The sequence below is a fragment of the Apium graveolens genome, chromosome 4 (genome assembly GCF_009905375.1).
Source record: "Apium graveolens cultivar Ventura chromosome 4, ASM990537v1, whole genome shotgun sequence".
Taxonomy (NCBI): domain Eukaryota; kingdom Viridiplantae; phylum Streptophyta; class Magnoliopsida; order Apiales; family Apiaceae; genus Apium; species Apium graveolens.
The window spans coordinates 6469632-6538032 of NC_133650.1; the positions used below are offsets into that span (position 1 = coordinate 6469632).

Consider the following 68401-nt stretch of genomic DNA (forward strand, 5'->3'; position numbering starts at 1 on the left):
GAGTTGATTCTTCAGTTTTCTTCTCTTTGTCTTCATCCGCAATTTCTTTCTTGATAATCAATTCTTCTTCACTGAAGTTGACTTCACATGCCTTGAATATAGGTGCATTAACCTCTTTCAAAAAGGTTGGAGCATTTCCAGTTTTTTTTGCTTTCCCTTTATCACCTACAGTCTTCTTTTTGTCATTCATAGCATCATAGTCAAGGCCAATAGCAATGTTTGCACATGACTTATTTTTCTCATGGTACTGTCCGACCAGTTCAGATGTATTTATGAAAGATTTATTTTTACTTCATTCTTTTCCAGCTTATCCCTTAACACTGCTTCAATTTCATTTGCACACTTGAGCTTGTTCTTTAGATATGCATTTTCTTGTTTTAAAGCTTCAAGCTCCACCAACAATAATTCAGTTTCTTGCTTCTTACTTTCAAACTTCTCATTTATCTTTGTTAATCTGCTAACTTCTTCATTAGCAGCAACCATGCCTGTGTGGATGTGAAACATTTCTGTGCTCATCTTTTCAACATTTTCCTTATATTGATTCACATTTAAATCAATGGTGGTAAGAGTTGGTACCTGTGATTTCGATGAGGAAGATTCTCCTTGCTCCAAGGCCATGAGTGCATAATTTCCAAATTCTTCATCTTCATCATTTTCAGAGTCATCCCAACTTTTACCCTCTGCAATATAAACTTTTCTTTGCTGTTTCTTCAGAAGAGCTTCATATTTTGCTTCAAGTTCAAGATAAACTTTATCCTTCTTTACTTTCCTGGGTTTCCTACATTATGTAGCAAAGTGGCCCAGTTCATCACAATTGAAGCACCTTATATTGGATCTGTCAAAAGATCCAGTTTTGTAACCATTCTTACTATCAGAATTGTACTTCCATTTTTCTTTTCAGCTGTTGTCTTTGTTGAAAGACTGTCCTTTAATCTTGAAGTATCTTGGCTTCTTTACTCTAATATTAGAGAATTTTCTAGCCAAATAGGCCATTGACTGATCTAGCTCATCCAGTTCTTCAAGAGTGTAAAACTCATCTTTTTCCAATTCCAGAATGACTTGTTCCTGTGAATCATTTGTTCTTTGCTCACTTGTTGAGGCAACTGAAGTTTGAGATGTTGGTTCATCATTAGATGTTTGGTTTTCAGTTATAATTAAAGCAATTGAGCCATCCACAACATGTCCTTGACTAGATCTCAACGATTTCCTTTGAATCATCTTTAGTTCATATATTTTGAGAATTCCATATAGAACTTCCAGTGTTATTCTGCTCAAGTCTCTCCCTTCCCTGATTGCTGAGATTTTTTTTTCCAAATGTTCAGGGAGAGTAAGCAAGAACTTTAGGTTCACTTCTTCAGCTTCATAGTATTTGTCATGAAGTTGCAAGTCATTTATCAGCTTATTGAATCTTTCAAACACATCAGTATTGCTTTCCTTTGGCTTTGCCATAAAACCCTCATACTGTGAAATCAGTATTCTTCTTTGGTTTGACCTAACTTCTTCAGTTCCCTCACACAATATCTCTATCTTTTCCCAGATCCATTTTACAGTGTCACAGTTAACAATGTTGTTGTACATCACATTGTCAAGTGACTCAATCAATATTAATTGCAAGCTACTATCCAGGGAAACTTTCTCTTTTTCAGGCTCAGTATACTCAGAAGGATCTTTTGGAGCATAATGAGCTGGGATAACCATGTCTCCATCTGTAGATTCCTCAACTCTAACCATAGGAGTGAAGGGCCCATTCTTGAGGATCTGAATGTAGAGGGGATTGGCCATCCTGATAAACAACATCATTTTCTTCTTCCAAATAGTGTAGTTAGCTTTTCAAAGGTAGGAATTTTGATGCTACTGATTTTCAGTGTATTCATTCTTCCAAGATCTTGAATCTATTTACTTTCAGATTTTGCTCTGATACCACTGGTTAGGAAATGAATAACACACAGGGGGGGTGAATGTGTTTTACTATTTTTGGGCTTTTCTTGAATATTTATGGTTGAACAGAGTATATTAAATCTTGTAGTAAAATGTGTTCATGCAGAAATTAAGCTTGCAGAAAATAAAGAACACAAATCTTAAAAACTCACTTAATATTATATTAAAGATAAGACTATTTTGCTACATAATTTTCAGGCTCTTTGTTGATAAAGAGCTTAGCTTCTTCTTGAGAGTGTTACAAGAAATTTGATCTAAATTGTTACAACTAACTGAAGGACCAGTGTTAACTTTATAATTCAGTTAACTGCTGGTTTACACAGTGTATAATAAGACATGCTATTAGCTTTTCTAAACTGTTACTTGTCATTTCTATTAATAGAAAAGTAGATCTTCCATTTCTGGCTTAGCATATCTTTAGCATCCTGTGATAATTTTAATCTTCCTCTATCAGTTAATCTTTACCATTGATCTTGCACATTCTTCAAGCTGTTTTTTGTAGACTTGTCAATCCAGCTGTTTGGATTGTTTGTCGATTGTTAATCTTGAATATTGAACTGGTTTGTGATTTTGTACTTTGAGAATTTTACTCGAGATCTTCAATTAGGCATATAGAGATCTTGATATCTCGATAAGTATAATGACTTATCGAGATCTCTAATGCTCTAGTGAATTTGACTTATAGAGGTCTCCGAGTTCTCGAATGAAATTTTAGCTTGTCGAGATCACTCAGCATCATGTCTTCACTTTGACTTGTCGACAACTTAGAGCCTCTAGTGAATTTTGACTTATCGATATCTCTGAGTTCTCTAGTGGACTTTGACTTATCGATAACTCAGAGTTCTCTAGTGAAGAAATGACTTGTCGATATCTCCAACCTTCATGTCTTCTTGACTTGTCGATATCTCTCTGAGTTCTCTAGTAGCTTTCCTGACTTCTCGATAAGTCATTTAAAGTTCTCGAATGACTTATCTATAACACTAAATATGTGACTTGTAGAGATCTTGACTTAGAGTATTTTTATCCAAACAGATTTATTCAACTCCAAACTTCTTCAAAATTCTTCTGAGGCATGATCATCTTGATCTTCTTCCAGATGGAATCCCTGGGCTTGATACTGTTTCAGGAAAAGACTCTAGTCTGCTCTTTTACATTTTTGCAGACTTTAAGTATTACAAGTACAAATACAAACTAAGATAACAATACAACTTACTTAGGGTTGACAAATTATCTTAGTCTTGTTAAGGTACATGCATGTCTTATACAACAAAGAAACACATTCACCCCCCTCTGTGTTACATTTCCTTGCATTCAATATCTAACATAATATATTGCTGGTAGTATTCGAATCTTATACTTCTTGTATATTAATTTTTAAGATTATATCTAACGGTTCTCATCAGTTTGATATGAAGGTTCTCGATTGAGTGATTGAGGACCAACAACCAAACTTTTAATGTTTCTTCTTTAATATAATAGTATAGTATAGATAAAGGATATAATTATATAATAAGGATATAATATTATATATTTGATTTTTATGAGTTTTTGAAAAATACCCAAGGATTTCTTTTTACAAAAGTACTTCCATTTTTTAAAATTTTTGGAAAAATACATTTCTATTTGCAAAAAATACTTTTTTTTTAAAATTGTTTTGCAAAAGTGCAATTTTCTCCAACTAAATTCAACTAGATGCATGCGAGTTTTTACGACTCCATGCAACCTCGTATAATCTCAAATGCAACAAAAAAATCAATTTAACTGGTTATATATCTGTTTGATTTTGGTTGATTACATATTTTCCCAAAAAATTCATAAGATAGTAAAAATCGTAAAAAAACTTAGAAAAATTAGTATTATTGGTAAAAAAAATTATTCAAAATGTATATTAGATACTTAAATAATAAAACTCTTATTTAAAAAAGCAATTAAAAAATTACTTTTACATTTCTTTTAAAATTATTTTTTTGCCAAAATCAAAGCAAAATTTATTAATTTGAAAGAAATTCAATCGGCATACCCCCAACTGATCATACAACCATGTTGAAAAACAAATAAAGCTAAATAATTAGCCATTTTATTTTCGGATTGCTTAACAAACTGAAATACAAAAATTTTGAAAATAAAAAATGAAGATAATGATTTCCTGATCCAATATGCATTTTCCTTGAAAGCAGTAGCTTCACAATTGACCCTCACATTAATTCTATTGATATTGCAATGTTCAGAGGAGTCGGTTATTACAATTGAGCTTATAGGCGTCATATTATGGACAAAAAATTTTTGTTAGAGGTGAGCAATTGCGATTTTCACCACCGTTCCAAGCGCACCCCAGCTATCTACCCGCCGGACACCAGCTATACACATGTCGAAAGTGTTATTAATGCGAGATATCCAGATCTCCCGATACACCGTCAAATTCATTTTCAACACAACCACCACATCGCACAAAATGAGGCACGTCACATAAAGCGAGACAATCAAACACACAAATAACAATTTAAACATAAAAAAAACGAAAAAAAACCCTAAAATTCAAAGATCTCAGAATAACACCAAATTTTAATATGTTATTAGATCAAAGATTTTGAATCCAAAAACTGAATTTTATTATAAAATCCGAACTCTTACCTTAGTAGATCTGAAAAATAAAATAAAGAATTCTAATGGGTTTTTCAATTTTTGTGAAACAAATCTCAATTTTATTGAAAAAAAAGTAAACAAAAGGAGGATACGGAGATGGATAGAAAGGGTGGAAAATCAGGTGGGGCGGATAGGGTTCAGAGGGGGAACAGCCGACTCTCATGCGAGGGAGAGAAAAAATTACAAAAAACCGTTTTTTTTAACTTTTGTTATGTTTTTTTTTTGAAACTCCGAAATCTTCATTAACAAATCAAAGCATCAGAAACGAAACAATAGACTCCAACACAGAACGTGGAGGAGATAAAAACATATTGTGGCAATTTAGAGAACAAGGTATACACGCCATTAAATGGGCCACCTTATTTGCTTGCCTTCTAACAAATCGCACAGAGACATTATCTAGCTCGACTAGCAAAGACCGACACGCCTCAATGACATGACCTACTTCCACTTGATACTCCATGTCAGCGAGAATTGCATTCACTACAGTAAGGGAATCAGACTCAACATGAACCTTCATATCTGGAAGAGTACGCAGCCAAGATAAAACTTCAAGAACACCTAATGCCTCAGCCTCAAGAACTGAAATATCACCTGCAATTTTTGCATTTCTCCCTTGCACAAACTGACCAGCATGATTCCTGATAACCATCCCCACCGTGAAGAATGATAGTCCCTCTGTAATAGAAGCGTCTACATTCAACTTAAACTCACCCTCCTGAGGAGCAATCCAGGTTCTTACTGCAGCTTGATTCACCGTTGAGACAATTACCTGTACCCCACGACTTCTTTTTCTCGCCTCACGCTACTCATTCACCTGCTTCTTACTCCACTCCATGGCTAAGGCAGGAGTTAAAACCTTATTATCCCACATTCTCATATTACGAGAATTCCATATGCCCAACAACCCTGTGGCTATAGTAATTATTTCCTCACTACCACCCGAACTTAACTTCTGAAGCAACCAAGTCGGAGCGTGCTCAACAACACTCATGTCCAATTGATACCCAAGGTACTACCATCAATAAGTAGCAAATTCACAGTCGAAAAAAATGTGAAGGAGGTGTTCAACATCTGAGACGCAAACCGGACATAAAATAGGGACATTTACTCCCTTAGATCGCAGGATATTTCTCACTGGGACGTAGTTACGACAGAACCTCCATAAGAAAACTCTGATTTTATGGGGAATCTCCACTCCCCAGATTTTACTCCACCCAGTAGATGCCACCATCCTGGTACACTGAGAATAATGTTCCTGCCAAAAAGCGTATCCTGATTTGACACTATACTTGCCATTACTTGAACCAGACCAAGCAATTCGGTCTTCGACTTGGTTTTGAGGAATAATAGTATCAAGAATTAATTGTGCATCATATTGTTGAAAAGAATTCATAACCATCTATTCATTCCAACGTTTCAAACCGGGCATAAAAAAGTCACTTACTGTCTCACTCCTATGATTATTTGATGATGCATTCTCAACACAAAACCCTTCCTTCGACCTTAACCAAGGATCCCTGAAAGCGTTGATCTGAGTTCCATCCCCTAAAACCCACCTAAACCCCTTTTTCAACATCTCTTTAGCTTGAAATATCCCTGACCAAATGAAACTGTCACCCCCCTTCTGATGGCTTGGAAAACATTAGTCTCAGGAAAATATTTTGCTTTAAACACCCTTGCCACGAGTGATTGAGGATTATTCACAAAATTCCACACATGTTTCCCTAACAAGGCCAAATTGAATCCATGGAGATCGCGAAAGCCCAATCCCCCTACTTTTAGACATACTCATGTTGCTCCGAGATGTCCACCGAATACCCTTGTTCGTACTAGAGCTTGACTGCCACCAATAGCCATTCATCAATGTCTCTATCTCTCTACATAACTTCCTGGGAATTAAGAAGCATATCATGCAATAAGAAGGTATTGCTTGAGCGACATTACGGAGAAGAACAGCCTTACCCCCTTTCGACAGTAATTTAGCACTCCACCCCTGAATCCTCTGCCAAACTCTTTCCTTCAAAAAATTAAAATCCGAATTTTTTGACCTACCAATAAGAGATGGCAGTCCCAAGTAATTGCTCTGCCTTAAATCATTCGTGACCCCCAGTAACTCAGAGAGGTCCTGTTGCTTATCAGTCCTAACGTTTGCACTAAACATAATTCCAGATTTTTGAAAGTTAATCGATTGACCAGAGAAGCGTTCATACGAATTCAGAATAGTCTTGACAGCCTCCACCTCACTCCTGTTTGCTTTAAAAAATAAAAAATTATCATATACAAATAATAGATGTGTCACAGCTGGGGCACTTTGACTAACTTTACACCCGTGAATACGACCTTCTACTGCAGCATTTGTGAGGGATTTTGATAAACCTTCAACACAAAAAAGAAACAAATACGGCGATAACGGGTCACCCTGACGCAAACCACGTTTTGGATTGATTGGCCCAACAGACATACCATTAAAACAAACTGAATAGGAGACTGTAGTAATGCACATCATAATCCACCTCACCCATTTGGCATCAAAACCCATTATCTCCATTCGAATCTTCAAAAATCCTCAATCAACCCTGTCATAGGCTTTGCTAACGTCTAGTTTAAAAGCTACTTTCCCCTCAGGACCACTTTTCTTACTCTTCATATGGTGGATAATTTCAAACGCTACAAGAACGTTATCAGATATGTACCGCCCAGGCACGAAAGCCGACTGCTGTTCAGAGATGATACCAGGTAAAATATGCTTTAAGCAATTTGCAAGTACCTTAGCAATGATTTTGTACAACACGTTACACAAGGCTATTGGATGCAAGTCTTTCATAGTGTATGCATTATCTTTCTTTGGGATGAGAACCACATTTGTATCATTAATATCAGCTGAAAAGGAACATTCAGATAACCAAAATTTGCAGCAGTTATACACTTCTTTCCCTAGAGTGGCCTAAAAATGCTGAAAAAATGCAGGGTTAAGCCCATCGGGCCCAGATGCCTTACCTGGATGCATCCGTTTCACTGCCTTTGTAAACTCCTCAAAAGTAACCTCAGCTGTTAGCATACTATTTTGGTTGTTTGTAATCACCCTATCCTCCACATTTTGACCCCAGTTCGTGACAGTACTTGAGCCAGCAAAAATATTAGTAAAATAATCCTTCACAATCTCACACATACCTTGCTCATCAGTAACTACATCACCAGCCTCCGTTTTGAGATAATCAACATGATTTACTTTCTTCCTTGCTGAAGCAGACGCATGAAAAAATCTGGAGTTCGAGTCTCCTTCCTCCAACCAAAACATCTTCGCTCTCTGTCTCCAATATTCTTCCTCATGCACCATCAGATCATTTAATTTGTTCCTCTCCTCAAAATACATGTGAATACTTTCTTCATCCTCATAGTGTACCAGACTATCCACAACACTCTTTTGTTTCTTTATTTTTTCACGAAACTTATGAAAGAAATTATGTCCCCACTTCAACATAAAAGAAGAAACTGATAACAGTTTTGGAAGAAGATGGATAGCTGGAAGATTCTCCCAATAAGTAACAACCTCTTTTTTAAAATTCACTTCCTTTAACCAAGTATTCTCAAATCTAAACCGGAATTGCTTCCTTGTAAAAGATACATTCAATAGCTCCATAGAAATGGGATCATGATCAGAATACACAGTATGCTTAACAGATAATTTACATAAGGGAAACTTACTCCACCAACTCCATGTAGCAAATGCTCTATCAAGTCTTTCTCGAACCCAATCTGCTTTGCCCCTACTTTTCTCCCACGTAAAACTCCCACCAGATAAATCAACTTCCAATAAATTACTATCTTCAATAGCAGCTCGAAACCCTTCAAGTAACATCTGCGGATGAGGGTGAACTCCTTTTTTATCTGTACTGTAAAGCATGTCATTAAAATCACCAAAAATGACCCAAGGAAGATGAGATTTTGAAGCTAGATTTCGGATGAAGTTCCAAGAATCTCTCCTTCTATTTCTTTCCGGAAACCCATAGAAACAGGACAATCTCCAAGAAGGCACCATGTTCTCTAAAACAATGACATCAATGTGATTACGAGACGACTCAACAACTGAACAAACCACACTACGTTTCCAAAGAATGGCTAAACCCCCTGCTTGACCTATACTATCAACCGAAAAACATTGCTTGAATTTGAACTTCGAACATAACTCTACAATCCTACTACCATTCACTTTAGTCTCTGACAAGAATAAAAAATCTGGGTTTGAAGATTTAATTAAATCTCCAAGAGCTCGAACTGACCGGGAATTCCCCAACCCCCGGCAGTTCCAACTTAAGAAATTCATAATGACTGGCTAGCTTGCTCCGCAAGCTTAGCCAAAATAGATTTTTGAGTTGCTGACAAATCTGTTCCAGAAATACCAGCATCTGAGTTCGAGAGCTTATCTGTCATGCCCCCAGCTAACACACTTTCATCTAGTGCCATGCTGTCATTTACTACAAAATCACTCATCCTCCTTTTTCATTCCTCTAAATTAATTCCTGTTAATTCCTCATTTTCAGCCTCGACAAAATAGGAAGTTTGTTTACTCTGTACCAAAACAATATCTTGATGGCCTTTATTCTCGGAAGACTCAGCTTTGAAAATATTCTGTTTTTCCCCACTCCTAAAATTTCTCCCCTGACTTATCTCCATCCCCGAAATCACTACTCCATCTTCCTGCGTTGGTGGAAAGTTGTTGCACCTCCCAATTCTCGACTCCCAATCTGAATCATTCTCTTCACGCAGCCATTTAATCTTCTGTTGTCCGGCCACCTTACGCGGTGCCGCCCTCAACCAATTCCCCCATTCCTTCACCGTATCATCACTCCTCTTGTCAATGAACCTCCTACAAAATCTCTCTGTGTGAGATAGTAGACCACAGGTAAAACAAAACTCACCCAGACGTTCGTATTTACATGTGACAACAAACCCAGAACCATCCATCCTAGTAATTTTCTTCTTGCGCTTGAGTGGTTTCCTTACATCGAGACGAATCTTAATCCTCATACACTCCCTCCAAATACTGGAATTATTCTTCGTATCATAAAGCAAGAATTCACCAAAAAAATTGCCAAGCTGCTTGCCCACAGCCTCCGACATAAATCCAGTAGGTAGATCATGGATTTGAATCCAGATATTCAAATGCCACAATGGAACATTCAGCGGCTCCACACCAGCAGGAATATCAGCCAGAATCAGCATGGCATTGTCAAAAGACCATGCCCCCCAATTGAGAACCCATTGGCGATCTTCCTTGTGATAAAACTGAAAGAGATAAATACCAGACTCAAGCTCCTTAATATTTATTCCCATAGCAGGTTTCCATACATCTGCCATTTTGGTCTCCATTGCCCTTCCATTGATGTTCTTTTCGGTGAGAAAACGCCCCACAAGACACAGCTCATATTTGTTCGTTAACTCCTCCACATCACCTTCAAAGACAAAATCCTCATTCTCCTCTTTTTCAATATCTAAATCTGCTAATTGCATCTCTATATCTTGGTACCTCGCCATTGATTTAAGCACTCTCACAACCTTCTCTTACGTAAAGAAGAAAAGTAGAGAGAAAAAGAAAAGACTCTCACATAACTTTTGTTATGTTTGATATTCATTTCCTTTAAAACTAATAATTATAGGTATCTTGTCATTTTCTTTCCCTAAAAAACAATTTAAATATAATTGTTTGAAAGTTTGAACCATAAACAAAACTATTGATAAATGCAACTAGATTTTTTTTTAAAAAAAAGGTTAACAACTACATTTCCAAAATTACCCAAACTTAAAACCATTCCCATGCACCCTCATAACACCAAATAAAACCTCCCCCTCCCCACCTCAATTACAAAACCCTAAACCCTAATTTACACAAAAACCCTAAAAACACTAAACGGCGATACAAATGTCTTTATACTTACTCTACGAGTGTGCTTCAGGCTACGCGTTGTTCAATTGTCACGGACTCGATGAAATCGGTCAGAACACTGAAGCGGTTCGTAACTCGGTCACTGACCTGAGTCGGTTCGGCAAAGTTGTCAAACTCGTTGGGTTTAACCCGTTTGACTCGGCTCTCGATGCTCTTAATCAAATTAACGCCGTCTCTGAAGGTAGTTGATCTTTTGTTATGTCATATATGTGTTGTATTAATTTTGTTATGTTCAATTAGTTACTTTGCTCTGGTTTAATAATTTGTCGAAGCTCGGGTTTTTCGAGAGTTTTAGCGGTACCGTTAATTGTAGTATAGTGTGTTTACTATTAATTTGTAGTGTGATGTAATGCGTAATGTTGTTCTCTTTTGAACGGCTTGTTTGCGTAAAAGTTAAAATGCGGTAAGTTAAGCTCCCTATTTGTTTTTTGTTTGTTATTTACGTTGTATTTATAGTGTTATTTGGTATGCAGTTAGTGTGAATTGTAATTTTATGTTTGTTTGGCGATTTTTGGGTAGTTACAGTGTCTTTACTATTAATTCGACATGTTATGATACAGTGTGTAATGTAGTTCGAAATGCAGGTACTTGATCTATTTCAGTCTGTCATGGCAATCTGTATGGAATTTTAATTTTAGTTTTAGTCTTTGCTGCGGTGTTCTGTTGATAGTTACGTTACATTGTGTGGTTGGTACTGCTACTGTGAATTGTAATGTTTGTGTTTGTTTGGTGATTTTTGGGTAGTTATAATGTCTATACTGTTTATTCTATATATTACGATATAATGTGTAATGTCAGTTTTAAAATGCAGGTAGTTAAGATTTCTGTTTCAGTCTGTGGTGGCAGTTTGTATGGAATTTTAGTTTCAATCTTTGCTCTGGTGTTTTGTTTGTTAGTTACGTTATATTGTGTGGTTGTTACTGATTGCTAGAGAATTATATAGAGGTTTTGGCAGTTTTCTGATGATCTAAATAAATTTTTTCGCTTCACATACTAGTGAACTTATTGAAGTATTCGTAGAAGCGATAGCTTTTTGCTGTTTAATTGTTGAGACAGGATTTTATATGATGATATGTTTCGTGACTGGACCTACTTATGCGCTTGTTTTTTAGCTTGCTTATATAATTCTAGTACAGTTATTACTATTCAGCCTTTTGTTTTTGGAACATTTGCTTGTGTATGTAAACTCTAACGATGAGTTTAAGTTTGTAGGTCAAATGACTGATGAGCTGCAGAGTTTTTTGTCGCTTAATCTTCCTAGTGTAGGAAAGAAGTCTAAATTCAGTTTAGGGGTATCAGAACCTAAACTTGGTTCGCATATCTTTGAAGTAACAAAGATTCCCTGCCAGAGCAATGAGTTTGTTCTCGAGCTTCTTCGCGGTGTACGCTTGCATATTGATAGGTTCATTGAGAATCTGAAGGTTGCTTGCTTTGTATTCGTCTTCTCTTTCTCTTTCTTTTTTTACTTTCTAATTGTGTCGCTAGTTCACTGATTTTTCTTTTGTCCAAAAAATTCATATAGCCCGGTGACTTGGAGAAGGCCCAGCTTGGTCTTGGCCACAGCTACAGCAGAGCAAAGGTCAAGTTTAACGTAAATCGGGTTGACAATATGGTTATTCAAGCAATATTTCTTCTTGATACTCTTGATAAAGATGTGAACTCCTTTTCCATGAGAGTCAGGTAATTCATGTCCATTTTCAATTTAGCAATACTATAGTAATCTTTAGTTCATATGTTTGGTACAAGTACTCATACCTATCTTCTCCTAATTAGTTATCATGCGGCTGAGTTTTAGTTTGGATACTGAAGTTGTGCTTTTTTGCAGAGAATGGTATTCTTGGCATTTTCCCGAACTAGTGAAAATTGTCAATGACAATTATCTTTATGCCAAAGTTGCCAAATATGTGAACAATAAATCCGAGCTGTCAGAAGAGAAATTGCCAGGTTTAATTGAGTTGGTTGAAGATGAAGATAAAGCAAAAGAAATTGTGGAAGCTGCCAAAGCCTCAATGGGTATGTTGAGATGGAGTTGGTTCTTTACTACATTGCATTACATGTTCTATATCTGTTCTGACTAATTAACCTATTTTTCAGGGCAAGATTTGTCTTCTGATGACTTGATGAATGTTAAGTTATTTGCTCAGAGGGTAATGGACCTTGCAGAGTACAGGAAGAAACTTTATGACTATCTGGTTGCAAAAATGAGCGATATAGCACCTAATTTGGCTGCACTAATTGGTGAAGTTGTTGGAGCTCGTTTGATATCACATGCCGGCAGTCTTACAAATTTGGCCAAGTGCCCTTCTTCTACCCTTCAGATCCTTGGTGCAGAGAAGGCACTTTTCAGGTATTTTATTCTCAGCTTGTTTTCTAATTATTGGTGTTTCTTGTAGAATTCGCAGCCACAAAGTTTAACCACCATAAGTAGATGTATGTGTACTTTAGGTGACATCATGAGCATAATGATTGTAAGGAGCTATATTTGGTATCTGAAATCCCTTTGTTGCAGTGTCACTAAATTCTTTTTGCTTCAGGGCATTAAAAACACGCGGTAATACGCCTAAGTACGGTCTGATATTCCATTCTTCTTTTATTGGGCGGGCATCTGCCCGTAACAAAGGTCGAATGGCTCGCTATCTTGCCAACAAGTGCTCAATTGCCTCTCGCATTGACTGTTTCTTAGGTAAGTTCGACTTTTCTGAAAAGAAAGTTATCACATTTAAACCATTTCTTTATGTGGATGACACCTTAGTTTTCAACTGAATTGGGTTTCTCTTGTGAACAAAGACAAAAATACGACTGCTTTTGGGGACAAGCTGCGAGAGCAAGTTGAGGAGCGATTGGACTTTTATGACAAGGGAGTTGCACCTCGCAAAAATATTGATGTGATGAAAGTTGCTATTGGAAATGTGGATAATGAAGGTATTTAAATTTTTCTTGTGCTTGTGTCCTCCAGTACTGTTCTTAGTATTCGAGAATCCGTAGATTTACATTCCAAGTCTTGTAGTTGTGGTGATTGTAATGTCCTCTTCCTGGCCAATCTTAAGTTGCAGGTGCGGAGGAGGATGTAAATGGAGCAACTGTGAAATCCTCAACAAAAAAGAGCAAGAAGAAGAAATCTACAGATATGGAGGTGGATGAAGCTGATGAGGACGTGAACGGAACACCTAAGCCGTCTGCTAAGAAAAGCAAGAAAAAGAAATCCTCAAAATCGGATGTTGAAGAAACACCCGCGCAGCCTTCAACAAAGAAAAGCAAGAAAAAGAAATCCACAGAATTGGATGTAGATGATGCGCCTACTGAACCTTCCTTGAAGAAAAGCAAAAAGACAAAATCCAAAGATGATCTTGTTGCCAACGGCGATAGCATAGCTACAAATGGAGAAGGTACTGCAAAGAAGAAAAAGAGTAGAAAATCGGACTAAGACTTTGAATTGTTATTAGTAACATTTTAAGCCAGTGAGGACTGAGATTCTATGTTCCCTCGAAAGGTTGTGTTTTTGGTTGTAGGTCTTATCAAGTTTGTCCTTTCCTTTTGGTTAACTAAACTATCCTAGCAATGTTGATTTTCTACAGCTTCATTTAAACGATCTGTTTGTACCAATTCATTTCAATTGCTTTCTTGGTCCATTTATTAATTCTTGCTTATTTTTGCATTGGGACATCATTATCATATATTAATTCTTGCTTATATCAATTGCTCTCTTGGTCTTATCACACTACTGTTTGGGTAAAAGAAAGAGTGGAGAAATCGTATATTCTTTACATGTAGTTTGGATGAATTTTATTCTGATTAATATATAATTACATATCACAAAATAATTAGGTGGTTATTTATAATTATTGTCCATGGGTATTGTTTTAGAAATTGGATGATTTATCGATACCGTTTTTTCAAAAATTGCCCAACAAATAAGATTTATGACGAAGTTTTAATTTCCGAAAATTATAACCATGTCCATGGATATACTTTTAAAGTTTATGATGCAGTTTTTGAAGGATCGGCCAAAGCGAGCCAACCCTAAAGGGTTCCACAAATTATGTCGGCCATATGTCTTGATAGCCATACAGCACTCACCATTCTAGTGGTAAGCGTGGCATATTTAGCCAACCGACCCTTTTAATTTTTTTAATGTATTTGAGTCTCTTTTTATACTACTTACTCTCTACATTTTTTATTTTTCTCGATGTGGGATAGAATAATGTTCTCTCGCTTACATTATCCCTGCAGTAGTCTCATTTCATGCTTCCACCTTCGGGTTTTAGATTGACTGGTTTCTTGACAAATTCTTCCCACCAGCTCAAGGTTAGCGAAATCACACCTTCAGGTTTTAGATAGACTGGTTATTTGACAAGTTTTTTCCCACCGTATTCCAGCTCAAGGTTAGCGAAATCACATTCCCGTCTATCAGGTAAGCTTAATTTTTTATTGCTAATTTTCTTGTTTCGCGTCATTTTTAAATCGTTATTGTTAATGTATGCTTGTCAATACTAATGTGCGGACTGCCGGACTTTGCTTCTATGGTGTTATAGATTATTCGAGTATAGTCTGTAAGTCTGTTTCGTTTACTTGTGAAATATCATATCATCTTATCAGTTATTCAGTCTCTATAATGATATCAATTCTTATTAATTATATACAAACATAAGTTAGAGTATTCTATACCACAAAGTACTGTCGTCTAGATGCTCACATAGTTATGATTATTAGTATTTGTTGTTGAGTAATCAGCTCATCTAAAACCTTAAGGTGTTAGAGGAAAGCCCCAATATGATCATATATTTAACATTTGTCAAAGAAAGAAGAAGTTATGATTATTAGTATATGTTGTTGAGTAACCAGCTCATCTAAAACCTTAAGGTGTTAGAGGAAGATCTCGATAGGATCATATATTTAACATTTGTCAAAGAAAGAAGAAGTTATGATTATTAGTATTTTGTATTTTGTTCAAACAAGACCAGTGATCTGGTTGTCTTCCGAGAAACTATAACAAATCTTCTCGAGTTTCCCATGACTTCTGAAAACTTCCCAGAGAGAAAACATCTTAATTAGAAGAAGAGTTCTTTCTTGATCCTGGAGAGGGCAAAACCCCAACACTAGGCGTGTTTTGGATACCTCCTACAGCAGAAATCAATGGCGCACCCCAAAATCATCAAACGTGGGTCATGTCATTGTTGATGTAATGTTTTAGTTTGTAACATAACATTAACTATGTTTAGCTTGCAAGTCCTTGGCAGCAGTTCCTGCGGAAGGGCCTTAATATTTCATATTCATCTTCCAAACAGAACTGTTACCTTGCTCGTAGACTCACATCACAAGTTGTCTAATCGTATCTTCTATAGCCTTCTAAACACCTTCAAGTCCTATCCTTATCGTAAATACCTGCTTAAGAAAGGATCTCCTTCAACTTGTCCTATAAGAAAACTCCTTAATCAATACAAATTTTCCTCAATTCCTTAAAAAAATGATCTCTGTAATGACTACAAACTTTCTCGGAAATACATTTTTACATCAGTTTGTAATACATAGAAAAACCAAAAATTAGTCATGCCTGTACATAGGTAAAGATGTCGGTACTAATAGGTTCAGTAAAATAAAATCTTGCTTAAATGAAAAAGGACAGTTTGTATGATATCTGTGCTGGTGATATAATGTCTTTTTACGTACTTAATTGATTGAAAAAGAATTCCAAAGGAAACAGGGTCATTAGCAGTTTCTTTCATCACATCAGTTTCAAATGAAACGCTTCCACGCACCTCTAACATTCTCTGACATCTGTTTTAAACAGAATATCACCCGCACCTCTTACAGTTCAAATAATTACCGCAAATGGACTGCACTCCCGCCTCTCAATTTCCAGTTCTTCAAATGACAAAAAAAAATCGGTGTTGTTAAAAATGTCTTACATACTATAGAGCTGTCACGACGAGTATAGAGAACTTCATGAAATCTTTTAGTCTTTCATAAAATTTGGATGGAGATGTGATTCAATAGTTAAACTTCTTTTCTTCTCTTAGTTTGATTATATGAATGTTGTACATGAATAAATAAGAAAGGTAATCCAGAATCTTGCTTAAATGAAAAAGGACAGTTTGTATGATATCTGTGCTGGTGATATAATGTCTTTTTACGTACTTAATTGATTGAAAAAGAATTCCCAAGGAAATAGGGTCATTAGCAGTTTCTTTCATCACATTAGTTTCAAATGAAACGCTTCCTCGCACCTCTAACATTCTCTGGCATCTGTTTTAAACAGAATATCACTTGCACCTCTTACAGTTCAAATAATTACTGCAAATGGACTGCACTCCCGCCTCTCAATTTCCAGTTCTTCAAATTACAAAAGAATCGTCTTTGTTTCAAAAATATCTTACATACAATTGAGCTGTTCCAAAGAGTATAGAGATGTGATTCAATAGTTAAACTCCTTTTCTTCTCTTAGTTCGATCATATGACTGTTGTACATGAATAAAGAAGAAAGGTAATCCAGAATTTTCCAAGTTGTAATACTGCAATGAGTACTAAATATTTTTCCATCTTGTTTCTGTCTTCTTATGCCATTTTTGAGCAATCCATTTTTAGCCAGAGATATAGCTCAAAATGTAGTGGTTTATTAATTTAAGCTAAATGATAGCATAATTGTAATCAAGACTCTAGCAAATTAGTATAAATTCTTAATTAATTAATTGAAAGTTTCTGATTCTCAAAAAGATCAAAAAATTGAACAAAAATTTTGTAACAGACATAGAGATATACCAGAATAATTCAATTTTTTGTTTTTCACTTTCAACCGGTATGATTCTAGCACAAAAAATTAAGAGGATACAAGTGATGAATAATGACAAATTAATTTATAAATAAATTAACATCTGAATAATCCAGGTAATTAAGTTTTCTATACATATTATCTGGTATTTTGTTTCATATTTTTAATTTTTGTTTAAAAACAGGTCTTCATTAGCTATGCCCCTTGGTACAGACTACATAGCTAAGTAATTGTAAGTTGTTGGATTTATGGCGGTTTCAAATCAAATTTTAGTATTGCTTTAATGCTCAATTGTCGGTTATAATCTACAGGCAGAAGCTAGCATCACCTATAGTTGTCGTGACCCTCCGATCCTGCATGGCCTTTGCTAGGTGTTAGCATTTCCGTTAGCCAGCTGCATATGTTTCTCATCTGTAATGGATACGTGTCACGATGCATGTAAGCTCATCTACTTCTAACTCCTGTCAAATATCTATGAGTCGCAATATACTCTATGTGAATCATTAAATGCTGTTTTACATATAAATTTTGCAGGTTCATTGTTCTTAGATAAAATATTACTTTCACAATTCCTAGCTCAAATTAGAGGCTTCCATATTAAGGAGGTGAGCGACAGGCCTCTGGCCATTACTGTGATACATCAACGGATATGGTTCCTAATTCAGGTCGAGGAAGAGCTTCTAGAAATGGTAAGTAATCTATACAATTAGATAAGCTTTAATATGAAGTTAATAGCATATCTGACAGCTTTGAACTTTATCAGTCTGAAACTTTGTATATTGTGATCAATCAATTACTAGACATGAATCTCTAAATTTGCTTTAATTTTTTGTATCCGCAACTTAAGAATGTTTACCAGTTCGCTTCATTTGTATTATGGTTATAATTAACATGAAGATTTCAAGTAAATTGAGCCTCAATCTTTGCTGGGACGTATTATTTTGTGTTTTCTTATTGGGTACTATTCTCAGATGCATTTTTTTATCTGGTAGCAATGAGCTGTCAACATAATGGTTGAGCGATTTGTTGTTTATCTCTTGCAGATTCGGGAAATCTCAATCAGCCCCGCAATGTTGTTGCAGGGGGACGGATTGTACCTGTAGCTGCAGGTGGACGATGGATAGTTGTCCGGAGGGGGAGAGATGAACGGAAAATTGGACTTGATGGTTCTTTTGAGGCTATAAGGGAAGTGATTAGATGTGCTTTTGGCTTACAAACGAGGCAAGAGTTTTGCTTGGTGGATGAATTCGGAATCATGAGGCCCCTGGATAGAACAATGTCACCAGGGATTTACGAACTAACTGTAAATCCTGGTAAGTCAGCAGCTAGTCACTGAGTTAATTGTCTTGATAACTGTTGTAATCAGTACACCCATCTAATATACTATTTTAACCCAACATTTCATTTCAGGGGTCATCATGAGTTTCTGCTATGCTAAGGATCCAAACCACACCGAGTGTGAGGTTTACACTAAGACATTGGCCACCCAAGCGGATTTGTCTGAATTTCTCGAGAAGAACCGTTGGATCGGGTTGAGAAATCCTGAAGAAGATGAAAACGACGAAAAGGAGATACTCGACATTATGGATGATCTCCAACATGATGTAGTGTACCATGGGTTGAACAAAATGCAATACCCGTAGTTTGAGTTTGTTACCAAGTGGTGGTATTTGCTGGAGGATGATAATGACCTATTTGATCTGTTTTAAACCCCTGTTGCTGCTTTATGATTTGTTTTGCTGTTTTGGTTGCTTGAAAAGCTTGATCTTGTACTCTTAAGCCCTTCTACTAGAATGGCAATTATGATGTAATAAATAAATATTGTACTTGTTAATGCTTTAGTATCTGGAATGTCAATCAAGTTGGGGCAGTCTCAGACTTCACTTGTCATTGAACATTCTTCAACCTTGATCTTTGTTGTCATTTCATCAAAAGTTCTGACGCTCCTTGCAGGAAAACCAACGAGATTATTACTACACTACTCACTAATCACTAATTAGCAGTTAGAAAATTACTACCTACTATTTCAAATTTTAAGATTTAAAATATTATTATTATTATTAATTATTAAATGTTAATTATTATTTTCAAAAAAAATATTTTTTCTTAATAAATATTTTTTTATTAGTTTCAAACTTTGACCGATTCCACTAATTTTTGACCCGAATCGACCGATTTTTCCGAACTGCCCGATTTTTGAGCGTTTTTAAAAAACCGTACTTTGACCCGATTAACGATTAATCAAGACGGGAACCGTCGGAACTCCGATTAATCGGCCTATTTTTAAAACAGTGGACATATAAATGCTAAAACTAAATTGGATAGAATTGAATGTTTTAACTAAACAGTGTGAGTTGTGAAAATGGAAGCTTCTATCTGTATATTGACACTTCTCCTGTGTGGAAGAATGGCATATTGTACAATTTTGGTGTTATGCTGAACTGTTGTCTCTTCGCTTGATGTCAAGAGTTCGAATGGGTGTGCCCGTAATTAATTAGGAAAAAAAGAAGAAGAAAGAACTGCATATCCAACCGTAAGACAAGCAGTCAAGCACAAATGCACAATGTATCCTTTACAAAATGTTACGCCTTTATGTCTTATTCATTTTTATATAATTTTTTTTTGCTATATTTTATTTAATTTTATATATTTTAAAATTTATTAAAAATAGTAAAAAAATGATAAAAAAAATCAATTGCATTAGTATTTTCTCCGCTACACTCACTTTATTTATTAAATATTTGATTAGTCTCATCACTTTACTCAATTTTATATTTTTCTCACTAAATTACATTTTCTTCTCTTTCATCCCACTAACTTATTAGAAATAATATTATTTTAATACTCCCCTTGTCCCTTTCAATTATTTACATTTTTCAGAGAGTGTTCGACACGCATTTTAAGGTACATATAAAGTATAGTTCTGTCATTTTTTTTACATTTTTGTTTTTCCGAATAAAAATTAAAATATTGAACTTTTATTCAAAAAAAAAAAATTATAAAAATAAGTTACATAACTATACTTTCTATGCAACTCAAAATGTGTATCAGACAATTTATCATAAATATAAACAATTGAAAGAACATAGGAGTATATTTTTTTGTGTCGGTTATCCAAACCATTTGTATAGAAATGGTTTGGTATACAACTGGTTTGGGACGGAGATAATATTAGTTTTTAAAATTTAAATAAGTTATCTGAATACACGTGGGACATCTGAACATGTCTGTGTTCAGTACTTCAGTCTTTACAAGTCACGGGTCATCGATCATCACTGATGGAGTGGGATAAAGTTCTGCATAAATAGGGATGGCAATTTGTACCGAACCGATGGATACCCGATCCATACCGATCCGATCGGGTTTTACCGAACCCGAATATTTCGGGTTTGGATTCGGGTTCGGGTTTGATTTTTAAACCCGAACCATTTTCGGGTCGGGTTTGGTATTAAGGCATACCGTTTCGAACCCGACCCGAAAACCCGAAACCCGTTCCGTTCCGACCCGAACCCGAACCCGAACTCGAACCCGATCCGAAACCGGTGTTAATATATAAATAATATTTTATATTTTATAAGTAATAATATAATATATAATATAATATATTACTAATATTAGTACTAAAAAACTATACTTTTTACAAACTATTGCATTAAAGTTGTTTAAATATGTTTTTAACAGCATTTTCACTACAAGTATACTAAAGGTCAAGATTGTTGCATTATTTCACCAACAATTTTATTCATAGAGGTATATTATCCATTGACTTCTCTGAACCCTCTAATTCAATCCCAAAAATTTCAATATCGTCGTATTTATGAGCACTTTGCTGAAACCAGATCATAGTAATTTTTCACTAGAATTTGTGCAAATTAAGGTGCAATTTGATAGTGATTTACAAACCCGAATCCGAACCGAACCCGAACCGAACCCGATGGGTTCGGGTTCGGGTTTAGTGGTTCGGGTTTTTCCGGGTTCGGGTTCGGGTTCGGGTTTGGCAAAAATAATCGGGTTCGGGTTTGGTTTTTGCTAAACCCGTTTCGACCGATCCGATTGCCATCCCTATGCATAACCATGCTTTGCTTTCCTTGCATTTAAATTTGAAGAAAATTGCTTTAAACAATATAATTGTAATTTTTTAAATAAATTCTGTAATTATAATAATAACCCGTACATTCTTATTAAAAACACTCTTGTACTTATATAAATTACGTGATTTAGGAGTATCAAGTTTAATGTATCATAAATGGCCCCGGCAATCCAAATTTGACTTATGTCACTTAAAAATTCCTGATTTTGAATTATTGTCTAGGTTATTAACTATGTGTAGTAGCACTAAAATAATGTTGATTGCCCAAAATCTTCAATTTTGCAAGCCTGTATCACGTGGGATAATAAAAATATTAAAATTAACGTTAACAATAACAATTTATTTTAACGTTCGAAACAATGACTAAGGTTAGGGATACGAATATATTCGTTTTGTCGACACATCTAAGAATTCAATCAATTTGGTTCTAATTTTTTATTTCTTATTTTGTAAATCAAACATGTCTATTTGGAATTGATTTAGGTTTTATTAATTGCTGAATGATTACGTAAAATAACATAGTATAAAATAATATTTAGCCAACGAATATTCATACAAGGACTCATAAATTATACCAAATGGAGTTAATCATAGTAAGTATTTCCTCCGTCCCTTAATACGTTTCTCATTTTGACTTTTTACACTGTTCACGCTAAGCGATTTACTACTAATTTACATCTAATTTATAAAAGCTAATATAGTCATGAGTGATTTTGTTGGATTCGTATTTATTAATATTTTAATACAGTAAAATTTTTATATTTAATACTACTACGAAATTAAATATATTAACAATCAAAAGTATGTATGGGCAAACGTGTCCAACACAAATGAAAAACGTTTTTAGGGATATAGAGAGTAATATTTAACTAATATTTTAGTAAGATGATGTGATGTTACTTTGTTCAAAAAAAAAATTACTAGTTTATTGATTTTTTTTCGCGGTAATTGATATTCCTTCTAACAAAAATCGTATTTCGCGGTAAGTTTTTAAAAATATTTATGTTGTGTTTATTTGAGTTGAATGAAATGTGAGAATTAAAAAAAATCATGATAACTAGACAGAATATATGAAGAAAAATAAAATTAATGCAAAATTGCAAAAATATAAATTGTGAAGAAGATAAATATACTAAGGCGGGGAGGTGAGCTGTACATCTCTATATAACTCAGTTTTTTGATCTAGTTAAATTGACTAAAATTTGATCAACGTTTATAAATATTTTATAATTGAATAAAATAACAAAAGTACATCATTGGAAAATGCATTTAATATATTTATTTTTTAATTTTTTAAATAAATTAAGTGTAATATTAATCTTTGGAAAAAAATTGGTTAATTTGACTTATATAAAAGAAAATCTGAAAACTAAAAAGGGATATAGTTTAGCACACAGTTTAGGTGACTAGGAATGAAACTGGATGAAAAAAATAACTAAAAAAATAGAAACAAAAATATTTCGAAATAGTAAAATTATTTAAAATATAATATATGTATCATATATACTCCAAAATTAGAATTAACAATGCAGTTAAATTTCGATAAATTAATAAAATTTCTCTCACGACTCGTTCCCTTTAATATAAATTAATAATTCGCCAAGTTTATAAAATATTATTTTTTATTAAAACATATAAGCTCCATATAATATATAAATTAATAATTCCATCTTTCATCAATTTTATTTATTTATTTTAGGATGTAAAGTACGTAATTTACTTACTTTTGAAATTAATTTGTTATGTACTATTTAGTATCTTTCTAATTTAATTACCGAACTCTGGTGTAATATGAAAAATTACGGAATGTCATTGTTTTCAGGATTTTTTTTCCGTGAGATTGACTCTGGCCGTTTTATCTTCTTCCTCATATCATCTTCTTTCTCATTTTCTATAGTAATGCTAATTATTTGTTCAATCATTTAACAAATATGTCGGTACTTTATTTTTGCCAAGATAATAACTAACATTTTAGGCAATCTATATATTTATAAACATTTATTAAAAAATTAAAAATTAAAAATGGTATATATGTATCGATAAATTATTAATATATCGATAAAAATAATAAATTATTAATTTATCGATTAATTAATATTTCAATTAATTAATTAGTTTTTACGATCGCAAAGGTATTAATTTATCGAGGTTTATATATGCATCTTCTTACCTCAACGAGTCAATTAGAACTTACATACAGCTGGAAAATATGTTACCCAAAAATGAAAATTCAGATCAATTAATTTTTCCCGACTAAAATACATTAAACGCTTACAATACTTAGGAGAGTGTATTTATTTGAAAGAATGCCCGAAATACACCAATTTTGACCTTCATCCGCCCAAAATACCCAGATGCGTGAGAACCGCCCAAAATACCCACGAAATACGCATTTAAGGAACGCATATTCAAGTTTCTAAAATTTAATAAAGAATACACATGTTCAACATACGTATTCACTTTTGTTTTTAAGAAGAATGCGCATGTTCAACATGCATATTCACAAAAACAAAAAACAAAATGTTAATACGCATGTTGAACATGCATATTTTTTGTTATTTTTTTAAAAGCCGAATACGCATCCCCAGATGCGTGTTTCGTGGGTACCGCTAATTGGTATTTTGGGCGATTTTCCCCAAATGGCGGGTATTTTGTTTTTTCACCCTGTTAATTTCAAATTTTAAATCATTGTTAATAATCTATGGATTTTAAACGATTTTCATTGATTTTAATTGTTCACAAATTTTGATGGAGTTGAACAAAAATCTTATAGAGTCTTGAAGATTTTGTGAAATTTTTCAGAAATTCATCAAAATCTCATGCATTTTGGAGAGATTTCAAAATATTAAAAATGTATTAGCAAATTTCTCAAAATTCACCACATTTTTAAATAAAAGAAAATCCATGTCATTTTGAATACCATCAGATTTTGATGGATTTTTTAAAATCCAAATTGAATATTACCAAAATTTGATTGACTTTTTAAATCTTAATTTAATACACTCAGATTTTAAAAGACTCTTTCAATCCTTTTTGAATACCATTCTATTTAAAATCCAAATTGAATACCCCATGATTTTCAAAATTCATAAAAATCCCAATTAAATACACCCATTTTAATCGTTTAGTTGACTTTTTGCTCAAAAATAGAGATGCATACAAACATTGTCGAGCCGATTTCTGTTCGAGCTGAGCTGAGTTTATTTTTTTTTAAACGAGTCGATTTTTGTTCGTTTACTCATCCGATCTCATTCTCATGTTCAAATTCAACTGATTTAACAAACGAGTCAAGTCAAATTTACTTAAATAAATTGATCCTGAATTTTATTCACAAACAATTTTGTCCATGGTAACCCTCCTCGCAAATGTTAAATCTAGGCATTTTACAATTTAGCCAAAAAAGAAAGTACAAGATTTAGCATAGTAAGTGGGCACGCACGTTTTATCAAGCAAAAACAAGTGATGCATAGTGCTCCAACTCCTAGCCATCCCTTCTTCTGTCTGGACTAAAACAGTGTCGTGCCTTTTTGGCTTTACCCTTTTCCATGTTTGTATCGTAAATTCAATTAACTTTAAGGAATATCTTTCCATAAATATTTTTCCATATACTTTATAGAGAATGTATTTTTCAAAATTGTCTCGGAGATTCTTTTTAGGTAACTAATGAATTATCTTGATAAATATAATTTATAATTTTACAAAAATAATATGTTCTAATAAATTTTTGAGATAAATGAGGATCAAATTCAGGACATGAGACAATAAACGATAAACTCCGAATCAATTCAGTTATCTAATATAACTTCGTAATCTTAGAAACTCTAACCTCTTATTCATATTCAATTAAACTTTTAATACTTATTCAAAATACTTTTCTCTTTTGTATCATAAATTTAATTAACTTTTCCTTTTAAGTCTCCGAAAACCTTTTGACACAATTTATTCTCACCTGAAATTTGAGTGAGGAGCGCTTTCGTGCCAAATTAAATATCAAAATTTGGTATCAAATGATGTATCATTAGTGACTTGACAATTTAAAATATTATGATTTGTGACTTGATAATTTGATACATTTTTATTGGTGAAATTTATGCGAACACAAATGAGTCTACCATTATTAATTAATTTGTAGTCAATTAGATCATAAAATATGTGATATTTGGATTCATTTTGGTTATCGCGACCTTCATTTTCGATGATCAATGCTACACATCGAAAAAAAATTCCAAAAACGTTATCAAAATTACATGGGTTGTCTTTTAATTCACGGGATTCATATTAATACACGAGAAGTTCTTTTTATTTACGAGTGAACATTCAATAACGACAACTCATCATTCAGAAACAATGTTGGAAACCATTTTTATTTTTGAAATTCTAACGTTTCTCATTATCTCTTTTCAAATACTCATTCGCAATACTTTTCGCATAATTAAAATACCAATAATGGTAAAATCATATTCCAAAAAGTCAAAAGTAAATTTGGAATTAACCAAATCTGACAGATTCTTGTGCGTAACTGGCAAATACAGGACAAACAAAACCGGTACATAATCAATTATCAAATTATCATTAGTTCACTTTTCATGACTTTATCCATCTTTTAACATCTCCAACACAAATTCTCTCAAACATCAAAAAGTCATTTGCAGGCCTCAGGACCACGAATATCATTGACATCAATGGCAATGACAAATCATCACTTTCACTCTCAATCTCCTGGAGCCATCGACCCCAACAGCGGCTACAATTCGGCTACCAGAACCTTCCACAGCCTCCGTCCCCCGGTCCCACTCCCTCCACCATCACAGCCTCTGTCCATTACACAATATGCATTTGTACTCCTCAACTCTTCCACGTCCTTCTCTCATGACGCCACTTCTTTCCTGATCGATGCAGCTTCCGGTACTCGTGTTTCTTATTCTCAGTTTATCAGGAAATCTCAGTCGCTCTCTGATTCTCTCGTTTCCAAGTTCCCTCAGCTTTCCAGCCAGGACGAGAACCAGAATGTGGCGCTTATTATTTCTCCACCGTCTCTGCACGTGCCAGTGCTCTACTTTTCTCTCATTTCGATGAATGTCATTGTTTCGCCTGCTAATCCGTTATCAACACAGTCTGAGATAGCGCATCTCGTTGAGTTATGTAAGCCTGTGATCGCGTTTGTTACCAGCTCAGTTGCGAAACAGATACCTGTTTTACCTCTCGGAACAATCCTGATCGACTCTCCTGAGTTTTTATCGATGTTGAATTCATCGAAAGCATGTGAAATTCCGAAGCAGGTTTTGATATCTCAGTCTGATACGGCTGCGATTCTTTACTCGTCTGGTACGACAGGACGAGTGAAAGGAGTGGAGTTAACTCACCGCAATTTGATCACTGTTATTGCAAATTTGTATCATAATAAGCGAGAATCGATTGATGAGGAGGAATTGAGTGTGGCCTTGTTTACGCTGCCTTTGTTTCATGTGTTTGGATTTTTTATGCTGATTAGAGGCTTTGCATTGGGTGAAACCTTGGTACTGATGGAGAGATTTGATTTTGTGAAGATGTTAGAGGCGGTGGAGAAGTATAAGGTCACGTATATGCCTGTTTCTCCTCCGATTGTGGTGGCGTTGGCTAAGTCTGATATTGTGGCCAAGTATGATCTTAGCTCACTGAAATTACTTGGTTCAGGTGGAGCTGCACTTGGTAAGGAAACTTCGGAGAGGTTCATGGCTAGGTTCCCAACTGTTGAGATATCTCAGGTACGGTGGTCACACACACCTAAGTGTCGATAAACATCAAATTTAATTTTTACATTTCACATTTCATTATCATGTTCTTGTTCAGTCATTTTAAAATTTACCGATAAAAACAACTGTGCAAGTCAAGAAGATTAAATTTCAAAAGACGGATCAGTTTAGATCATATTACGATGAATCAAATCGTGATTGGTCCAGTTCTATCTATGTAAATCATGGAGATTTTAATGTCTGCGTCGTTTGGAGTTTTATCTTGGTCGATTGTGTTAGCATAAAGGTATGTTGAATCGTATTTTGGACAGTGTAAATAAGTTGCCAGCCGAATGATCTATCTTATAGCAAATTTGGGGTTTTAGTTTATTGTGACTAGTAATATGATAGTATGATACTATCAGACAGTTGACAGGAGCTCTGTAATTGTTTATATGAAATTATTGCCAAGGAGTTTTGTTATTATTATCTCTTGGAAATGTTTGTCATCAAAATATTAAATTTCTTGGACTCTGACCTTTCGAGATTGTCCCTGACCATTTCGCTTTGTCTGATATGATCTGTAATTTGTATTTTAGCTGCCTTTGTTGTTAAACTGTGTTATATTATATTCTAAGATGCTGAAATTTACCTAATTGAAGGTCAGATGCAATTGTTTATAGCTGTTGCAATAATAAAACAAGATCTAACCATAAACTATGTTTTCATTTCCTCAAGTGTTTTCCATGAAATTATTTTTTTGTGGGATCAACTTTTCAATTAAAGTAAAGTTTGCAGTGTGCTTACTTACTCTAAGCAAGATATGCATACCCCAGGCCCCAGGGTAATGGAAAAGTTAATAATTTAACACTTTATATGAATCATTTTAATGGTTTTAGCCTTTTATAAAAGTTATTTTTCATTCATGAGTTCAACTTGGTGTTACAAAGAAGAATGGATGTCCTACATTGTGTTTACATTTTACAATTTTTAGAACTTTGAAAAGTCAGGAGACTTGACTTAAAGAAGAAAGGTTAACTGTATAATCTTGTGAATACAGTAGTGCTGTAGTTTTTTACTATTTGTTTTGTAAAATTATATGCAATGTGAAGGCCTACATACATAATTACTATTAGTAATCAACTTTTATGTATCATGTTTGTTGTTTTCTTAAGGATTATTATATTTTATTGTGATCATACATTGATTTGGCGATTTATGTTTTTTGCAATTTTGTATTTAGGGGTATGGTATGACTGAGACTGGGGGAGCGGCAACTACAATGTCTGACCAAGAGGAGAGTAAACGGTATGGATCTGCTGGTCGCTTAGCAGCAAACATGCAAGGTAAAATAGTTGATCCTGGAACTGGCGAGGCCCTACCACTTGGACAGCAAGGGGAGCTATGGCTGCAAGGACCTAATGTCATGAAAGGTGATGCATTCACTCTTATACTTTAATTCTTACTGTTGTGTGACAAATGGCATCGTTTGCATTTAAGAGAAGCACCGATGTCACACACCTGCACCAATCATGTGGCTTTTACAGATCAGAACTCCTAGTTTCTAAGAGATGATTGCAGTGTATAGCGTCTGTCCTAGTCCAAATATTTCCTCTGTACTACTCAGTTCTGTGTAGATATATCATATATTCATATGTGTTGCCTCTTAAGAGTTTTAAGAACATATACTTGTCTAGTTCTCTTGGAACATACTTAAGTTCAGAAACTTGTAAATAAATTGGTAATCCTTGTTCAGTTACTAATTTCCCAGAAATTGCCGAACTATTATCTATCCTAATTTGCGAAACAGACAGAGTCAATTTACAACATATCGGCTTTATTTATGATATTTCATGAAACATCATTTTCTGTATCAGTTTTACTTCTTGCAAAATGTACAATGTAATACTTTTATTGTCTAAAAAACAACATGAATTACATTTTTTTGAAGTTTTAAATGTTTTCTTTTAATTTTCTGAAGACCAAATGAGACTTTTTTCTGGTTATGGTTGTGTATTGGCATAGGAGTTAACCTTTTCCAAATTGATTAAGTCACCATCTCAGGTTTGTAATTATGTATTGTCTATCTCACTTTCTGAAAAATGCTGTTTGATTACAGGTTATGTTGGAGATAATGCTGCAACTGCTGAAACTTTGACTTCTGATGGCTGGTTAAAGACTGGCGACCTCTGTTACTTTGACTCGGATGGATTCTTGTATATTGTTGATAGGTTGAAGGAGTTGATCAAATATAAGGCTTACCAGGTTGTTTCATAGTTTATTCATGCATAAATGTAAATAAGGCTTACCAGTTCAGTTGATAGTTTGTGCACACATAATTGTAAATCTCAATCAGTTGCAGCTGCAGCTTCATGTTTACATTCATTGTATTGAGTTTATCTAATGGAGGTAGAAAATATTGCAGGTTCCCCCTGCCGAGCTGGAGCATATAATTCACTCAATTCCCGGTGTTGCTGATGTAGCAGTAATCCCGTAAGTATCTGTATTTATAACACACATCTCCAGTAAACAACGCTCAGTTATGCATGTATGACCCCCCTTAAAAGCCGATTCTACTGTTCTTGAAACAATATGTAATATAATTTTATATCTTTGGTGCCCATTTTATTTCGTGTTCCTTTTACTTTAATTACTAATGCTCTAACATGTCGTCTTCAAATCAGATATCCTGATGAAGATGCGGGACAGATTCCCATGGCCTACGTAGTGAGGAGTCCTGGTAGCAATATCTCAGAGAGTCAAATCCAAAATTTTGTTGCCGCTCAGGTATGTCTTTTATTATGCTCACTGTAACTTTTTAACTGTATATGATAGATCAAACAAGTGCAGTTGATGAATGCTTGCTTATCCATGACAAAGCATGACATGTCAGGTTGCATTAAGTTCTGATCTGAAATACATGATATTCACATGAATACTCGAATTCCTCTAGTGACTTGGAGATTTGATATAGATATGCTGCAAGATCCACGTATTTTCTACTAGTCCTTGTAATCTGTGCATGTAACTACCAGGCCTTGTAATCTGTGCATGGTTTTATATTTTTAAGGTGTAATTGCCAGGCACTTGATGTTAACCACTAAATTGTTCTTCTACCCTTCCATCTTTGAAGATTTTTACGCATTTATACACTCTTCTATTGTTGTTTGCTTCCATCTTGTAGAATGAACTGCTGATTCTTGTTTTATCTCAGTTGGTATTGATAAATTTCATCTTGCAGGTATCACCATACAAGAAGGTTCGGCGTGTTGCATTTATCAACTCTATTCCAAAATCTCCTGCAGGAAAGATATTAAGAAGGGAGCTGGTGAATCATGCCCTTTCTGGAGCCTCATCAAGGTTATGATTAAAGGTAACACCAGTACTTCTGCACTTGAGTAACTAATCTCCTTTCATCAACCTAATTCTTAACTATATATTGGCTCTGGTCCAAACCATAAAGTCCTTTGACTCTACAACTTTTAAGTTGTTCAAGGTGCTTAAGAAATGCTTATGCTTTTTTTATACCTCTATTCAAATAAAATCATAGACTATAAGTTTTTGTTCAGAAAAGAATTCTTTCCTAAAGGCTTAAACTTTTTGCAAAGGTCAAACAACATATATCGATATAAATGAGTCCATGGTGTATTACATCTTTCGCGACACTGTCTGCATTGTAATCAACTGATCATTCTCCAACATTTTCATCAGGAGGCCCTATGGAGCTGCGGAGCTGGAACGCACTGTGGTATTATGCTGAAACCCACCCAAAACTGCTCGGAAACTAGTTAGCTAGACCAAAGGTCGCTATTCTTTAACTAACTAGATATAAGAACTTTGGTGATATCAGTATATCTAGCAAAGCTTGTCCATGATCTCTAGACTCAGAAGTGTTAGATCTAGTCATCCTATGGATTTAGTATTCTCAAGTGCGCTGGCACGATTTTTTCAAGCAAAAACAAGTGGGGCAAAGTGCCAGGCCATCTTTGCCTTGTATACATGGCTGCTGTTAAAGTTAAATTGATTAAAGTTTTTTAAACTGACATTTCTAACTAACTTTATTTTGTTGATTGATCCACACGGGCGATAAAGTTGAGCCAAAAGATCCCGATTCCTATAGGAAAAAAGGGGCAATTAATCTATCGTACACAGTATATCAGCCTTAATCGCTATGCTAGGACCTCGTCAATTGTCTAATTAACTTTATGGCTATACTTATCGAATACTTTTCAATAATTTGAATATTCGTAATGGTACCAATCAATTGCATCATTCAAAAATGTCAAAGCAAAACTTATCAGATATTTCTGGTGCAACTAGACAATAAATGAAAACCAAACCAGTCCACATCCCAACTGCTTTTTGCTTTATTTTAGCATCTGCTATACACAATCTCTCAAATATCAGTACCAGGACAGGGATATCCAGAAGATTCAATGCCAAGTCTCAGCCAATCTCCGGGGACTATTGATCCCAACAGCGGCTTCAACTCCGCCACGAGAACATTCCACAGCCTCCGTCCACCTGTTCCACTCCCTCCACCATCACAACCATTCTCCATTACTCAATATGCCTCCTCTCTTCTCAACTCCTCCACCTCTTTCTCCCCCGAAACCACTTCTTTCCTCATCGACGCAGCCTCTGCCACTCGTGTTTCTTACTCTCAGTTTCTCGAAAAATCTCAGTCTCTCTCGGCCTCTCTCCTGTCTAAATTCCCCGAGCTTTCGGGCCAGAAAGTAGCTCTTATTATTTCTCCACCTTCACTGGACCTCCCAGTGCTGTACTTTTCTCTCATTTCGTTAAACGTCATTGTTTCTCCAGCTAATCCGCTATCTACTCCGTCTGAATTGGCACATCTTGTTGAGTTATGTAAGCCTGTGATCGCGTTTGCAACGAGTTCAGTTGCGAAAAATCTTCCAGCTCTGCCACTCGGAACAATCCTGATGGACTCACCTGAGTTTCTGTCGATGTTTAATTCATCGAAAACTAACGATGTACCTAAACAAATTTATATATCTCAGTCCGATACAGCTGCAATTCTGTACTCTTCAGGCACTACTGGACGAGTGAAAGGAGTGGAGTTAACTCACCGGAACCTGATCACTGTTATTGCTGATTTGTATTATAACAAGCGAACATCCTCGGGTGAGGAAGAATCAGGTGTGGCGTTGTTCACGCTGCCTTTGTTTCATGTGTTTGGTTTTTTTATGCTGATCAGAGGATTTGCATTGGGTGAGACCTTGGTCCTGATGGAGAGATTTGATTTTGTTAAAATGTTAGAGGCTGTTGAGAAGTATAGAGTTAATTATATGCCTGTTTCTCCCCCGATCGTGGTGGCGTTGGCTAAGTCTGATCTGGTGGCCAAGTATGATCTTAGCTCACTGAAATTACTTGGTTCAGGTGGAGCTGCGCTTGGTAGGGAGACTTCGGAGAGGTTCACTGCTAGGTTCCCAAATGTGGAGGTAGCTCAGGTACGAAAATCTGACCTTCGAGTAGAGAGTATTATTTATATAATGTCTTGTTTTGTGTTTGTTTATCTTCCAGTCCATTCCAGAATTTACTAAATTCTGATAATAACGGCATTCGAATCAAACGACTACTAGTAGTTTTTGTTAAATATATGATCCTATTGGGTTGTTTCCAAGAGGTTGCATCTCCCTCCCAGATTCAACCCTCCACACACTTGAACCTCTCATTCGAGAAGTCATAGCTATGCACTCTCTTAAGACCATTACAGCTCCTATTGAAGCCTTCCTCTAACACCTTAGGAAGACCCCAATAAGATCATATATTTAACAGCTCGAGATTTCGTTAGGATCATTGAAATTGTGTTCAAGTTATTTTTTCAAGTTTTATCTAAACAGTATATAATCATTTAATTTAGTCTGTTTGGAGTTCTGTTATGAGTGTTCAACTTGACACCCTTGTGTCTACTGTCTAGTGATCTTTATGAAAAGTTGGGTTGCTACTTGTGCTAGTACTATCAGACAGGTGATGTGGGGTTGGTAATTCTAAACTTTAAATTATTGCTTTGAAATGTTTGGTTATGGTATTAAACTGCTTAGACTCTGACCTTTAGGGATTGTCCCCAGACTAATTCTTTTTCTTTGGTGTGCACTGTGCTCAGTGATTGTACTTTAGCCACTTATTCCTTTTTTTTGTTGCTAATTCCTTATTCTTTGTAGTTTACTCTGTGTAATATTATAGTCTAAGATGCTCCAAATCACCTAGTTGAAGGTCAGATATGCAATTGTTTATCTCTGTTGCAGAGAATAAAACAAGATCTTACCATGTTCTCACTTCCACAGGGATCCGTTTATACTCCCTATGTCCCACTGAATTCTTTATATTGGGGGACGGGGGATCGGCATGCATCTTAAGGCTCCCGTAAAGCATGATTCCCTAAATAATTTTAAATATTTTTTCTTTTAAATAAAAATATAATGTTTAAACTTTAATACAGAACAAGAAAATTCTAAAAATAAATTATAGAACTATACTTTATAGTAACCTTAAAATGCCTGTCAAGCACGAGGAAAAAGTACGTAAAGAATCCAGTGCGACGGATGGAGTATTATTTATCCCATCTGTTGACTCCTCTAGTATCTTAAAGTTGAACATTGCCCGAAGGATCAGATTTTCGAGTGGTTTATTAATGCTTAAGCATGATATACATATTGATCATTTCTCGTACGAAACCAGTTATAGGATTGTAGAATGATCATCACGTAGATTTTCTGTTATATAAAAGTATTTCAGAATTACACATAAATGTATTCCTTTCTCATTCTTTTAAGTATTTTTTATTATAGTCCATATCGACTTGTTGAATTTGAAGAACTGATGTTGCATTCATAAGTTCAACTTGGGTTGTACTCAAAGTATGTCATACGTTGTGTTTATGATTTAGAACTTCCAAAAGAGCGGACTTAGAGAACAAAGGCTTATAGTCTTGTTAATGTAATTTAGCTTAATTTGATTGTTGGAAGCATTTGTTTAGAGAAATCACAAACAATGGCAAGCCTCTAGATGCATGATTAATTAGATCGTCGATTAAGCATCATGGTTCTCAGTTTTGACTATTATTGTTATAGGTTAATTTCATGATCACAAATTTGGATAGCTAATAATGTTTGTGGCTAATTATACTCAGGGCTATGGCATGACTGAGACTGGGGGAGGGGCAACTGGAATGAACAACCAAGAGGAGAGTACGCGGTATGGATCTGGCGGCCGCTTATCTGCCAGCATCGAAGGTAAAATAGTTGATCCTGGAACTGGTAAGGCCCTAGGACCTGGACAACAAGGAGAGCTATGGTTGCGAGGACCTAATATCATGAAAGGTGATGTATTCACTGTTGTACTTCAACTCCTATTGTGTAGATATTATTTCACAACATTGTTTGCTTTTGAGAGAAACAACAATGTCATATTACCGGCAACAACCATTTGGCTTTTTACATATCAGTATTCAGTATTCCTAGATTCTTAGAGATGATCGTGTTCCTTTTGTTCTTTGTCTTCGATTCCACAACTTTTCACTAAATCACATGTAGGGATATATCATACACATTTCATAGTTATCTAATTTTTTTTAAAAAAACTTTAGTTCAGTTCAGATATTCTGTAAATATTTGGGTACACCCAGTCAAGCTGGCACAACAGTCAATTTTGCAGTTATTGACTAAATCTATTTCATCATTCGAAACCGAGTTCAAATTCAACTCAAAACATATAACCCTTATTCATAAAATTGCATAAAACACCAAGTTTGTATTGTTACACTTTTTACCATCTCATTTCAGCTTTCACTTCAGTTGTGGAGTTCAAATGCTTTCTTTGAATTTTTAAGTCCAAATGATACTCTCTTTCTTTTGTTAATGATACTTCAGACTTCAGTCATCACCAACAACTTCATAATTACATGCCGTATCAAGCATCTTAATTTTTTAAAAAAATTGCTGCATGACAACAGGTTATGTAGCAGATAATGCTGCAACTGCTGAAACTTTGACTTCTGATGGCTGGTTAAAGACTGGTGACCTCTGTTACTTTGACTCAGATGGCTTCCTGTATATTGTTGATAGGTTGAAGGAGTTGATTAAATATAAGGCTTACCAGGTTTTTTAATAGTTACTCATACATTATTGTATACCTCATATAAATTGCAGCTGCAGCGTTAGTATAGATTCACTGTGTTGAATTATCTGATGTAGTTATAAAAAAACTGCAGGTTCCTCCTGCCGAGCTAGAACATATAATTCACTCGATTCCTGGAGTTGCTGATGTAGCAGTAATCCCGTATGTACCTATCTGGCTATCTCCATAATATGCATCTATGCTATGGCCGAAAATAACTGTACTGCCGTAACTGCATGTTAATTTTTAACATAGTTTGATCAGTGTATCTCCATCACTTTATAGTTGCTGCACTGAATGTTAGCATACTGCATATGCATACATGACCCCATTAGTCGTCAAGTTTACTGTTATATGAACAATATGTTATATTTAAGCTTAGGGGGCTTGTTTATATTAATGTTCCTTTTAATTTTAATCCGTAGTACTTGTTATCCTAAAATCAGATATCCTGATGAAGATGCGGGGCAGATACCCATGGCATATGTAGTGAGAAGTCCTGGAAGCAATATATCCGAGAGAGAGATCCAAGATTTCGTTGCTAAACAGGCATGTCTACTTCTAAGCTCATTCATAGCTTAATGACTACGAAATGTGGATCTGTACGAGTGCTATAGAGAGATGTTTACTTCTGCTACAAATCATTACATATCCTGTTAGCTGTTGCATAAAATTCACTGATCTGAAGTATATGTATACCATTCTGGAAAGGAATTGAGGTCGCCATGGACATGAAAACTCGAATTTCTTTGCTGACTTGAACATTTAATATGAATATAATGCAAAGATTCACAAATTTGCTCCCGGCTAGTTAGAGGCTCTAGGAATTTTTAACAAATGTCATTTTTAGTGCCATAGATTCTTTGGAATTAGGAAAATTAACTTACAGCTGACTCGTCTACTAGGCCTTTTGTGGCCTTTGCATGGTGTAAATTTTTTGAGGTGAACTGCAAGGCTGTCTTCAAGATTAGAGATATATGATCTGCTGTTGTGCCGATTACTGTTTTATTATCAGTTAGTAAAATACAATTCACCTCGCAGGTATCACCATACAAGAAGGTTCGACGTGTTGCATTTATCAACGCTATTCCAAAATCACCTGCTGGAAAGATATTAAGAAGGGAACTGGTGAATCATGCTCTTTCTGGAGCCTCAGCAAGATTATAATTCAAGGTAAACATTATAGTACCTTCGCAGTTGAATGATATATTTCCTTCTGTCAACATCTTTCTTAACTATGTAATGCTCTAACTAATCTTAAATACAAGTCACTTAACTCTAATGACTAATATGGATCAAATGGAGTTTCTGTTTCACCATATCTTTCTCGACACAGTCTGCATTATTTTCATTATTCGACATTTCCAGCAGGCGATTCGTGTGTTTTTTTCACATTTAACTTTGTTTCATCCTTGCAGTACAAGCAGTTAAATTATGTAGTTGCTAAGCAGGCAGCCTTACATTCCTGTCTGTGGAATTATGTCGAAAACCACCTGAAGCAGCTTCGGAACTAGTCAGCCAGATTACCAAGATCCAAAAATGGTCTCTGTACTGCAACTGACAAAATATATGAACTTTGGTAATTAGAGTATTTCTAGCAAGCTTGTCCATATATATTTTTAGATTTTGAGATTTTTCTCTACTGGGAGGCATTAGAATTTGGATGAAGGGGTTTATTAGTAGAGAGCTGTTTGCAATCTGTTTCACATAATTATCCTTGTCAACAAAGTTAAATCCTTGTCAACAAAGTTAAATTCTCATTTGGTTAATATGATTATTGCTCTTATAATCTTGTGTTTGTAACATATTATGTAGAAAATTGTAATCATGTACTAAATTAAACTTGTCATTCTGGGGAAAAAGGTTGTATAATCTTTCCCATATTCCCTTGAACTGAGACGAGTTTCAGTTTATAGAATAAACAGATGGGAACCGGATTTAATACCCATAGTAATATTTTGAACTCTTATCTTTTCGTACCAAGTCAAATGGTCATTTCATCGTAATCATGCATTGACCGGGTAATTTATCCTATTTTACATTGACAAAAATAACCGATTTCTGAAAAGTTAGCCAACTTAATCGATGGAATACCCAACTGGCGGTGGAGTATGCCATATATGAAATACCCAATTATCAGTGAAGTATTTTATACAAATTGGGATAAACAGTAGAGTATTCAATCGTTCAAAATTGACCATTTTTTCAGAATGACTATTTTTATTAATTTTTTTCAAAAATCGGTTATTTTTATCATTTTTTCTAATTTATCACAGTGACACAAAAATGACATAATATAGCCACTAATATAATCATGCACCGAGTTCTTATATCAACTTGCCGGAGGTCAGATGTGTGCATTAGCAAAAAAAAAATAATATAATATAAATTATATGAATTTACGTTTTCGAAAAGGACGTATTTATTTTTTGAGTATATGATATTACAAAGCACACAAAATAAATATATTTATACAAAAATATGACATGAAAAATATACTACACAAAAAATAAATATATTTATACAAAAATATGACATCAAAGATAGATGATACGAGAGTGTACATTAAATTTTTAAATAAATGACAGCGTTATAAAAAGCGCATTAAGCGGATGTTTAAGTTGGAGATTAAGCGGAATCGGAGGTAAAAATATTTGAATTAGTACAAAATCGGATAGTTAACCGTTTAGTAAAGTGTAAGCGAGTTTATACGGCTTTAAGCGGAATTAAGCGGATTTTGACCATTTAAGGGGGTTTTGACCAAATTAAGTGGGGATTAAAAATTATTAGAAAAGGAAAAATATTATTTTTAAAATAGGTATAATTTGATATTTTTAATTGTTACTTGTATTTTTTAAGTTAATTATTTTTTTTTATTATAAATAACCCGCATTTAAGCGACAAGCTCTGATTCAGAAAATATAATCATAAATTCTCTTCTCGTAGAATTCGACCGTGACCAAGCACGTCAAGAAAGAACTCTCCTTCTTCGCTTCGCTTTCCCGTCAAACTTAAAAACCCGAACCCTGGCTTTGATCAAAACTAATCAATTACCTTCCCTCTCCATGCATAGATGGAATTTCTTTTTTACAATTTAGATCAATCAGGCGGGGAAGCAAATCAAAACCCAAAAATTTAGTTATCCCCTTTTTAATTAACAGTCAATTGTTGCGGGCAAAATTAATTATGATTTAGTGAAATATCATTTTATTAATTTATTATAATATGTGGATGTTATTTTTTTATTAAAAAAATATTCATCATTTTTAATACATATTTATTTATAATTTAATTAATGATCCGCTTTTAAAATTGTTTAAGCGTCTATTTTAACACTTAAGTGCTGGAAACTGATCTTACCGCTTAGATCCGATTTATGTTTTGTAAGACACTAATGAATGGTAGTATGGGAATTTAACCTTTTAAGTACACCAAAGTGACATGAATGAATGAATTGAGAGGTGTAATATTTCATTTTACCCTATAAATTACATATTGTCATGTATTTTATTTCGTGATATAAGTACTTGTCTTTCCGCACAAAGTTTTTTAATTAATTACATAAAAACAATTAAGTTATTAATAAAATTAATATGCAGAGGGAGTATACTTGCAAGTTTAGAATCATGTAAAGGTCAAAATTTGATACTTTGATTGGTCCTAAAATCAGAGAATCAAACTCAACTCTACGCAATCTGATTTTTTTGTTTTTTGATGACACCGTCCTCTTTTACTTTTTCTAGAAAAATAATAAATAAATCCTAAATAAAATAAATACCGAAATTGAGCCTGTTTTTTGTATGTCTCCACGTAAGATTTTGACCATAAATAAGTGGACGAAAAACAAGTAATGTTTCCTTATTTTATTACAGCACGCACAAACAAACAAACAATCAAGCCTCGATACAAAAAAAAATTATATGTACAGTTTACACTTCTCCCATGTCTTCTTTCTTTCCCCAAATCTGCTGTCCTCAACATAACTGTTTAAACTTCTCCTTCACAGAGAGAGAGAGAATCTGCTGTCAGAGAGAGAGAGAGTGAGTGAGTGAGAGAGATTGAGAGAGAGATAGAGAGGGAGAGAGAGAGGGAGAGAGAGAGAGATAATCTGCTGCAGTGAGAAAGAGAGTGAGAGAGAGAGAGATTGAGAGAGAGACAGAGAGGGAGATAGAGAGATATGGAACAGCCTGAAATAACTCCACTTGCCCAAGTAGAAATCCCTCTCATTGAAGAACAAGAAGAAGAAAACAATGAAACTTTAGTTCTATTTGATGAATCCATTCACAAATTATACACTTTTTTCAAGTACTTGGGCTTCAATCACACTTCTTTATTTTACACATCAGTTTCTTGTTTTTCCTTCTTTACACTCTCAATAATAGCACCCCTTTTGATCATTTTCTACTCTTATTGCTCCGACTGTGACCAGTTTCAGATCAGATTCTTTGAGATTGAGATTCTTGTGTTTCAAGCCTTGGCTGCGGCAGTTTCACTCTTCTGCATTTCTCATAATCTTCGAAAATATGGCCTCAAGATTCTCCTGTTTGTCAAACTTCATTATCACCACCATTTGATTCTTGACTATGTTCACAAGATTCATGTAAGTTTTTAGTTGCTTTGATGTTTTTATGTATGGCCCATTTGTATGTTTTTTACAAGACTCATTTGTGTGTATGTTTGTTTAGCCAAAAATAGCATATTTTTTTGTTGATTGTTCTTAGACTTTAGCTAATGTGTTGGAATAATATCAATCTATTTATTTGTGATGAATAAGATCTTGTGCTGCTGGAACCTACTATTTTGTTTTTACTTCAATGCCTTTGTATTGAGGTTAAGGTAGGAGTTCTCCTAAAGTCTAAGACTTCGAGCGGCAGATTATGATTGGATCATGATATCTATACTTCATTAGCTTAAAAGCCTATTTCTTGAACTGAGGAGTGGATGATATGTATTTATACTTCATTCTCTTGAAAGCCTATTTCTGGAACTGAGTGGATGATATGTATTTATACTTCATTCCATGTTAGATTGTCAGCTCTTCTAATACACTGTGGCTTTAGGGTGAGGCGGTAATTGGATGATATATCTTTAACACTATTTCTGTTGTTCGGTGTGTTTATAGAATGGAATTTGAAGTGGAATGTACAGAAACATACATTAGTGACTAATGTGATTTCCATTATCTTTGCAAGAAAACTTGGAGTTAAATTCTATATTATTTCATTCTTTGATCATACTCCGTGCTATATGAGTTAAACTAGAATCGTCAGGTGAGATGATTGTAGTACACTAATATCTTGTGGTCGGAAAATCTTTCGGTGCCCTTTCAAGATTGCACCTTAATAACCTTCAATTGGCATCTTGATTCTTCAGGTATTTTACCGAACTCTAGCTATGTGGATGGTAATTTGCTTTATACTGAAGACTGCTCGTGAAATTACTCGTATAGTCTATCTGCACGATGAACCATGGTGGAAGTCTGTTGTCTATTTTATAGCTACGCTGCTGTGTTGGACTTACTCCACTGTGTTGTATTTATCAGGCACCGGTCTGTTTTGTTTAGTTGGAAACTTGCAAGTGATCCACTTTGAGGATTATGGGAAGCTATTTGATAAGGACTTGGATGTTCTATTTTATATTGAGGAGCACATGCGTCTTACCTACTATTTATCCAAAATAAGCCACAGGTTCAGGATTTTCGTGCTTCTTGAGTTTTTAGTTGTGACAGCTAGTCAATTCATGGCTCTTTTGCATACAACAGGAAACAAAGGAGTCAACTTCATTAATGCCGGTGACTTTGTTGTAAGTGTCTACTCTTTTTTATTTGAAACTTTGTAAGTGTCGACTTAAGCATACATCTGATTGCTGTCAGTTTGTTACTACTTACTATATAAACTTTATAGTAAAACATACTTCATATTGCTAGGCTCTGGGTAATGTTAAATTGTTTTGTGACAGTGATAGGCGTAAGACTGCTGTCATGAATAGTTTCAGTTCTAGTTCTAATGCCGTTCTTTCTTTTTTTATTTAAATATATAAATCATGGCAGGTCTTATCCATTGTTCAACTTGTTGGGATAACTCTTTGCCTAAATGCAGCTGCAAAGATATCACATAGGGCTCAAAGCCTTGGATCAATCACTAGCAGATGGCATGCGCTGGCTACATGTAATTCTAATAAATCACAGTTAGGAGTCACAACAAATGGAGTGTTAGCCAATCCTGTGGGCAACATATCAAGAGCTCAGTCGGAGAGTGATATAGATTCAACGGACTATGTGCCTTTGCCCACAAATCTGCAAGTCACATCTCATACGTCATCATACCAAAGAAGACAGTCCTTTGGTATGCACCTAAACTTTCTCTTGCATTATAATGTCAGCATCCACCGGCATCATTAAAATCTTATGTAAAGATACAACTGCATATTTAGTTATATGAAACTGATCTTTTTTAAATGTATAACCATTTTGATTTTGGCTTTACACATAATTGTGGCCACTATAAGCTCATGTAGTTCTAACATTTATGCCTATTCATACGACTTACTACTGAGCAGTGCCCAAATGGAAGTGCTTTCCGGGGAGAGGAAGGGGTGGGAAGGAGAGTGTTTCACATGTCATTTCTTAGAAATATATATCGACTGGGAAAAGTAGGTCAAACGAAAAGTGGCAAACATAACCTTTATCCCCAAGTTGTTTTATATAAGCAGTCATACATGATGTATCACAGGCTTGCCTCAGTCAGATGCCATCTATTAATCTGTTTTAATTGCATCATTCCAAAGGTAACCTTAATGTATATGAACAAGCCTGTGATGTATCATCTATTTAATCTGGTCTACTTTCATCATGCCAGAGGTAACCTATATATATATGTAAGCCTTAATCTAAAGTTAATAATGATAATATGTTTTTGGTTGGGAATGCAGTTACATATATGCAGGCCAACACTGGTGGCTTTACTATGTTTGGATGGATAGTTGATCGGCATTTCATCAACACACTCTTCTTCCTTGAATCGTCATTGGTATTCTTTGTCCTTGGGAAGACTATAAACATACCTCTCAATTAACAACAATCCGCCTGTTGAAGCCACGATCAACGCCAACAGAAAATCGGCTTTCACAAGCCCACTTTCGGACGAAAATTGTCAATGCCAGCTAGGTGAAGAATTTTTTTTGTGGATCAATAGCTTGTGGCAACACCGCTTCACGACGAAAACTAGTGTTGTGTGAAAGTAGCACACTACATGATATCAGTTTTGTTCTATACTTATGAAATATGTAATGATGCAAGTGTCTTTGTAATTACAGTTGTAATATATTTTTTGGTAGAAAACTTCTTTGCATTTTTTGACATGCAGTTGCAGACTTGCAGTATGTCCTTGTTTTTTTTTTTGGCTTGCAAGATGCATCACAAATTTTTCTGTTGAAGTGGCCTAGTGGGGAGTTATTATGGTTCAACTTAAACCTTGTTGGGTTTATTTGGGCCTACAATGTCATCAGAAACTGAATCATGGCTTGTTAAATATTCTGGTTTCCTACCATATGGACTTAGTTGGGCTTGATTGCTTTTTCCATCACAAATTACTGAATATAATATAGTTGAGGTCATCAAAACAAATTTGCCAACGGCCCACGTCTATATAGGCCTTTCAATTTCTGCTTTATATAATTTTTTGTAATTTATTTTCTTTTTGTCGAGCCTGTTTTACATTTATGATATTAAACATTACAAGATATAAGTAAACAATATCCATACTAAGAATTATTTAAAAAAAGAATTTGGCTCGTTTAAGTAATTGTTATAAATCCCGAGGATTCACCATTTTTAAAAAATGAAATTCAATCAAAATAGATTGAAATTTATAAAATTTTATGCTTATTGCGAGCTGATGGACACATAATAGAAAAATGGATTTTAAAATTTATATAATTGGGTCTTTAATCTATGGTTAATAACTTCAACATGCATGATCATGATTTGATTTACAATTTAGTTTCGTGACAATCAAACACAGTATTTCATTTCATTTCCAATGATCTGATAAACAATTTACTTGTGTGAAAATTAAACTCATACAGTATTATTTTATTTTGTTTCCAATCCTATTAATGTCCATTGTGATTTCCGACTTCCATCATGTATTTAAATGTCCTTGTTCAAATTGTACCCATATTTTAGAATATAATATAAGCTGAAAAAGAACATATAGTGTAATTTATGCTAAAAATTGACCATTTTTCAAAAAATTATCGATAAATCAGTTATATTTAACCTATTTAATAAATTATCGATAACCACAATTATTTTTTTTTCAAAAATCATCTATAAAATATTATAATCAATAGTTCAACCGAAACAAAGCCCCGATTTTCGAATTATATACTCATTCTGTCCCATTCATTTTTCTACAGTTTTTTTTCCATATTCGACACACATTTGAAGGTGAATAAAAAACATATTTTCATAATTTTTTTCGATATTAAAATTTAAATATCAAACTTTTATTTAGAAAAAAAAATAAAATAATTTATACAAATATATTTATCGCTAAAGTGCGTGCCGGATCCAGTCCTATACTTCCCAGGGACGGAGGGAGTAATAATTAAAGCCTGCTATAATTGAACAATTATTCCAAGCTGCATCACAGTCACCAGAAATATGCCGAATTGGTGCGCACCCATATCTTTTCTTATCAAATTGCTTCACTTCTCGAGGCAAAACTCACAAATCCCAATAACAAACCCAATCCTGCAGCAGTTATCCGAAAATAAAATTGTCATAAAATTATCAGATATGACGCACATAAAGACATAAATCCTTGCCAAATTCATACAATCTTGATAACACTCTCCATGCATATCTTCAACTAGCTCACCTTCCTCCTATATAAGTCTCTTGTCACCTCTTTAAAATTGTACATTTCTTTGAAAGAAAAATCAAAAAATTTGAAGTGCATACGGAAGATATGGTGGGAATGGAGACTTATGGATACAATGCACCAATGTCGAAAAAGATAGGTGCAGCTTATGATGTACCTGAGGGTGTCGATATCAGGGGACGATACGATGGAGAGTTTGCGAAAATTCTTACTAAGGATGCTCTGCAGTTTGTTGCTGGATTGCAGAGGGAGTTCAGGAACCATATTAAGTATGCAATGGAGTGCAGAAAGGAGGCGAAAGAACGGTACAACAGAGGCGGATTGCCAGGGTTTGATCCTGCTACGAGATACGTTAGGGAAGGGGAGTGGAGCTGTGCACCTGTTCCATCTGCGGTGGCTGATCGGAGAGTTGAAATTACAGGTCCTGTTGAGAGGAAGATGATTATTAATGCACTCAACTCTGGTGCCAAGGTTTTCATGGTATGTGTTGTTCTGCTTTACAAAAATTGACTAACGTTTTTGAGAATTTTAAAATTTGGCTACTTTTTTGAAAATCAGTGAAAAGTACGGTCACAACTGTGATATTGTTTAATTTTTGAGATTCGGCTTAAGACGAAGATTGATGGAAGAGTTAGAAGGTTAATTGATGTAATCAATCAATGATAAGCAAAAGCATCATAAAGTAGTACATCAAAAGAGAGAAAATATCATTGGTTTCCTATTTATTCTCTGTAGTCTCTGCTTGTGACACCAGTTACTCTAAAACATTGACCTCAAGGTGTTAGAGAATGACCCTTTTCAGGATCTTATATTCTAACAATTATTACCTCTTAATTAATCTTATAGGCTGATTTTGAAGATGCACTTTCTCCAAGCTGGGAGAATCTTATGAGAGGGCAAGTTAATTTAAAGGACGCTGTTGATGGAACGATAAGCTTCCATGATCAGGCTAGGAACAAGGTCTACAAGCTGAATGATCAAACTGCAAAGCTTTTTGTACGTCCAAGAGGCTGGCACCTACCAGAGGCCCACATCTTCATTGATGGGGAACCTGCAACTGGTTGCCTTGTGGATTTCGGCTTGTACTTTTACCATAATTATGCAGCCTTTCGACGAAATCAAGGTGAAGGGTATGGACCTTTTTTCTATCTCCCAAAGATGGAGAACTCAAGGTATGCATTTTTGATTCAATCATGGTATCCTTCAGATGATTTTACCTGTGGAGGCTCTCATATAAATGGTGCTGTTACAGGGAAGCTAAAATTTGGAACAATGTTTTCGAGAGGGCAGAGAAAATGGCTGGAATAGAGAAGGGAAGCATCAGAGCTACTGTACTGATTGAAACACTTCCGGCTGTTTTCCAAATGGATGAAATTCTTTATGAACTGAGAGATCATTCTGTCGGATTGAACTGTGGTAGATGGGACTACATATTCAGCTATGTCAAGACTTTCCAGTCCCACCCTGATCGCCTACTTCCAGACAGGGTACTTGTTGGCATGAATCAGCACTTCATGAGAAGTTACTCTGATCTTCTCATCAGGACCTGCCACAGGCGCGGCGTGCATGCTATGGGAGGCATGGTATCCTTATGCATCCTTCTTTAAGTAATTGTATTTATAGTGATACACTTTTGTAGAGCTATCAGACTTTAGATAAACATCTTTGAGGGACAAATTTTCTGTATAAATGACCTTTTGGCCTTTAAAGTATGAACCGTTATACCTATCAGCCTCAAAAGTATTAACCCCTATAGTATTAGGTATCGTTCCTTTAGGCCCTTTTCGGCAATAAAATGACATATCGGCGATTTTACCCTCTGATATTGCCCTATATGTCGTTTTATTTCCGAAAAGGGCTAAAAAGAACGATACCTAATACTATAGGGGTTAGAAGGTACGACTTCATACTTTTGGGGATGACATGTATAACGGCCCATACTTTAAGGGCCAAAAGGTCATCAAGCCGAATTCCTAAATAAAGTTCCTTGATTTAAACTGGTGAACAGGCTGCTCAAATTCCAATCAGGGATGATCCAAAGGCCAATGAAGCAGCACTAGAACTGGTGAGGAAGGATAAACTGAGAGAGGTGATGGCAGGACATGATGGAACTTGGGCAGCGCATCCAGGGCTGATCCCAGCCATAATGGAAGTCTTCACCAACAACATGGGCAACTCTCCAAACCTAATCAAGACCGTGAAACGTGAGGATGCATCAAACATAACTGAAGAAGATCTTATACAGAGGCCTAGAGGAGTCCGAACCATGGAAGGCCTCCGACTCAATACTCGTGTGGGAATCCAGTATGTAGCTGCATGGCTCACCGGGACAGGATCAGTTCCTCTCTATAACCTAATGGAGGATGCAGCTACAGCTGAAATAAGCAGAGTCCAAAACTGGCAGTGGATCAAATACGGCGTGGAATTGGATGGAGATGAACTCGGAGTAAAGGTGACAAGAGGCCTTTTTGGGAGAATAGTTGAAGAAGAGATGGCTAGAATCGAGAAGGAAGTTGGACGTGAAAAGTTCAAGAAGGGAATGTATGCAGAAGCTGGTAAGATTTTCACTCGACAATGCCTGGCACCGATACTCGATGATTTCCTGACATTAGATGCTTACAATCGCATTGTCATCCACCATCCCAAGACAGCATCTAAGCTCTGAGCTCTGATTAAGCTATTATCTTCCAGTAATCATAAATAATACAGGATGAAAATAAAAAGATCTTGTTAAAATGTAAGTTGTTGTGTTAACCTATGTTTCCCCTTCTGTGAGTACTGTTGTTTCTGGCACTACGAATAATGTAATTGCTTTGCTGCTCTTTGTTTTACCTAGAAAATCTGTAAGCTGATACTAATAGACCATAACAACCTGATGATCTTCATTTATATGGTGTCAGAAAAATGAACAACAATGCCAGCAAATACTAATTCTATGTGCTTCTTACTCGCGCACTTCAGATCCCTTTTGATAGTTTCAAACTTGCTCACTCTTTAACACAAGTCTTATAAATATAACAAATAATGGTGTCCTCTAGTAATTTAGAATGATATATCAATTCAAACAATTTATCTTAAAATTATGTCTTATTATTAAAATGATAATATATTTGAATTAAGATTGCAGGGAAGAGCAAATATATGGGTGCTCTAAAGATAATGTATTTTAAGGCAGGTTTAGAATTTGATTTTTTTATCGATTATCCTAAATTTTCATTTAGGACGTGTTTTAAGGCATTTCTTGAACTTATTTTTTAGTTTGTTTTTTACCTTAAATTCCAGGATAACCAGAATAATTTGGCGGGATCAAGATTTATTAAATATTATCACCATCCAATACAACCTAATCCGTTTACATAAGCCGAATCCAAAATTAAAATTAATATTTTAGCATAGTCCATAAGTATATATGCCAAATGTTTAAACTTTAATTGTGCTAGATTTTAATAGTTATAAATGGCTAGGAAAATTTCACCTTATTTTGAAAGATTTAAAAAGGTTGGATGTTAATAATTTTGAACTTCTCCAAGTAGGAAAAATTTAGAGCAAAATTTATATGTAATTGATTGCACAGGCTCTAGGGATATTTTAATATTAATTTGATATTCCAACAATTTGCCTTATAGTTATGTCTTATTATGAGCTGAAAGACGGGGATTATAAAATTTTGATTAGTTGAATTTGAATTTGCCCAGATTTTACGAGTTATGCCTTATTATGAGCTGAAAGATGGGGATTATAAAATTTTGATTAGTTGAACTTGAATTTGCCCAGATTTTGCGTTATCTCATATCAATTTGATAATTATCTCTCAATTGCTGGATTTTCTTGTAGCAATTACCTTTTATACTCCTAATTGCCGGCTATTTTTATGTGCATTATGCAGGTCTTTTATTTTCATTGTGAAGACTCGAGAGTTTTCTTTGCCAAGAGTTCAAATGGCAAAACTAGGTTATATTAATGTAGAGCAGAAAATTGAAAAAATCCGAAATCGAAATTTCAATAAATTGTTAGAATCCGAATCGTTAAAAAGTGATCCGAAATCGAAACCACAAGATTACATATCGAAACCAAAATTAATTTTGCGGTTTCAGTTAAATGTGAAAATCGAACCTAAAATTCCGGATCTGAACTAATAATTAAAAATTAAAAAATTAATTATATTTATTTATATGTAAATTTATAAATTTTAGTTTAAAACCATACCGATCCGCCCCGCACTCCCCGGATTTATATTAACCTTATGCCTATGGAGATTTTAACGTGCATTTTCACATGCCTAAGGGCTCATTTGTTAAATTTGAATAAGATTTTCGGGATAGTTAAGATTTCTGGACGAGTGATAAATCTGAATAATGAATGAATGGGATCGTTTGATAAACAAATTTTATATTTTTGAATGATATAATCTACTTATCATTTTTTTCAAACTTGGTTAAAATTTAATTGATCCAACCTAATAATAATAATAATAATAATAAATTATAATATGAATTGTCTAAAGTTATTATATTTTTTAACATAATAATGTTAAATGTAAATAAATTAATTAAGTATTTTGAAAGGGAAAGTTAATTTGCGGTGTTAAATTATATTTATTTATATTTATTTATTTATTTATTTATGTACTTAGACATTTAGTGGTCATATAATAAATTAAAAAAAATCTGCAATTAAATAAAGGATGTTACAAAAGAAAGATTAAACATTTTTTATTCCAAAATAAGTGCTAATGAAAATTTTGCAAGCATTATAGATAAGGCAGTTTAGAATATCATGTGAATAAGCCATTCAGATAAAAAATAGAGGGGCAATGGTCCAGAAGATTTTTCCCCATCGTCCAGATTTTCCAAAGTTAGTCAGCCTACTCAAAAATCTGAACAATAACTTATAGAACAGTTCAGTTCATTCCCTCCCGTTCACCTGTTAACAAATGACCCCTAAGTCTCTTGGCATGTGTAAGTGTGTTTGCAAGTCATGGAATTTTCTCCTTTCCCATCCACGTTTCATCAAAGCTCATTTGGAAAAAACGAGCAAAAAAATGGTTCGTTTTTTAGCATTGTTATGTATTCAAAAATGGATCCAAAATTTATTTCAAAATGACACATGACTTGATTTAATTTGGGGATTCATATTTATGTACGAGGTAAGAGAATAATCAATCATATTTTAACAACTAAGCATTTTGAAACCGTTTTTGAAATGCTTTTTGGGACTTGGCATTTCTCATTTTTTCCTTCTTTTTTAATTTCTTTGACAGAGTTTTGATTATGCTATTTGAAATGGACAAAGTTTTGGAATCTCGTTAGAAATGATTTGAAGTTGCTACTCATGATGATTGTTATGATTAAATGATTAGTTAGGAAACTAAATCCATTACTACAGGCAGGGACGGAGGCGGGGTGGCCTGCGGGTGCATCTGCCGCCCCAAACTCTGCTATAATTGTGAAATTAATATTATAATTTATGAAAAATATATATATATATATTTATATATTTAGTTGTAAAAAAAATTATTCTCAATTTCCGTCCCGTCAAAAATATATAAATTTTATGAATTTAGTACTAAAATTAATAATATTTATAATAGTTATGAATTTAAATACACGAATTCAAGTATATTATGTACATTAAAGTTGTTAAAATAATATTTATTTATTTATTTAATATATAATAAAATAAAAAAATATATTAGCTCGCAACCCCAACCACCTCTTTCTGGCTCCCTGACTGCAGGTTCTAACTTCCTAATTTCATGCACAGATTAGCTTGGATAGATTGGAATTACAAAATTTTGAATTTGAATTTGGCCATATTTTGTGGTATCAGACTGACGAAACATACATTTTCAAAATTTGATACTATTATCTTGCAATTGCTGTTTTTTTTCTCATAGCAATTGCTAGCTATTTATGTGCAGTGCAGTTGTTCTTTAACCTTCATCGATCTTTTTAGGGTTCCTAAAGTTTTCTTATACCAAGAGCTGAAATGGCAAAAGTAGATTACATTAACCTTATGCCAGTAGAGCTTTTAACGTGCATTTTCATATGCATGCATGCCAAGTCTCTTGGTATTTGCAAGTGCGTTTCAAAGTCATGGAATTCTCTCATTTCCGATCCATATTTCATCAAATCTCATTTGAACAAAACCTCAATCACTAAACTCATACTCTTACCAGCTGAACCTGAAGACGGTCGAAATCCCGAATCAGAACGTTCTCTGTACTCTGTTCATTTCGACAATAACCATAGTAACGGAGTTGCATCAAGGTTGAAGTTCAATCTTTTCACGTACCGCGATAACAAGAACAAGAACATGTGGTCTAGAGTATGGGGTTCTTGTGATGGTTTGATATTAGTTGAAGATTACCGCAAATGTATGTTCTTGCTTAATCCTACAACTTTAGAGTTTAACATGTTGCCTCTTCTTCCTTGTCGATATCGATCCAATAAAAGTACTTGTAACCTATTTGGATTAGGGTATGATTCCAGTTGTGATGATTATGCAGTTGTTGCTATAGTTTATAAATACGAGGAAAAAGATGCATTTGTTTATATCTATACGCTTAAAACAAAGCAATGGAAGGGTGTTGAATCTGTCATGTCTGGTTTTTTGGATAATGAGCATGCTGCAGGAATTTTAGTTGGAGGGTCTATCTATTGGTTAGCTGCAAATCATAATCATTCTTCGTTGCTTATCGTAGAATTTAATATAGCTAGCAAGGAATTCTCCAGATTGGCAGTGCCTAATGGGATATTTGATTCAAGATGTAGATTTCGGAGACTGGGGATACATGAGGGGTGCCTTTGTCTGATAAACATGAATGTGTTTAATACTATAGCTGAGTTGTGGGTGATGCAGGGAGATGGCGCGATCAGATCTTGCATCAAACTGCTAATTGCTGTTGATGGTCATTCTTGTTTCGTGCCATCGATAGATAACTTAGTTGGGATGGGATTTTATAAACCCTTCTTGCTGGTTTCTGGTGCAAAAAGAAGGGGTTCTGGTGCAAAAGAGGGTCTGGTGTGCAGGTATATGAGAGTTATTGGATTGCCATACAAATTTGAGGTTGGGATAACTTTTGTTGAGAGCCTTGTCTCACCTAATAACTGGGGCGAGAACAGGAAGAACAGAAGGAGGTCAAAAACAACAACACAATGTCTCAGATGAAAATCTTTGGATGTTTTTATTTGTTTCATGATTTGCTCTATTGTTGAATCTTATTATGCTTTAGATGTTACTATCTATTTTGATTGCGTCCTCTTTAGATGCAGAATGCTTTGTTCTTTGTATTATAAAGACTTGTATTTTCATATTTTAGGATCTGGCTCAACTTATGTTTCATGCAAAGTCTAATTAGTCCTTAGAGTGATTAACACAGGAGAAAAGATATTGTTGGATAAATAAACAAGAAAATGTCATCAATGACTTATTTTTCTGTATTCTTCATTGATATTGAAGCATAGTTCATTTCAGATAGTACAAATACTCTGCTGATCAAGTGACTATCATTGTTAAAAGACCGAAATCAATGTTGCACAACTTCAGCATTGTTTTACTTATTAAGCTTGATATAGCACAACTCACCTGCCTAAGCATCACCAGCAAGCTTAACATTAATCAATTAACATTATCTAGACTTATCCTCAACAGTTTCCATTGTTACTGTCTTTCAGTGGGGAACTTGAGTGGGAAATATTAAACCTTGATGGACTTGTTAGTTGTTACCCCTTTGTTCGTTGTTCCTGGGAAGCTGCCGCCTGCCAGTGCCCTTCAACACTCGGAGTCATCTCTCCGTTGTGCAGACCCACAAACCGTGATCTGAGCTTCATATAAATTAGATTAAACAAAAAAAAAATATCAGCTCTAAAATGCTTATTACTTAGAAGCTCCAGCAATGGTTCTTGGGTAAAATAGTGATATTTTAAAATTCATTGAATTATCTGCCAACATGAGCAAAACACTTCTATGTTTCTAAGGAAGCCATATAACTTATCATCCTTCAAATTTGCAATTAAATGTTAATATCAGTTAAAGTATTGAGAATCCAACATGGTGCTCGCATGTACAATGGTATGCTGCTGCATCATAAGGGTTGATATGTTATACCAACGAAGATTTGGAATACGAGTGCGATATATTCATATGATGTCAAGAACAATCAGAGTCTGGTCCTTAAACACTTCGATCATGTGTAGATTGGAGATGCTATCTTAATCATGGAGTGATAATAACCCTATAACTGTGTCATAAATAATGAGTTGATTCAAGTTTGATAACATAACTGAAGACAACAGATAAAAACCAAAATCGAAAATCATAAGGACCATGGAGTTCAAGTCTTAAATTATTTCATCCGTCTGAAAAGCAACCAGGAAATACTCAAGTCTAATGAGATACCGAAAGAGAGTTTTTCACATTCTACCCTAAGCAGTCTTCAGATAAACACCTAACAAGATGAGAGAGACAAACCCTAAAAAAACTTCCCATAATTTATTTAGAATATCAAGCTGCTGCTAGCCGGAGTAGGCACAACTCACTTAACAGATGCCATGTGAACGATCAAGTCCACCACTCGGGTGCTGCAGTGGACACAGAAACAATTAGGCTAAGCCAAAAACTAGTACATGTAAACAATGTAAAACACCATTTGTGGCTCCATAATCTAGTACTGTGGCTTCCAAAGATGTTAAGCTCTGTCTGAACCATCATAAAAACTACGATTGTTTACCTGTACCCCCATTCATTGTCGTACCACGAAACAAGCTTCACAAAGTTGTCATTTAGAGCAATTCCAGCTTTGGCATCAAAGATGCTTGACCTGAAATTTCTAAATTGTTAGTTGCAAGGAAATAGGACATCTTTCTCAGCACCACTGAAGTGAAAACCAGAATATGCAACAGCATCAGCATTGACTCTTATTTGATCATTTATTAGTATTAAAAATATTAACTTGCAAGTAATCAACTACGATGGAACAGGCTTGCTGATATGCAGAAGCATTACTTTTTTATATGCAGAGTTACAGCGAAGAAAATAAAATTGGGAAAAATAAAACGATACGAAACACACCTGCTGTCACGAACAAAGTCTGTGGAAACCACATCATCTTCGGTGTAACCCAAGATTCCCTTGAGGTTTCCCTCAGACTCCTCCCTGACAAGTACGAAACAACATTTATAAGAAACAATATATTAAATTCCTAAAAAGCATAATAGTACATAAGCTACAGCAGATGCATGCAAGGTTCTTGATCTCGTAACAAGCATTGAAGACAACACAGATGTATGCTGCAACATTCTCTATGGGCGATGGACTTAACAAGAACGATAACCATTACTAATTGACAATGCACATATAAAATGCTGCGACTACCAACGTATTTTTTACATCCCATTGTATCATGTTTTCTATGGGAAATGGACTTAACAAGAATGATAAGCGTTTACTATATTGACAATGCTTACTTAATAGCGGCTTTAATTTTATCGTAAGTAGCCTTCTTTTCCAGCCTGACAGTAAGATCAACAACTGAAACATCCACAGTGGGAACTCTGAAGGACATTCCGGTCAACTTCCCATTCAATGGAGGAAGCACTTTTACAGTAGCCTAATAATAAAGCAGGACACCAAATGACCAGAAAATTGTATCAACAAATTCAAACAGCACAGTGAAGTGACATCACCATGTTTGATATCAAGTACCTTGGCAGCTCCAGTGCTGCTAGGAATTATGTTAAATGATGCAGCTCTTACACCTCTATAGTCCTTGGAAGATGGTCCATCAACAGTTTTCTGGGTGGCTGATATATAAATGGATCATTAACACCAACAAGCTCCACATCATCTCTGCAGAGAAACTCTAGCAACTAATCGACCGATTCTTCCGAAACCTAAACGACTAAATCAATCATTAACACATCAAAAACAATAAAACAACTAAAATAAACCAAAATATGTAAATTAGAGTCATATGTGAGTAGATCGGTACCATTGATTCCGATCTTGATTGGGACTACATAAACAAACCGAACAAAAACATATAAATCAGATCATAACAAGTAAATAAGTAATCGATAAATAAAAATTGAAAAAACAATATAAGCATACCCATGGTATTAGAGAGAGAGGGGGGGGGGGAGGGAGAGAGATTCACATTAACAACTCGCATCAGCTGAAACACCAAATTAACTCTGCAAGGGGAGCTCGGCATTTACTACCGGCCATAAGAAACACCAAATTAACTTTGCAAGGGGAGCTTGACAGGGACTGGGGCACGTTTTTTTAACTTTGCATATGAAAGCATGAATTCTAGCTGTTTTAGGAATAAGATTTATAAAAAAACCTAATTCACGTCTAATTCGGTTCCCCCGCTCCATCCCTATATATATATTCTAATCATGCATGCATAAGTACAAGGGGTGAGAAATTCTTTTCTTTTCTGGTATAATTTTTCTAGAAATTCTTTTTTCCAGTATCTATCAGGTTCGTAATCTTGAAGCAGCAAAGATGAAAAGGCTCCGGAGACACATCCCTGAAGAAATCATAACTCTAATACTCCAAAGACTTCCTGCAAAGTCTCTCCTCAGGTTCAGGTGTGTTCAAAAATCTTGGTATCATCTTATACAGAGTCCTTCCTTTATCAAGGCTCACGCGAATTCACAAAAAAAATATATTCTTTTTGGACCAAAAAGGTATGATTGCTATAAAGATTTGACTCGTATTAATCCTACCTCTTTATCATTGCGTTTTGATGAGGTGCAGTGTAAAGAATACTATAGAATACATCAACAGTGTGAAGAATACTATAAAATACATCAAGAGTATCACAGGTGCTTGTCATATCTACACTGGTATGCTGCATCGCATGGCTTGATATGTTATACTCACCAGGAACTGGAATACGAGAATAAAATATTCTTATGGAATCCGGCTATTAGAAAAATAAAACTTCTTCCCGATGCTCTCGAGCGTGTTGGTGGTACTAAATGGATTACACTAGCATTTGGATTCAGTCATAAAGCTAATGATTTCAAAGTTGTAAAGATAGTTTGAACGCCCATTCTTGGAAAAGAATTAGTGATGATAATGTTATCCGGACGGGTATGTTGTTAGAAGAAAATTGGGTGTTTCTGAATGGTACGGCATATTTTTGGGGTTCAAGATGGAATGATTATCGCTGTCAACCTATAATAGCGTGCTTTGACACAGATAAAGATATAATGAGTCAGATTTTAACACCAGAACCCGCCGAATATTGTTTCTTACGTCGTTCGATTCGAGTGCTTAATGATTCACTTGTTATTTTTACTGGGAAGTTATTTGATTATAGTTTTAACTAGTAGAAAAGTATACATAATTTAGAGTTGCATCTTACATTTTATGGTTGCTTAAAGAGATCAGGCAGGCAAGATTATGGGGCTGTTTAGGATACACTACATTCCTCTTAAATGATATAAAACAGTTTTCTATTATTTATGTTGTGGTTGGGTAATTAATCAAATGGTCTAATTTTTTTTCTTTTATCAGCATAAGCAGTGTGATTAAAAAAATTAATGAATATGCTATTTTCTCATCCCATCTCATGTTAAATTAGGTTAATATATTTTACTTGTATCTCTTAATTCCCATTCTTTAATTCTCATTCCCATGTATATCTATCTTTATTAGTATTAGTATTTTAACGTGTTTTTTTTTAAAAAAATTAGCTCATGATCTTGCAAAATTTTGTTTATTTAATAAAAAAATAATGATTTAAAATTGTTATATACAAAAGATAAAAATGTTCCTAAGTACCTACTTAGGAGTTTTACCCGAGTACATATTATATATTTTAATGAAAGATTTGTAATTTTTTTAATAAATTATGTAATTACAACAATACACTTGTGCTTTCATATTAAAAAATTTGCGATCGCCTAAGTTACGTGAGTACATACCTACCCTTAGACCTCAAACGTTCTGGGTCGTGTACAAACGTTCTGTGTACTTTCGTATTTTTTTGTGCCAAACCTTAAACTCAAACCCGACCCGGATTTGTATTCGTGTACCAATTTGGTGACACTAACCGGAAACTAATATTTTCTTGTTTACCCGCTTTAGTACACTAAAGTACACAGATTATATACAAAAATATTAAGTATTAAAAAATGCAATAGATAATTAAATGGTGAAGTGCTCACTCACGTAGTCAAAGAATAATAAAATATATTTTAATATTTACAATTATATATATATGTGTGTTAATTAGAATAGGTAAAATTCACATTTGGTATATATTATATATATGTATATTATATATTTTTAAAAATTGAATTATTTATTTATTGCGTGTACTTTCGTTCCGTGTCGTGTACCTATATCGGAAACCCAAACCCGACACTAATTATATTCGTGTTTTTTCGTGTTCGTGTACATTCGCGTTCGTGTACCAAATTTTCGAATTCAAACATTAATTATCCGTGTTATTTCGTATCGTGTTCGTGTGTCGTATACCAGTACCTACCCTATACAATATGACAAAAAAATGGTTATATATAAAATAATGTCTTTAAAAATTATTAATGACATTTATAATTTATATTTTAATTTTGTTTCAAAAAAAATTATAACTTATAAGTTATTATTTATTAAACACATTATCAACAAATTATCCAACACCTAAATAACTTATAAATTACTATGTTCACATCACTTATAGGACACTTTTCAACTTTAAGTAATAAGTTACATTTTTTAAGAAATCTCAAACGGGCTCAGTGTTAGCCGATGTAAGTGATTATTTAGTGAGACAAGGATTAAACTATATCTTTTATACCTATGTACGGCCTTTTATTGGCTCTTTTCGCCCTCGTCCCCTTTAAATATCAAGCCCTTTGTAAAAGGATGCATCTTGTCATTGTTTTGTAGTGATATTTGTCCATGGTGCGTCTATTGCGATGAGAAGAACCACATCCAGCTTATACAGGTAAAGTCATTTGCTGCGATGAGAAGAACTACATCCAAGGTAAAGTCATTTGCTACCTATAATGTGAGACGCATATATATATATATATATATATATATATATATGTATATGTGGTCTTACTCCATTGAGAACCTTTTTTTTGGTGAGATATGAGATCTAATCTTAACCATAAAAATTTAAATATATTTTTAATCTAGACCATTCATTTTAAATATTATCATCTTCTCCAACCATTATCTATTCCATCTTCTTCTTTCTACTTACCATCAATTACCAATTTCGGCCACCACCACCACCGGTGACCACCATTACCTCCGGCGATCACCAGAAAATCACCACCGGCAAACATAAATCACCACCGGCAAATATAAAATCACCACCGGAATACAAAAGATCACCACCAGCAAATGAAAAATCACCGATGGAAAAGAAAAATCACCACATACAGCCATGATTTTTGTCCATCAGATCCGGCCACCTGCTCTATTTATCAACTCCGAAGAACTTCATCAAAACAAAAATTCACCAACAAAAAATGAAAATCACCACATTCAACAATTGTTTCTGGCCACAACAACTGCTCACAACTTCCTTTATTAACATTGTCCACCAAAATCAAAACAAAAATCACCAAATTTAAATCTAAATCATAACAATAATCACTATTCACAACCACCACATCACCACCGTCTACATACCACAAACACCATTTACAAACCCACCAAATTCGAAAATAATCACCAATTACACAGCAAAATTACTGAAAATGAACTGAATAACATGCTACATGATTTGGAATCGAAACTATCCATCGGGGAAGGAACAAAATACAGCTCAATCGCCGAAAAAATAATGAGGCTCCAATCAGCGATCGCTTTAGACAGAGATAAATGATTCTGTCGGAAAAGCTGTGGCAGGGATAATGATGAATAAGAGACGGAGAGTTGGAGAGAGAGAGATTGTTGTATATAAAATAATGGCTTCAAAAATTATTAATGACATTTGTAATTTATATTTTAATTTTGTTTCAAAAAAAATTATAACTTATAAGTTATTATTTACCGAACACATTATCAACAAATTATCCAACACCTAAATAATTTATAAGTTACTATGTTTACCTCAAATTATAGGACACTTTTCAATTTAAGTAATAAGTTATATTTTTTAAGAAATCTGAAACAAATCTTGTATTAGCCGATGTAAGTGATCATTTAGTGAGACAAGGATAAAACTATATCTTTTATACCCATGTACGGCCTTTTATTGGCTCTTTTTGCCCTCGTCCCCTTTTAATAGGGGTGCCCGCGGGTTGGTTTGACCGGGTTACAAGAATTTTAATGACCCGACCCATTTAGATCGGTTTTATCAAAATTGAACCCATTATAAAAATAATAATCCTATAACCAAACCCTACCCTCTGTACCTCGGTTCGGTTCGGGTCGGGCCGGGTTGATCGGTTTAACAATAATTTTTTTTAAAAAATAATGTAATAACATGGCCTGATCAACAATAATAAAGTTACAAAATAGTACTTGCAAGTTGCAACTCAGAACTATGCTAAGTCCAACCGGTACTTAATCTACTTACCAGTACTTAATTAACTTAGTAGTTAAGTTGGTACATCCCATTTTTTTAAGTTCAGACAAATTATAAAATAGTTAAGTGTTAAGTTACACGTCAAAAGAGCATTTCATCCGATAAAACTAAGTCTTAATAACAAAATTAAAAGTTACATAATTCAGCATTTCGATAAAAGTTCAACTTCAGTTCAGTTCATATAACTGTTTGTTGAGTCACTCGTCACCGATGTTGATTATCTTGTCATTTGAAGTGGCGCTATCCCTGGACTTCTTTTCATTTTCTACAAAAAAAAATTGCATAAATAATATATGAGTACAACAGAATATAATAAAGGAAATATGATACTGCAGAGTGAAGACTAGTGCATAATACAGGACACATAATAGGTGGTGTATTGTGAATCGTGTACCTTCTTCAAGAAACTTATAAAATTCAGCTTCATCTAAATGAACTCGTGATTTGGCACCTCCGTAACCCTCCCTTAACCAGCTTTGACTGCATACTAATGCCTCCAATATTTTCGGACTTAAAGAACTCTGAAATGAGTCTAAAATACGACCACTAGTGCTAAATGCCAATTCAGAGGCAGCATTAGACACAGGAACTGCAAGGACATCTTTAGCCATCATTGACAGAAATTTATATTTACCTGAATTATCCTTCCACCAATCCAGGATATTAAAACAGGGGGTCATTAGACAGACCGGTTTTTCTGCCAAATATCTTTCAAGATCATTCTTCTTTTCATTGACAAATAAATGTTGTTACTGTAAATAATTTTCCAACATCTTTCTTTTTTGTGTTTCTTTTCCAGCAATCTGCACCGGTGAATCTATCCTGGTAAACTAGTGAACCAACAACCAAAATAAAATTAAAATTCTGTATAATCCTATCCAAAAAGTGCAATGTGAAAGACAACAAATAATTGATACATAAATCCTCAGGCGTACATAAACTGCTTCATGAAATTTTAGGGCATAAACAATTAAAAGGAATTTATTATTAGTGAAACCACGCATAATAAACAAAGTCTCCGCCGTAATAATGCAAACCAAGGTTAGTTAAAACATTAATAACATATACACGCCTGAGTCTTGCATGATTGCAAGGGTATCTGTCTTGTTCATGTGACAAGGTGAGAGAGTCTCTTTTTTTACTGGTATCATTTTACGTTTATCTGCTTTATTATTATGGCAACATCATCAACAAGTCTTGAAGAACTTTATGCAAGATTGGCACTGGAGGAGGAGGATGAAGGAGGAGTGGTTGTTCCAGAGAGGGAGGTCAGGAAAAATCAGAAAACATATGTATTAGTTGGGAGGTTTTTGACAGAGAAAAAAATTAATTTTACAGCTATGAAAAATGTGCTTGCCTCGCTATGGCGACCTAAAGAAGGAGTGGAAATACATTATTTGGGGGGGGTATAGATATTCTTTCGTATTTTATCATATCTTGAATTTGCAGAAAGTATTGGATGGAGGGCCATGTACCTTTGAGCAAAGCCTGCTGGTGTATCATAAACTGGAGGATAGTGAGGATCCGCATCTGGTTGAGTTAAACAAAAGTGATATCTGGATACAAGTTTATGACCTTCCGAACGGGCTTGTATCACAGAACATACTGGTGAACATTGGGAACAGTGTGGGGAGTTTTGTTAAATCTGATCCAACAAATGTGAGTGGTGCTTGGAGAATGTATGCCCGTATAGAGTAATAATCGATGTGAATAAGCCGATAAAAAGAATGATGAAAGTCAAAAGGGAAGGAGGGGACTGGACCTGGGTCAATTTCAAATACGAACGACTAAGCATGTTCTGTTTTGTTTATGGTTTATTAAGACATTTCGAGCGGGGCTGTAATCTGGTGTATGATAATCCAGATAAGGAGATAACGAAGGCATATGAAGTGTGGTTACGAGCACCAACTAGAAATTCAAATGCTCAGAACTTGGGTGCTAAATGGTTAAGGGATGGAAATGATGAAGGTAAGGCTTGGGCGGAGAAAGGCAGAGGAAATAATCAGGAAAACACCGTGGGCGGCAGAGGGACGGTGGCTGCGCGGTTTATGGAAATTGACGGAAAGGTAGCCGAAATTGGAGGAGAGGTTGGGGGGATAAGGATTGTGTCAAAATTTCAGGAGAGGGAAATGGGTGATAATTATTTTTCAAATCACAAGGTGGGATATGTGGGGGATGGAAGCTTTGAAAATAATACTACAATAGTTGATGCAAAAAAAAAGAGTGGAAAATGAATTAGTTACGGGAGAAAATGCAGAGAATAAAGGGGATGGGCTCAACCCAACAAATGGGCCAAAAAACGGGATAGAAGCGGGACCCGTGAACCAGGCCCACCTGACACAATGAGTTGCTTAGCTTGGAACTGTTGTGGGCTGTGCCAACCACACACAGTTCGATTTCTAAAAGAAATCACACAACAGTATAAGCCCAATTTTATTTTTCTTTCTGAAAGTTTAACTACGAAGAATAAGGTTGAGGCGGTTTTTTAGGAGCTTAACTATGCAGGATGTGTGGTGGTGGATGCGATAGGGCACAGTGGAGGATTAGTATTAATGTGGAAGAATGAAGATGCATGTGTAGTTAAAGAAAGTACAAGAAATTATATTGATTTCGAGGTAGAGAATGATCAAGTAGGTCGCTGGAGATATACCGGGTTTTATGGATTTCCAGAGAGGGGAAACGGTATGATTCATGGGATTTAATTCGAAGTTTAGCTCGTAAATCTAACTTGTCGTGGTGTATAGTTGAGGATTTTAATAACTTGCTTTTTGTGGACGGAAAAAAAAGGGGGCGCGATCATCCGAGGTGGTGTTTGAATGGCTTTAGTGAGGCGATTAAAGACAGTAATTTACGAGAGTTGGAGTTTGTTGGGGAAAGATTTATATGGGAGAAGTCACGAGGTGGTCAAAACTGGATACAAGAAAGATTAGATCGTGGATTGGCTACGCCGAGTTGGTGTGATATGTTTTCAGAAGCAGAAGTGAAAGTGATCGAGGTTGCAACCTCAGACCAGTTACCTCTTCTATTGCAACTTAACAAAAAAGTGTACATGGAAAATAGGAGGAGATTCAGATTCGAAAATGTATGGATTAAAGAGAAAGAATATTTTAACCTGGTTAAAAATAGTTGGGATTCTAATGTAATTAGGAACATCTTAGAAAAAATGAATTTGGTTTGTTTAAAACTCGATGAATGGGGGGGAGGACAACGTATAGAGTTTAAAAGAAAGTTAGTGGAGTATCGATCACAGTTAAGAAAGCTTCGAAGTCAGAGAGATGTAACTGGTATTCAAGCGTATAACAAGGTTCGGCGGGAATATTTGAATTTATTGGAGAAGAAAGAAGTGTACTGAAAATAGCGGGCAAAGATTTTTTTGTTGCAAAACGGGGATCGAAACACAAAGTTTTTTCATAGGTTTGTATCAGCTCGGAAAAGTAAAATGATTTTTAGCGTATAAAAAACCGGGCAAGTGAATGGCAGGAGATAGAGGAGGGAATACAAGGGGTAGTGACGAATTATTTTATGGAGCTGTTTAAATCGACGTGTAGTAATGGTAAGTTGGCAGACAGAGAAGTGGTAAACCAGGTAACAGATTAAGAGAATAGAGAGTTGACAAGGGAGATTACGGTGATGGAAGTTAAGAGTGCGATATTTTCCATGCATCCGGAGAAAGCTGCAGGTAGGGATGGATTAAATCCGGCCTTCTTTCAAACTTATCGGGGTATTTTAGGTCGAGATGTGGTGAAATTTTATAAGGAGTTTATGAATACGGGTGCACTACCGGAAGGAATTAACCAAACATTAGTTTTTTTAATCCCAAAAGTGAAGAAGCCGCAAGTTATGTCTGAGCTTCATCTTATCTCACTATGCAATGTTTTGATCCAGATTTTGTCAAAAGTACTAGCCAATCGTTTGAAGATATGTTTGGGAAATTTGATTTCGGAAAAGCAAAGCGCCTTTATTGAAGGACGACTACTAATTGATAATGCATTAATCGCTTTCGAGATTAATCATTATATGAAGAGGTTGTCTCAAGGAAGAAATGGTATAGCGGGGTTCAAAATTGATATTTCGAAAGCATATGACATGCTTGAATGGGACTTTATCCGTAATATAATGGCAAAGCTTGGTTTTTCAGAAATGTGGATCGAAAGAATTATGGGGCTAGTAACGTCTCTGACATATAGTTTCTGTCATAAAGGAAAAGTGTTTGGAGAGGTCAGACCGTATAGAGGGGTGAGACAAGGGGATCTGATATCCCCTTACTTATATATAATGTGTGTTGAAGGGCTTAGCGCCATTATTCATCGTAATGAAGATGTGGGATTAATTCATGGATGTACAATCACGAGGGGTGCACCTACGATATCTCATTTACTTTTTGTGGACGATTGTTATTTCTTCTTTCGTGCCACAAAAGCAGAAACTGGTGTAATGAAAAATATTTTGAGCAAATATGAAAGTATATCAGGGAAAATGATATATTACACGAAGTCTTCAGTGTCTTTCTCAAAAAATACAACGACAGCTGACAAAGAAGAGGTGTGTGCACAGCTGGGAGTGGTTGAGCAGCAGACCCCTCAAAGGTATTTAGGAATGCCAATGAGTGTTGGGAAAAAGAAAATAGAAACGTTCTCGTTTCTGTCAGAAAAAGTTGATCAAAAGTTGCAGGTATGGCAGAACCAAAAGATTTCGAAGACGGGGAAAGTAAGATTATTGAAATTAGCAGCTCAGGTGATTCCAAATTTTTGGATGAATATGATGCTAATTTCGGTGGAAGTTTGTGATAAAATTGAAAATCAGATGAACGCTTTTTAGTGGGGGAATGGCGAAGTAGGCAGAGGTATCAGGTGGCTAGCATGGGATAAATTATGTGATGTTAAAGAAGGTGGAGGTTTAGGGTTTAAAAGCTTAAGAGAATTTAATCTTGCATTACTAGCAAAACAGGTTTGGCGAGTAATTACTGAAGCAAACCCACTGGTGACGAAGTTGTTAACAGCTAGATATTTTCCTAAGTCATGTTTTCTGGAAGCAAAAATTGGTCAAAACCCGAGTTACGTTTGGAAGAGTTTGATGGCAACACAAGAAGTAATGAATAAGGGTTGTAGACGTCGTATCGGGGATGGTAAAATCACAAGAATTTGGCATGTTCCATGGTTGCCTTCCATGGAAAATGGTTATTTGACCACTGATATGCCGGAAGAGCTACAAGAAGCCACTGTCGACAGTTTGTTTGTATAAAATTAAAGAAGATGGGATGAGGATATTTTAAGGGATATATGCAACTCGAGGGATTATGAACTAATTAAGCAAGTTCGAATTCCACTAAGGAGCAAAACGAATTCTTGATATTGGTTGTTTGATGAAGAAGGTAAGTTTACGGTTAAGAGTTGTTATAGGAAGGTAAGGGGAGAGTTGGAATGTCCGGGAAAAAAATTTTGGAAGAAGCTCGGGGGATTGAATCTGCCGAGTAAAGTTATTAATTTTATATGGAGGTTATGTTGAGGGGTGGTACCTACTACTGAGGCGTTGAGGAAGAAGCATGTAGATGTGGATTCCAGGTGTGCATGGTGTCAATCTACGGTGGAGAGTGAGATTTATGTGATGTTTAGCTGTTGTTTTGCAAAAGAGGTGTGGAGTCGTATGGGACTGGTAGATATCATGCAACCGCTGGCAAATGAGACGACTTTGTCGTTGCTGCAGCGAGTGTTTCAGCAATATAACAGGGAGAGATGTAGTATGATAGGGATGGTGTGTTGGTCCTTATGGAAATGACGAAATAACTGGGTATGAAATCAAGTCGATGGCTCCAGCTTTGGGGTACAGTCCAGATCAAATAGTATGTTTGCAGAGTGGATGCGTGCTACAAAGGAGATGGAAAAGCAGAGATCACAGCAAGCTCTAGGAAGAAGAAAATGGTCGAAACCTCCTGATGGGTGGTTTAAAATCAACACATATGCTGTGTGTCAGGTAAGAACAGGGAAGATGGGTATTAAATGTGTTATGCGAGATAGCAATGGGCAGTTTATTCGAGGCCGTGGCATGGTGAGCCCAGGAAGCTTGCAGCCGAGAAAAGTAGAAGCAATAGGTCTTCGTGAGGCGCTCTCCTGGACGAAAGAGAGGAGGAATTATAGATGTATCTTCGAATGTGATGCTCAAACAGTGGTGGATGCAATTGACGGGGAGGAAAGATATTCATACTTTGATACGATCATCGACGATTGTAAAGAAATTCTTAAACACTTTAATGAGGTGTTAGTGATTCATTGTCCGAGGTGTGTGAATACAGTAGCTCACTTGCTTGCGCAAGCTACGTGTTCTATGTCAGACTCTCAGGAGTGGTTATCTACTGCTCCAAATTTTATTAGTTGTATTATTGCCGAAGAGGCTATTTGATTTTAATGCAAGTACGCTCATTTCGAAAAAAAAACATTAATAATTACCATAAAATGACCACCTAATCATACTAAAACTTCCACTTAAATATTGGTGAAATGTATTTGCCAACTAAAAAATAAAAATAAAAAGTGAAACAAATAAATAAAAAAATAATCATCATCAAGGAGGCACGGAGAAATGGAAGCTTGCTAAACCAGGTAGCTAGCTTCATGGACAAGTCCAGGGCCGTATGCTTTTTTATCTTCTGTGATCTAAATTAGCTACATAAAAGATCAAGATGCTTACAATAGCAAAAGTTAGAAGAGGAACAAGCACAGTAATCAGTTTAAATTATCTTAAACATTTAAATTGCTTAATGTCTATTGAGGGCCATGTCTCCACAGACTTTTTTGCTTCATTTTTTCACACTCAACTAGAGTTTTAATGATACATGTGTAGAGTATATATTCAATACTTGTTCAGCTAACTAGCATATCAGGAAAAAATCACACCAAGAGATTTATTTGCGTGCCAATAACTCACATCACCAAATGATAGCCAAACTTTAATATCGTGTCAGATGCATTATATCGTGTATTACAGTGGAGAGAAATTATCTTAACAGAAGATTTATGAACGTCGAGAAAATGTGTTTAAGGATACAGTTTGAAAGTAGATTTTCCCGTAAACTATCCTGCGAAAATATCTTCAGCTCAACACCTCGAAAGATGACAACCACTCGCATGCTGCTGGTAGCCGGAGTAGGCACAACTCACTTGACAGATGCCATGTGAACGATCAAGTCAACCACTCGGGTGCTGCAGTGGACACAGAAACAATTAGCTAACCCAAAATACTCAGTGAAAAACTAGTACATGCAAACAATGTAAAACACCTTTTGTGGCTCCATAATCTAGTAATGTGGCTTACAAAGATGTTAAGCTCTGTCTGAACCATCATAAAAACTACGATTGTTTACCTGTATCCCCATTCATTGTCGTACCACGAAACAAGCTTCACAAAGTTGTCATTTAGAGCAATTCCAGCTTTGGCATCAAAGATGCTTGACCTGAAATTTCTAAATTGTTAGTTGCAAGGAAATAGGATATCTTTCTCAGCACTACTAAAGTGAAAACCAGAATATGCAACAGCATCATCATAGACTTTTATTTGATCATTTATTAGTATTAAAAATATTAACTTGCAAGTAATCAACTGCCATGGAACAGGCTTGCTGATATGCAGAAGCACTACTTTTTTATATGCCGAGTCACAGCGAAGACAATAAAATTGGGAAAAACAAAACGATACGAAACACACCTGCTGTCACGAACAAAGTCTGTGGAAACCACATCATCTTCGGTGTAACCCAAGATTCCCTTGAGCTTTCCCTCAGACTCCTCCCTGACAAGTACGAAACAACATTTATAAGAAACAATATATTAAATTCCTAAAAAGCATAATAGTACACAAGCAACAGCAGATGCATGCAAGGTTCTTGATCTCGTAACATGCATTGAAGACAACACAGATGTATGCTGCAACATTCTCTATGGGCGATGGACTTAACAAGAACGATAACCATTACTAATTGACAATGCGCTTATAAAATTCTGCGACGACCAACGTTTTTTTTACATCGCACGGCCTCATGTTTTCTATGGGAAATGGACTTAACAAGAATGATAAACGTTTACTATATTGACAATGCTTACTTAATAGCGGCTTTAATATTATCGTAAGTAGCCTTCTTTTCCAGCCTGACAGTAAGATCAACAACTGAAACATCCACAGTGGGAACTCTGAAGGACATTCCGGTCAACTTCCCATTCAATTGAGGAAGCACTTTAATAGTAGCCTAATAACAAAGCAGGACACCAAATGACCAGAAAATTGTATCAACAAATTCAAACAGCACAGTGAAATGACATCACCATGTTTGATATCAAGTACCTTGGCAGCTCCAGTGCTGCTAGGAATTATGTTAAATGATGCAGCTCTTCCACCTCTATAGTCCTTGGAAGATGGTCCATCAACAGTTTTCTGGGTGGCTGATACTTAAAAAATTTCATTTAAACAACCTCATTGTAATACGAAACATATATGCATCTCCAAGCTAAGGTAAAATATGACCCTCCTCACCCGTAATTGAATGAACAGTTGTCATAAGCCCCTCAACAATGCCAAATCTATCATTGATCACCTGCATATTTGGACGCGAAACTAAATTGGATGTCTAAGCTTTCCTGAGCAACGGATAACAACTCACGCATCAGAAACAGCTAATTACCTTTGCAAGGGGAGCAAGGCCGTTGGTAGTGCAACCAGCATTAGAAACAATGTGAAGGTCTGATGTGTATTCCTTCTCGTTGACACCCACAACGAACATGGGAGCATCCTTGCTAGGAGCAGAAATGATAACCTTCTTTGCACCTCCCTGCAGAATAAAGACAGACATCCAAGAAGTGAGATAAGATCAATTTAAGGAAACAGTAAGATAAAATTTAAGCAATTTCAACATATTACAAACCTTCAAATGTGCAGCAGCCTTGTCCTTGTCGGTAAACACACCAGTGGACTCCACAATATACTCTGCACCAGTGTCAGCCCAAGGGATCTCCTCTGGGTTTCTGCAATTTCATCTACTGACAATTAGTAAGTCGATTTGCAAGCGACCAATTTATATCAAATCATTCAATCAACACAGTGCAACGACAGTTATGCTGACCACACCTGCAGCCGAAAACAGCAATAGGCTTCTCACCAAAAAGAAGGGTCTTCTCATCCTTCACTTTTAGTTCTTGATGCTTCCACGCACCGTGAACACTGTCATACTTGAACATATATGCCTAGAACAAACAACAACCAACAACTAGTTCACACTTTTCGGCTCAACTAAACCAAGCAAATCAATCAGTCGTATGACATCATACTTGAAAGTATATCTAAATCAAACAACAAATACCGATTAGTTCAGACCAACTAAATAAATCTATGACATGCTTATTATCAAACATAACAATCACTAGTAATAAATTAAAAAGAATACATACTCTAACTAACATGTAATACAACATAAAATGGAACATAACAAAAGCTAAAAACACCAATCTACATAAACTAACTCAATCAAAACCAATTAAGCATAAACAAACACAATAATTAACAAGAATTATGATAACTACCATGTAATCAGTTGAGATAAATGGATCATTAACACCAACAAGCTCCACATCATCTCTTTGCAAAGCAACTCTAGCAACTAATCGACCGATTCTTCCGAAACCTAAACAACTGAATCAGTTATTAACACATCAAAAACAATAAAACAACTAAAA

The 68401-nt window shown here is 35.1% G+C and overlaps 10 protein-coding genes, 1 long non-coding RNA gene and 1 other non-coding gene across 18 annotated transcripts in view; 7 read left to right on the forward strand and 5 right to left on the reverse strand.

Moving 5' to 3' along the window:
- Window positions 1-4831: 4831 nt before the first annotated feature.
- On the reverse strand, window positions 4832-6160 carry LOC141718237 (uncharacterized). The gene is made up of 3 exons (XM_074520618.1): window positions 6029-6160; window positions 5399-5596; window positions 4832-5353 (listed from the first exon to the last, which is right to left on the reverse strand). The coding sequence occupies exons 1-3, from the start codon at window positions 6158-6160 to the stop codon at window positions 4832-4834; spliced, it is 852 nt and encodes a 283-aa protein (XP_074376719.1).
- A 4252-nt stretch (window positions 6161-10412) lies between these two features.
- On the forward strand, window positions 10413-14157 carry LOC141717605 (nucleolar protein 56-like). 2 transcript variants are annotated; one of them, XM_074519753.1, is made up of 8 exons: window positions 10413-10709; window positions 11741-11949; window positions 12051-12208; window positions 12354-12541; window positions 12623-12875; window positions 13063-13211; window positions 13316-13450; window positions 13576-14157. In XM_074519753.1, the coding sequence occupies exons 1-8, from the start codon at window positions 10505-10507 to the stop codon at window positions 13950-13952; spliced, it is 1674 nt and encodes a 557-aa protein (XP_074375854.1). In that variant the 5' UTR covers window positions 10413-10504; the 3' UTR covers window positions 13953-14157. The 2 variants fall into 2 exon arrangements, with proteins under 2 accessions (XP_074375854.1, XP_074375855.1); XM_074519754.1 differs by having other exon boundaries at window positions 13582-14157.
- Window positions 14158-14521: 364 nt separating this feature from the next.
- LOC141722795 (U11 spliceosomal RNA) lies at window positions 14522-14650 on the reverse strand. Its single transcript, XR_012575797.1, has one exon. It is a non-coding gene; the product is annotated as a U11 spliceosomal RNA (small nuclear RNA).
- A 44-nt stretch (window positions 14651-14694) lies between these two features.
- Window positions 14695-19177, forward strand: LOC141717606 (trihelix transcription factor GT-1-like). Of its 3 annotated transcripts, none has more exons than XM_074519755.1 (6): window positions 14695-14939; window positions 17479-17526; window positions 17606-17732; window positions 17829-17983; window positions 18338-18607; window positions 18705-19177. In XM_074519755.1, the coding sequence occupies exons 4-6, from the start codon at window positions 17944-17946 to the stop codon at window positions 18935-18937; spliced, it is 543 nt and encodes a 180-aa protein (XP_074375856.1). In that variant the 5' UTR covers window positions 14695-14939; window positions 17479-17526; window positions 17606-17732; window positions 17829-17943; the 3' UTR covers window positions 18938-19177. The 3 variants fall into 3 exon arrangements, with proteins under 3 accessions (XP_074375856.1, XP_074375857.1, XP_074375858.1); XM_074519756.1 differs by having other exon boundaries at window positions 17610-17732; XM_074519757.1 differs by lacking the exon at window positions 17479-17526.
- A 6782-nt stretch (window positions 19178-25959) lies between these two features.
- Window positions 25960-31057, forward strand: LOC141717607 (4-coumarate--CoA ligase-like 9). Its single transcript, XM_074519758.1, has 7 exons — window positions 25960-27128; window positions 28339-28528; window positions 29215-29360; window positions 29521-29588; window positions 29780-29882; window positions 30337-30468; window positions 30807-31057. Exons 1-6 carry the CDS (start codon window positions 26067-26069, stop codon window positions 30460-30462), a joined length of 1695 nt encoding a protein of 564 aa, XP_074375859.1. The 5' UTR covers window positions 25960-26066; the 3' UTR covers window positions 30463-30468; window positions 30807-31057.
- A 352-nt stretch (window positions 31058-31409) lies between these two features.
- LOC141717608 (4-coumarate--CoA ligase-like 9) lies at window positions 31410-37005 on the forward strand. The gene is made up of 7 exons (XM_074519759.1): window positions 31410-32566; window positions 34249-34438; window positions 35071-35216; window positions 35329-35396; window positions 35681-35783; window positions 36276-36407; window positions 36653-37005. The coding sequence occupies exons 1-6, from the start codon at window positions 31532-31534 to the stop codon at window positions 36399-36401; spliced, it is 1668 nt and encodes a 555-aa protein (XP_074375860.1). The 5' UTR covers window positions 31410-31531; the 3' UTR covers window positions 36402-36407; window positions 36653-37005.
- A 2118-nt stretch (window positions 37006-39123) lies between these two features.
- Window positions 39124-42591, forward strand: LOC141717609 (uncharacterized). The gene is made up of 4 exons (XM_074519760.1): window positions 39124-39834; window positions 40608-41036; window positions 41284-41578; window positions 42165-42591. The coding sequence occupies exons 1-4, from the start codon at window positions 39412-39414 to the stop codon at window positions 42305-42307; spliced, it is 1290 nt and encodes a 429-aa protein (XP_074375861.1). The 5' UTR covers window positions 39124-39411; the 3' UTR covers window positions 42308-42591.
- A 1587-nt stretch (window positions 42592-44178) lies between these two features.
- On the forward strand, window positions 44179-46897 carry LOC141717610 (malate synthase, glyoxysomal). Its single transcript, XM_074519761.1, has 4 exons — window positions 44179-44599; window positions 44966-45291; window positions 45372-45702; window positions 46128-46897. Exons 1-4 carry the CDS (start codon window positions 44207-44209, stop codon window positions 46782-46784), a joined length of 1707 nt encoding a protein of 568 aa, XP_074375862.1. The 5' UTR covers window positions 44179-44206; the 3' UTR covers window positions 46785-46897.
- Window positions 46898-50072: 3175 nt separating this feature from the next.
- LOC141717612 (F-box/kelch-repeat protein At3g06240-like) lies at window positions 50073-51450 on the forward strand. The gene is made up of 2 exons (XM_074519765.1): window positions 50073-50495; window positions 50628-51450. The coding sequence occupies exons 1-2, from the start codon at window positions 50108-50110 to the stop codon at window positions 51287-51289; spliced, it is 1050 nt and encodes a 349-aa protein (XP_074375866.1). The 5' UTR covers window positions 50073-50107; the 3' UTR covers window positions 51290-51450.
- Window positions 51451-51523: 73 nt separating this feature from the next.
- On the reverse strand, window positions 51524-53980 carry LOC141717616 (glyceraldehyde-3-phosphate dehydrogenase, cytosolic-like). Its single transcript, XM_074519768.1, has 5 exons — window positions 53825-53980; window positions 53587-53729; window positions 53192-53275; window positions 52851-52940; window positions 51524-52701 (listed from the first exon to the last, which is right to left on the reverse strand). The coding sequence occupies exons 2-5, from the start codon at window positions 53682-53684 to the stop codon at window positions 52656-52658; spliced, it is 318 nt and encodes a 105-aa protein (XP_074375869.1). The 5' UTR covers window positions 53685-53729; window positions 53825-53980; the 3' UTR covers window positions 51524-52655.
- A 4756-nt stretch (window positions 53981-58736) lies between these two features.
- Window positions 58737-60652, reverse strand: LOC141716704 (uncharacterized). The gene is made up of 3 exons (XR_012573298.1): window positions 60161-60652; window positions 59080-59515; window positions 58737-58950 (listed from the first exon to the last, which is right to left on the reverse strand). It is a non-coding gene; the product is annotated as an uncharacterized LOC141716704 (long non-coding RNA).
- A 4935-nt stretch (window positions 60653-65587) lies between these two features.
- LOC141717611 (glyceraldehyde-3-phosphate dehydrogenase, cytosolic-like) overlaps window positions 65588-68401 on the reverse strand; it is a 3292-nt gene continuing 478 nt past the window's right edge. The window contains exons 3-12 of one of the 4 annotated variants that reach the window (XR_012573702.1): window positions 68249-68357; window positions 67797-67912; window positions 67594-67693; window positions 67354-67500; window positions 67206-67266; window positions 67017-67114; window positions 66779-66842; window positions 66384-66467; window positions 66043-66132; window positions 65588-65881 (exon numbers count right to left, since the gene is read on the reverse strand). Coding sequence is in view for 3 of the 4 variants with exons in the window: in XM_074519762.1 (XP_074375863.1) it covers window positions 65836-65881; window positions 66043-66132; window positions 66384-66467; window positions 66779-66921; window positions 67017-67114; window positions 67206-67266; window positions 67354-67500; window positions 67594-67693; window positions 67797-67912; window positions 68249-68357 (994 nt within the window). In the remaining variant the exon portion in view is untranslated. Of the gene's footprint in view, window positions 65882-66042; window positions 66133-66383; window positions 66468-66778; window positions 66922-67016; window positions 67115-67205; window positions 67267-67353; window positions 67501-67593; window positions 67694-67796; window positions 67913-68248; window positions 68358-68401 lie in introns of all 4 variants that reach the window. The other 3 variants (XM_074519762.1, XM_074519763.1, XM_074519764.1) reach the window with 3 other exon arrangements.

Excerpts from the sequence above, each read along its gene's own strand:
- LOC141717609 (XM_074519760.1), top strand. The coding sequence starts at position 39,412 with ATGGAACAGCCTGAAATAACTCCACTTGCCCAAGTAGAAATCCCTCTC. Across the intron at positions 41,037-41,283 it reads TTAATGCCGGTGACTTTGTT|GTCTTATCCATTGTTCAACT; the intron begins GTAAGTGTCTAC and ends AAATCATGGCAG. Across the intron at positions 41,579-42,164 it reads CCAAAGAAGACAGTCCTTTG|TTACATATATGCAGGCCAAC; the intron begins GTATGCACCTAA and ends TTGGGAATGCAG.
- LOC141717605 (XM_074519753.1), top strand. The coding sequence starts at position 10,505 with ATGTCTTTATACTTACTCTACGAGTGTGCTTCAGGCTACGCGTTGTTC. Across the intron at positions 11,950-12,050 it reads GGTTCATTGAGAATCTGAAG|CCCGGTGACTTGGAGAAGGC; the intron begins GTTGCTTGCTTT and ends AAATTCATATAG. Across the intron at positions 13,212-13,315 it reads TCGCATTGACTGTTTCTTAG|ACAAAAATACGACTGCTTTT; the intron begins GTAAGTTCGACT and ends TTGTGAACAAAG.
- LOC141717610 (XM_074519761.1), top strand. The coding sequence starts at position 44,207 with ATGGTGGGAATGGAGACTTATGGATACAATGCACCAATGTCGAAAAAG. Across the intron at positions 45,292-45,371 it reads CCAAAGATGGAGAACTCAAG|GGAAGCTAAAATTTGGAACA; the intron begins GTATGCATTTTT and ends GTGCTGTTACAG. Across the intron at positions 45,703-46,127 it reads TGCATGCTATGGGAGGCATG|GCTGCTCAAATTCCAATCAG; the intron begins GTATCCTTATGC and ends ACTGGTGAACAG.
- LOC141717616 (XM_074519768.1), bottom strand. The coding sequence starts at position 53,684 with ATGTCCTTCAGAGTTCCCACTGTGGATGTTTCAGTTGTTGATCTTACT. Across the intron at positions 53,276-53,586 it reads AAAATTAAAGCCGCTATTAA|GGAGGAGTCTGAGGGAAACC; the intron begins GTAAGCATTGTC and ends CGTACTTGTCAG. Across the intron at positions 52,702-52,850 it reads GACAATGAATGGGGGTACAG|CACCCGAGTGGTGGACTTGA; the intron begins GTAAACAATCGT and ends TGTCCACTGCAG.
- LOC141717608 (XM_074519759.1), top strand. The coding sequence starts at position 31,532 with ATGCCAAGTCTCAGCCAATCTCCGGGGACTATTGATCCCAACAGCGGC. Across the intron at positions 35,217-35,328 it reads TTAAATATAAGGCTTACCAG|GTTCCTCCTGCCGAGCTAGA; the intron begins GTTTTTTAATAG and ends AAAAAACTGCAG. Across the intron at positions 35,397-35,680 it reads GCTGATGTAGCAGTAATCCC|ATATCCTGATGAAGATGCGG; the intron begins GTATGTACCTAT and ends TCCTAAAATCAG.
- LOC141717612 (XM_074519765.1), top strand. The coding sequence starts at position 50,108 with ATGGCAAAAGTAGATTACATTAACCTTATGCCAGTAGAGCTTTTAACG. Across the intron at positions 50,496-50,627 it reads AGTTGAAGATTACCGCAAAT|TTGTTGCTATAGTTTATAAA; the intron begins GTATGTTCTTGC and ends ATGATTATGCAG.
- LOC141718237 (XM_074520618.1), bottom strand. The coding sequence starts at position 6,160 with ATGTTGAAAAAGGGGTTTAGGTGGGTTTTAGGGGATGGAACTCAGATC. Across the intron at positions 5,597-6,028 it reads ATAATCATAGGAGTGAGACA|TACCTTGGGTATCAATTGGA; the intron begins GTAAGTGACTTT and ends TATTGATGGTAG. Across the intron at positions 5,354-5,398 it reads TGGAGTGGAGTAAGAAGCAG|GTAATTGTCTCAACGGTGAA; the intron begins GTGAATGAGTAG and ends CGTGGGGTACAG.
- LOC141717607 (XM_074519758.1), top strand. The coding sequence starts at position 26,067 with ATGGCAATGACAAATCATCACTTTCACTCTCAATCTCCTGGAGCCATC. Across the intron at positions 27,129-28,338 it reads CAACTGTTGAGATATCTCAG|GGGTATGGTATGACTGAGAC; the intron begins GTACGGTGGTCA and ends TTTTGTATTTAG. Across the intron at positions 29,361-29,520 it reads TCAAATATAAGGCTTACCAG|GTTCCCCCTGCCGAGCTGGA; the intron begins GTTGTTTCATAG and ends AAAATATTGCAG.
- LOC141717606 (XM_074519755.1), top strand. The coding sequence starts at position 17,944 with ATGGTTCCTAATTCAGGTCGAGGAAGAGCTTCTAGAAATG. Across the intron at positions 17,984-18,337 it reads AGGAAGAGCTTCTAGAAATG|ATTCGGGAAATCTCAATCAG; the intron begins GTAAGTAATCTA and ends TATCTCTTGCAG. Across the intron at positions 18,608-18,704 it reads CGAACTAACTGTAAATCCTG|GGGTCATCATGAGTTTCTGC; the intron begins GTAAGTCAGCAG and ends ATTTCATTTCAG.